General features: G+C 46.9%; 2 protein-coding genes across 3 annotated transcripts in view; both read right to left on the minus strand.

Annotated features, from left to right (window-relative positions):
• Window positions 1-9,301: 9,301 nt before the first annotated feature.
• GPRC5A (G protein-coupled receptor class C group 5 member A) lies at window positions 9,302-25,530 on the minus strand. Of its 2 annotated transcripts, XM_037033920.1 has the most exons (4): window positions 25,288-25,528; window positions 12,678-13,606; window positions 10,564-10,622; window positions 9,302-10,288 (listed from the first exon to the last, which is right to left on the minus strand). In XM_037033920.1, the coding sequence occupies exons 2-4, from the start codon at window positions 13,597-13,599 to the stop codon at window positions 10,196-10,198; spliced, it is 1,074 nt and encodes a 357-aa protein (XP_036889815.1). In that variant the 5' UTR covers window positions 13,600-13,606; window positions 25,288-25,528; the 3' UTR covers window positions 9,302-10,195. The 2 variants fall into 2 exon arrangements, with proteins under 2 accessions (XP_036889815.1, XP_036889817.1); XM_037033922.1 differs by lacking the exon at window positions 10,564-10,622 and having other exon boundaries at window positions 25,288-25,530.
• Window positions 25,531-58,891: 33,361 nt separating this feature from the next.
• The window catches only part of DDX47 (DEAD-box helicase 47), a 14,133-nt gene continuing 1,648 nt past the window's right edge, over window positions 58,892-71,376 (minus strand). The window contains exons 3-12 of the mRNA XM_037033872.1: window positions 68,337-68,525; window positions 68,012-68,083; window positions 66,969-67,087; window positions 66,299-66,370; window positions 66,056-66,172; window positions 65,352-65,498; window positions 64,695-64,832; window positions 63,158-63,228; window positions 62,363-62,492; window positions 58,892-61,015 (exon numbers count right to left, since the gene is read on the minus strand). Of these exons, the coding sequence (XP_036889767.1) occupies window positions 60,884-61,015; window positions 62,363-62,492; window positions 63,158-63,228; window positions 64,695-64,832; window positions 65,352-65,498; window positions 66,056-66,172; window positions 66,299-66,370; window positions 66,969-67,087; window positions 68,012-68,083; window positions 68,337-68,525 (1,187 nt within the window). The 3' untranslated portion in view covers window positions 58,892-60,883. The remainder of the gene's footprint in view (window positions 61,016-62,362; window positions 62,493-63,157; window positions 63,229-64,694; window positions 64,833-65,351; window positions 65,499-66,055; window positions 66,173-66,298; window positions 66,371-66,968; window positions 67,088-68,011; window positions 68,084-68,336; window positions 68,526-71,376) is intronic.

Below are 71,376 nucleotides of genomic sequence, written 5' to 3' on the forward strand. Positions count from 1 at the left end.
TTCTTCCTATGGATTTGAGGTCAAAGGTTGGGAAGACAGCTGCTAGGGCTTGCCTGGGAGACGGTGGGTCAGCAAAAGACGGACAAATGGGGCCAACGACACAGTGCCTCTACCCAAACCTGCCTAATCAGCACAGTCAGCTGGGGAACTTGTTACAAACAAAACAGTTTCCATACCCAGACCCAGACCTACTGAATCAGAACCTCCAGAAGGGGCCCTGGGATTCTGCATTTTTAAGTTCCCGTGTGACTCTTAAAATAGCATATGTTTGGGAAGTCCTGCTCTGTTGACAAAAATAAAAAAGGCTTCCTCTCTGCTCTGGTTTGTAGCAAAAACTGCCCAGGCTTTTCCAACTTGGCCCAGGAAGGCAGAAGGTGATTGGCCTGACTCGGTGTAATCTATCAACGGATAGATTTTCTCAGTCCGTCAGGCCCTTGGGCACATTCAGCTTCCAACTTGCATCACCCTTTTCCCCCTTGTCCATGTGCGTATCCTTCAGCCCACTCCTACCCCAACCCCCGACTGCGCATCCACACTGACCGGTCTGCTTCCACCCGGGACCCACTTGCCCAGTTCTCCTAAGAGGAAAGTGTTACCAGAAGCACCTCATGGCCTTGGAATTCAGGAAGGTTGGTGGGGGGCAGCCTTGGGGTCATCTTTGGGCCACACTGGAAGGAAAGTTGTCTTGGGCCACACATTGAATACACACACACCAACGAAAACTGATGAGCAAAAAAAAGGTGTTAAGTAAATTTACGATTTTGTGTTGGGCCTCATTCATAGCCATCCCGGGCGGCGCACAGGCAGCGGATAGAACTCCCCCCACCACTGGCAGTCTGAAAGGTTCTTGGTTCAAGTCAGTTTAGAAAAATAACACACTTGGAAAACAAAAAAGGTTGCAATTATCTTTGGGGGCACTTTATGTAAAAGGCTTCTCTGGTTTTTGGCTTTAGGGCAAGCTTTCCTCTTTTTCACATTTGAACTTTGTTCTCATGTTGTTCTCCTAGGAAACAGCACTTTCCCAAGCTCGACAAAGGAATGCCCCAGGGAAATAAAACTTGGACGTGAGGAAAGGCACTCAGCCCAGAACATAAAGAGAATGTCCTTTCTTTCCTCTGAGCCCCAGGCGTGTGAGCAGCTTTTATCACATTGGCTTTCCCTGTTCTTTCATGAGAATGAAAAACTTGGTCATGAGTCAGCTGAAACTCATCAAAATTGTTCAAGGATAAATTGGCACAGAAAACACAAGGGAAAATCTGACAGCAGTGTTCTCTGAGTGAGATGCCATAATCTTAATTACAACAAGCAAACGAAAAATACCCTCATACCAAAAAGTTTGTGTGTTTGTTAGCAAATGTTCGCGTGTGTGTGTGCATGTGTGTGTGCAGACACTGTGCTGGGCCCTGAGAATACAGCTGAAAACAAAACAATTCCTTGTCTTCCCCAAATATACAGAATCATGGGAGGAAAACAAGCAAAACAACAAACAAAGGTAATTCCAAGCGGCCGGTTCTCTGAGGGAAGCAGACGGGTGCTGTGAGGAGCAGCTGCCCTGGGAGACCAGCACCCGAGAGACCGGCCGTGGGGGGCCTCCCTGGGGAGGACATTTGGGCTGAGATGCAACGTGAAAAGGACGAGAGTTTGAGGACAGTTGGAAGCGTTGGGGGAGGCTCCAGTGGGAAGCATTTTGAGCTGGGGAACCTCAAGGGAAGGATTTATGGGAAAACTTATTTCTGGCCCTGGCCGGTGTGACTCAGTTGGTTGGAGTGACGTCCTACAAAGCAAAAGTTTATGAGTTCGATTCCAGTCAGGGTGCATGCCTGGGTTGCAGGTTCCAGCCCCAGTGAGGGTGTTTACAAGAGGCAACTGACTGATGTTTCTCTCACACATGGATGTTTCCCCCCCTTTCTGTCTCCCTCCCTCCCCTTCTCTTTCTCTCTCTAAAATCAGTGAGCATGTCGTCCGGTGAGGACTAAGAAAAAACAAACTTGTCTCTCTCCTGAGGGACTGAAACCATTAAGAACTCTTAACTTGAAGGCTCAGGACCAAGAAAGACTGGCAGACCAGAGAGCAGGCAGCACGTGCCTGGAGTGGATTAGAGGGTGGTGAGCTGTGACTTTTGCCTTGGCTCTGAGGCAGCCAGGCGGGGTCTGAGGTGACCCGAGACCCAGACTGGCTATGTCTGCTCGTGAGCAGCAGCATCCCTTAACCCCGTGACCCAATAGGTCATAATAACTGGGAGGCCCAACTGAGGGCTTTAGGCCCCAACCGAGCAGCTGTGGAATTACATGCATATAGGCTGCGTCCTCACGTTTTTGTCACCATGTGTAGCTTTTTCAGACTGGAATGACTTTCTGGCGCTGAAGAGATGCCTTGAGAAAAGCAGGGATAAGGGAAGCTGTAGAAAGTGATGTGATGCCATTTGGCTGTGACACAAGCCTAAGCGTAGAGGAGAAAGGGTGTCGCAATCGGGGTGTCAGGACTGGGTTGTCCACCACGCAGAGGCCAGGCGGTAGCAGGCATCCCTTCCCGGCTGCACAGCCTCCGGCCTGCTGCCTGTTTGCAAGGAGCAGCTCTGTATTCAGCACAGATCTGCAGGTGAGCATCCGGTGAACAGGATGAAAGGCAGTGGTCTCGTCTCACCTGCAGAAATGACTCCCTGCGCCTCTCAGTGACCTCCGGCCTGTGCATATGTGGATAGACATGGAAGTGTGTGTGCGCGCACACACAGCCACCAGCAGACACCTCGCCCACATACTGGCATGTCAGGGTCTCTCATGGGACCCTGGGAAAGATATTTAAAGAACATGAAAACATCTGCATTTATCCTTTTATGCATAATTGAACATAAAGCTATTTTTCTGCCTATTCTTTTAAAATGAAATGTAACACACATGCACACTCGCCCCAGTGACCTGGCAAAGACATACAGGTACCAATGTGGTGTGTTATTGCCACCAGGGATGTTAGGACAATGAGGAACAGAGGATCCGGGCAGCACCTTTGAAGGGGCTTCGGGGTGGGCTGGAGTCAATGTCATCAAAAAGAACCACATTCTGTGCTCTCCAGCGTCTGGGCCTTTGGAGGCCGCCCCTCCCTGTGTCATCCCCCTCGCTCACGACACAGGGACCTTCAGGAACTTACAGGAAAAACAGCCACTCTTGCCAGGAGGCTCTGTGATGACGTTACAGCCGTCTGCTCCGTGTCCCAGGCAGTCCGTGACACTCTGGGAATTGTAGCTGAACACTGTCCTGACTTTAATTTCACCTTAACATACTTGTCTCTTTGTCATCCTGCCAGCCTTCCTCTTACCCATCAGCCCTCTCCTCCCACCCCCTCGCCCCCACTCCACACCGTCCTCACTCCTGGCCCAGCCCTGCTCCTCCCCTCCCTCCGTCCACCCCTCTCATCTAGTGAAGTCCAGTCAGATGCTCCCTCTGACCCCCATCCTGGCTCCCGAGTGTCCACAGACCTCGTGCGCTCATGACTCAGATGACCAACCTCGTGCTGTTCCAGGGCAACCCACAAACCTTTTGGTTTTGCTGAGCAATACAAATGATAGGGCTCTTTGTAACTAATCACCCTCAAAGTACAACAAGGACTCATATTTTTGTACTTAAAAAATGGTAGCTTTTCGGTAGAGAAGTGCATTGGGCCATATTTCAGACATTGGCTGCATGTGCCTGAGGAGGGCACTGGTGTTTATAAAGTTCAAGTATCTTTGCCCAGAACTCTACATTGTCCCTGTGTCCACAATAAAGTGACATTCAATATAGTGCATGCAGTCAGCCTTCTGTCTCCACAGGCACCGCATCCCTGGATTCAACCAGCCCAGATTTAAAGTATTTGGAATAAGCCCTGGCTGATGTAGCTCAGTGGATTGAGCAAGGGCCTGTGAACCAAAGGATCACGATTTGATTCCCAGTCAGGGCACATGCCTGGGTTGCAGGCCAGTTCCCAGCAGGAGACACATGAGAGACAACCATACATTGATGTTTCTCTCTCTCTCCGTCCCTTCCCCTCTAAAGATAAATAAATAAAATCTTTAAAAAATAAAATATTTGGAGGAAAATGTTGTATGTTGCTGACAGGTACTGTGTAGCCAGGCCTGTGATAGTTACTTCTGTACTGAACATGCGCAGACTTTTCTTCCTTGTCATTATTCCTTATTTGCACAGCACTTACATTACATTAGGTATTAGAAGTATTAAGAGGTTATATAAAGGATACAGGAGGATGCATATAGGTTATATGCAAATTCTACACCATTTTATACAAGGGACTTGAGCATCCACAGAGTTTGGTATCCACGAGGTCAGGGGAGAAGCGGGGTCCTGGGACCAACACCCAGGGGTCACCCGGGGATGACTGCACTGTCCCCACGCGGTGCCTTCCCTGGAGCAAGGTTGTCTGTAAAATACAACTGCCAGGGTACAGCATGCAGGGGGTATACTACACAATCGTACCCCTGAAACCTACGTAATTTTATTAACCAATGTAACCTCAATAAATTAAATTTAAAAATTTTTTTAAAACTGGCAGCCAATAGAAGGATTATAACACCCAATTATAAATGACACTCCCCGACAGGCGGAGGCGCGTCCAGACAATGAAGCGCATTTTCATGTCACCTGAGGGCTCAGGAGGTGTTTGGGTTGCAGCTGTGGGGATAGAAAACTGCGCAATAAAACTGGTCATCTCGCCACGGTTCTTAAGATTCAAACGTCAGGCACGACCATCTGGCAAGTGAACGCCCAGAACCCCGAGAGTCCCAAGACTCCTTAAGCTTATCCAGTCCAGCCTCTCTCCTAATTCCCCACATCATCCTCCCCAGAGCATCGCTGGGCTCAGACACCTCCCGCAAGCAGGGCCCCACCACTTTGCAGGAAGCTCCTCTGGGATCTGCCCCCTGAAACTCCTGACCGCTGAGCCACCTGCTGTGCTGTCACGGCTGTTGACAGGTTGACAGGTGGCCTGGGGTTACACATAAGAGATCCAGAGGACGCCCACTCGGTGTCCACTCCCAGCGCTGTCACTTGGTAGCTCCGTCACCCTGGAGCTTGTCTGAAGTAATACTATACGAGGAAAGCCCTTAAAAGTGGAGCCTGACACAGAGTAAGCACACGATGACGTTAGTTAGCTGTGACAATGACAACGTACCTGCAAGGTCTTCTCCTCTCCAGATGGAACACCCCCACTTCCATCACCGGTTCTGTAAATCGCGTGGTCCTCAAAAGCTCCTCCAGTAGCATGAGATCCACGGAGATGGGGTCATGGATTTAACGTTCCGATGCGGTTGGAACAGGCTTCCCATTCAGTGCAGGCAGCACCTGCCTGGACCGGCACCGCACTACTGTATCCGTGCTGCCTACGACTGCACTGGCTGTTTGCCTGCTGAGCCTCATCCCTGGTCCCTCTCAGTCTGACGGACACCTGAAACTGCTGTCGGGCCAAGCCTTTCCTGCCTGTATTTATGGAGGTTATTTAGGGGGCACAGACGCATTCATAACTATGAAACTAACGTCTTGGTTCCAGTCTATTGCAACGCATGTCATTCTGGTTTTATGATTCAGTCTTTCCTAATTTTGTGTCATGTGTGAACTTTGAAAAAATGCTTTATTTTTGTCCAAGTGGTCAATAAAAATATTACCCAGACAGATCTAAAGACAGAGCGAGCCCTACGGGAAACCACGAGAGACCGCCACCTGATAAATGATCTCTTCTGGGATGTTTGACCTATGACCTCCTAACTCTATCATCATCATCCTGGCCTTTCTCAGAAAGACATCGTGCTAAAATCAATAGACGTTTTTTCTATTTCAATTCCTTGTGGGTAACAACAGCTAATCTGGAATTACTCCTTTGAGAGAGAGGACACCGGTAGCTTCACATCACCACAGGGTGTGGCATGGTGCTGGACCCCACCCTGTCCGAGAACTCAGGGGTCAGCTGCATGGGCTTATTACAGTTCACTTGCTTTCTTAACTGAACTGATGCATCTTAATGTGGGAGGGGCCTGAAGGAGAAGCAGCTGGGACCAGACCATTGGGTGTCGCACCTGTGGTAACCAAATTCCACTCACGGTTCCTCTTCCTTTCTGTGGAAGGTCATGGTTGAATCTGGTGCTGGTGACACCCGGCTCAGGGCATGACACACACAGTTACTTGAAAACTCTCTCTGAGAGCCGCCTCTGACACCTGCCATCAGAAAATGCACAGGGGGCGCAAGGCTGCCCTTGGGGGGTTGCTGAAACTCCACACAGAGGGCAAGACGGGATGCTGGGCGAGGGCTTTTGACTCCACGTGGGGCTCAGAGAAGGGGAAGGATGATCCCAACGGCTGGGGAAAATGGAGAACCCTTTTTTGCTTTGTAATCCCTCTTGTGGCCGCCCACTCCCTCCCGAGGCAGGCGCGCACTTGGCTTGGGGGTTGCAGCACTGGGATCTGTGGTTCAACCAGAAAATGCTCCCCACCCCCCACCCTGCACCCCCTCCCATAGCTCACATCCAGAGCAGGGAGAAGATAATGGGGGGAGAAAGCAGGGGGACAAAGGCAATTGGGAAGACAAAGGGAAATGAGAGGAATTTCAAAGATGGGTGACCGTGGTCACTTTTTTTGGTTCTTGACACAAACACCCTTTGAGAAACAGTGTGTCTCACACTGACCTCACAGGTGTCGACTGCAGACAGAGCACAGATCCAGAAACCTGGTCCCAATGGTGTGAAGCTGGCCAGGCCTGAGGCCTCTCCCCTGACAAGTGCAAGGTGGGAGGCACCAAGCACACAGGCTCCGTGACCTTGTCACACTGTAGCATTTTAGTCACTGGAGTGTCACTCCGAAGGGTCAAGAAAATGGCGGCGATCCGGAGGTTGCAGAAATGAGGGTCAGACTCTGCCGATGTGGTGCTGCCCACACCCATCCGCACACCTGAAACATCCTGAAGCCAGGGGCGCAAAGCATTGTCTGCCCTGCGTGGAAGGGGTTCCAGAGAAGGACCACAGGATGGACCAGAGACTTTCCAAGGCAGCGGTCTGCACGCTGGAGGCTGATTCCCCAGATCCTGGATCTCAGCAGTCAGCGCTAGAGAGAGGTTCTTCTGAAGCCGCCACCTCCGATTCTGAAATAATCCGGGTTCAGATCGGGGCTGGGACAGGGGCACACCTGCAAGTCCTGGTGGCAACAGAAGGACATGGGCACCGAAGGAAAAGACCAGATGGGTGCAGCTCCGTTCTCAGCTCTAAGGACAAGCCTGGGAATGAAGGAAGGAAACCCAGAATGCACAGGGAGGGGGAAGAACGGGTGTTATTGCTGTGTTTCCAGGGCCAGGATGTACTCTTTGTTTTGGCACATTTTCCTGACAAAAAGCCAATGTTCTCATCACATAAATACTTGCGGACATTAGTAACAACAGCATATGAGACCAATGTCTGTAAAGATGCCATTTTGCATGCCAATAGGCTGGAAATGCCTTGTAGAATTTCACAAAAATAAGACAGGGCAATTAAACTCTGGCAGAGAGATCAGGAGCAAATTCTCTAAAGACGGTGGGAGGAAGGAAGCAAACAGCTCATACACACAAGCCTTTTAAAATGGGGCGCATGTGCATGGAACGCTTTTGCCTGAAGCCCACTGGATGGATACCTGCCGGTCTGCTCTGCCGCATGCCTTTCCCAGGAAAACCTCTTTAGATGTTTGCTTTTGAGAGGCACTGTGTCCTTGAGGGCCGATGCCTGGGGTTTTACTGCCATCTAGTGGAAACTCGCGCTATGGCAGCTATGGACATCTCGACCTAAAGTGAGAGACAGAGTGAGCCTCGGTCTATTTCTCATCTGACAATGAAAGATGAGAGAGAGGTTATAAGCTTCATTTTATTATCATCCATTTCTTTCAAAGGAGATGCCATTTGGGTTCCTAGCCATCAATCAACTGGCTTCGCTCAAAGACCAGGCTGAGCTAAACTTGCCTGTTCTATTTCAGCCCAGGTGGAGATGGAGACTCACCGGAATGGCTGGGAAACCCGCCGCTCCAGTTCCATCTCGGTGATTGTCGGAGGCCAAAAGCTCCAGCGCCTGAGATGTGCCCAGTTTAACAACCGACTTTAATTATGTGCGGAGGACCTAGGAGCTGAGGACAGGTTAGCAGCCGCAGGGGATGGATAACAAGTGGAGTTAGTTGAATGGGGAGCATTCTTGTACATCCTTTCAAGAACAAGAACTCACCAAAATGACGGACTACTTGTCCAAACACTGGAGACCACTATTTTTCCGGGGGGGGGGGGGAACCAGTTTTCAGCGCCAGGTCTCTGGCCACATCCTCTCCTGGTTTGGAGGAGGCCGACCTGAGGATATGGAGACTTTTCTCTAATAATAAAGCCGATCCAGAGTATTTTGTGGCTCGACCTTCCCCTCAGCCCCCTTTGTTTGGTTGAGAGGCCAGAGACCAAAGGCCAGAAAAGAGGGAAGAAAATGTGTATTTCTTGTTTCAAAACAATCTGTGAAACTATATTGTTTTTCCCTCACGACTAACCTCACAGAGTTAATGGCCTCTTGAGAAAGACTAGAACAGCCTAGAAGGACATAAATCACCATTTGTAACTCTTCCTTTTCAATTTAAAACTTGGCTAATGTTGGTGCAAAGTCATTGAGAAACAACCAGCCAAACCTTGTGGAGTGTAAACACCCCTAATTCAGCGAGTCACTCATTCACCCCCAAACGCGCCTCTCCTGTTCCCACACTAGGGCTTTCCTTCCAATGAACAGCAGAGCACCAGCCTCTTGGGAGATAACTCCCTAACTCAGCTACACATTTTTAAATGTCATTCATTTTCTGTGCATGGGGATTTTTTCCCTCCACCCAAGGGCAATCTTCTATTGCCCTGCCCCACGGAACTATTTCTGGGATGATGTAAATAATAATTGTTAGGTACCATGTCTTTCCAATAGATAGTATGAACCAGTTCTGTCAAATAAGGGATATGGATTTATTTCCTCCTACAATTGAACCACGGGTGAACTGTGCAACTGGCTTTAGGGTCTCCTTCCTGTCTTACCTGGACTGCCAAACCCCATTCCAAGGCTGCCACACCTCTGCCTTCCTGAAGCAAAACCGCATGGTCTGTGACCCTTCCTGGGTCCCCTCTCACCCCTACCACTCACCTCAGAATTTGGGGAAACACAATTGTCTTAGACACATGTGAGGGCAAGAAGGAGAAACACGTGGAGAGGGATCAAGTCCATACCCAGTGGAACTGAACCTTGAACTTCAAGTCCAACATGACTAATGTCCACCCCTCATACAGTGAAAGTTACCACCACATCTTTATTGCATCTCCGAGTAAAGAATGCTGAATAACTTATTATACCGGGAACAAACACTCCCCACCCCATGGACAATGCCCGCTTACAGAACGCAAGAGGTGAACACAGTGCAAATCTGGTTACAGAGGCTGGGATTTGAATCAGTGCCAGGAATTTACAGAAAGAACAGTGGGCAAATTCTCTGGGCAGAGAGAAATTGGGCTTGTCCACGCTAGTGAGGTCTAGGAGAACTGATAAAACGTACAGGGGAAATCAGCAGGGAGACGGACAGCTGGCTTGGGAATGATACAAGAAGAGTCTTGAGACCTGTGAACCGGTGCTGGGGACCCACCGAGGCCCTGTGTTGGGCAGCACAATGGAGAGGAGTAAATTAGGGTGACCTTTAGCTCTCCAACCCAGACAAGAAGGGAGGTCCCAGTAGTTGGTTTCCGGTGTAGATTTAGGCAGGAAGGGCGCGGAGAGGTCTTTGCTATTTTTGCCCGGATTTGCAGTTCTGCTCTGAGCCAAGCAACCCTCAGAAAACCAGCCTTGCATGCTGGCTCCGGAAGTTCAATGAGTGAGCACGCAGTTACACGGCCAGAGTGTTAGTCACAGGGAACGTGACAGGGAATATTAAGAGTCTAACCCTGAGTGGCCTGATACCCCCACTTATAAGAAGCATCCTAAGTATGGAGCAAAGAAAAAACCACAGTGCTGCTAAGAACTGAAGCCTTACTACCGCCGCAGCTCCAGGACAGAAGAGCTGTCCAGGCCGGTGGGGAGGCCACGGTTTCCCATAATGCTTTGCATGGTGCCCTTAGGAGCCTTGGGGTTCGCCCACATCCCTCCGGGCTCCGCGTTAGTCCTGCGGACTTGTGCTCATCCTGCTCTTCAGAACAGCTAACTGCCGCTTTTCCTTCCTTCGTAGTCACTGTAAGGGCTGACCCGGGTCTGAGCCCGCGGAATGGAGAAATCCTTTGGGGAGGTCCGATTCTGGAAAGGAAGCATTGTATTATTTAAAAACAAAACAAAACACTTGCATTATTGGGTATGTCACCAGGACTTCCGTCTGGGTAGGAATCTCGTTTTCTTCCTCTTCTGCTACACCCTCCCCCGAAAGCCCGCCTGTGCCCTACACTCCAGTCTTCTGCCCCGACCCCATGGGCAGATGACAGCAAAGCAGACATGTCATCCTTTCAAGGTGGCCACTGAGGGGCCATCAGAAGGTCCGAGGGCTGCTGACGAAAAAGGAGAAAGAGACCATTTACCTGCAGCTGAAAATGGGTGGTATAAGGGGCATAGCTGGTATCACCTATCTCTTCAAGACCTGAAACAGAGGGAGAGGAGCAATTCAAGTGTTGGGGTCCCTTCCTCGGGCCCCCGCCTGTGCTCACCCCGCTGAGTCATTCATCAAGGCGTCATGCGTTACCCGTTGCCTTGTCTCCCTGGAAGACAGAGAGCCCCACTGGTGAGACGGGCTGTGTCCGCAGGCCCAGGACCGGGCACGGAGCAAGCACAGCATCGGTTGAAAAAATGAGTAACTAGCATCATGTGACCGCGAGGGGAACACCTTTCCAAAACCTCACCAGAGGCCCCCCTCGTTGTAGGACCACTTGGAAGGCACATGAGAAACCAGTCTTTCCAGAGAGATCGGGCCTCGGGGGAATCTCACGGGGGATTTACCTACTTCTTCAACTGCCCAACAAGAGGGAGTTTTTTTATTATTTTCATTAAATAGGGTCAGAATTTATGAGCGGGTGTTTCTATGAATCTGGAAGAAACCAGGATTTAAAGTTGGGAACAGCTGAGTCAGCCCATACAATCATCACGCATACGATTTAAAGGAATCCATTTATTTCCCACCAAATGCGCCTGTTCAAGTTACTCGGTAAATACCTAAATGCCTCCGCTATGTAAGATACTGTGAAGAACAGGAGGATTAACAGGAATGATTCCTGCCCTTCGGCTGACACTCGAGAGTGAGGAAGGCCCTACAGCTGCAGAAATAGCTGCCGGATGGGACGGACTGATGAGGGCTGCCCGGAATTCCACAGTTACTCGGGAGGGGTGAGTGCTGACAATGCTCAGGGAATGGGTGACTCTGGAAAGGGACAGGCATGAGGAAGAAGGACTGTCCAGCAACTGTCTGGCTGAGGACAGACAGTCCTGGACCCTGACACAGAGACAGAGAAATGACTGGGTGGGCTTGGACTGAAAGCAAAGCTTACGCGGCTGTTGGGTTCTGCTGTGAAAAGCCTTCATCAAGGGTTTGATCAAAGCAGAGAGAACTGGGGAGCTGGTTAGGTCAGTGATAGTAAAGGGTGGTGGCCAGGGGAGTGTCCTAGAGTAAGCTGACAGCGGCCCATAGAACGAATGCATAGAAGAGTTAAGGAAGGAAGAGCAGTTAGGGAATGACAATGGTAACTGAGTCCTGGCAGTGATGTGACAGAGCGAAGCCATGGAAATGGACAGGAGGGACCAGTGGATAAAAGAGCCCCTCGGGCCCTCCCCTTCTTCTTCAGGCTCCTCAGGGCCCAGGAGAGGGCCCCCAGCCGCAGGCAGAAGCACCAGGAAGCTTCGCACCTCAGGCTTCAAGAGCAGAGAAATTGTTAGCAGGCAGCTAAGAACCTGGCCTACGATGCCCTTCACTCCTGCCGCAAACCCATTCCCCTCCCCAATTATTAGGCCCAGATATCAATACAAACCCTGGAGACCATTCCATAGATCCCTACGGGCAAGGGCAGTGTCTGGCCATCAGCTTATCCTCTTTGTTAGGAGAACAACCACAGAACTCCAGGCAAGAGCAAATCGGTTCATTCTTTCACGTCCGATAAGATCTCTTCCCTCCCACGGCCCACGTACATGCAGTAAAACGCAGCTCTTCAGATTAAATCAGAATCCTTAGTAACTTGATAGAGATTCCCACTAGTTTATGATGAAAGAGCTACCCCCCTCTGCCCTGTGCCCTGTGATCACTGCAGGGACTCAGGACTTGGTTTTATTGTGCCCAAACATATAAAGGCCGCACGTTTCTGGAAGGAATGCCTAGTTATCTTTGATAAAGGACACAATCTCACCAACTTGTCTCTAAGAAATTTTCCAGTCATCCCTTCTCCATTCCTCTGCTTCACGTAATTTTGACTCAGAGAAACCTACACGGTATTACATAGACGGTGCTGGGTTATGACTCCAGAGGCCAGCTTCTAGTTCTGCTTGGTGTAACCTCGCTGGGTGACTGTAAGCAAGATCTGAGCCTTGGGGAGCTGATCTCCTCTGTCAAGGGCACGAGCTGGGTAAGTTTGCATGTTCCTTCCAGTTACAATCCCCTGTGATTCTCCCCCGCCTTTCTGTGAGGGACTCTCCACCCAGCCAGACGCGATACCTTGTGTGATTTCTTCTTGACTGTAGGCTCTGTTCTCCACACCATAGCTCTGCTTCATGAATTGAGGTTTACAAAAAGCGTCCTCAACAGGGTAATCCATGGGGTTCTGTTGCTTCGTGAGCAGCCGAAACTCAGGTGCAATGTAAATCAATAGGAAAACCCAGCCATTGGCCACCAAGGCTGAGCTGAGGATGGTATCATCCCACTCAGGGCCAGGGACAGAGGTGCCCAAGAGCAGCGCGATCCACGCCATCCAGATGGCAATAGAGAGGAGTGTGCTGAGGTGGATGTGGACCCCGTGTCTCTTCCAGCCAGTGAAGGGCCCACAGAAGATGAAGCAGGATGTGAGGAAGGTCAGTGCCATCAAGAAGAGGACGAAGATGAGCAGCATGACAAAGTCCTCATTGCGCCGAGGAGGAGAAAGCTCGGTGAAGATGGCAGTATTGGTCCTGTTCATGGTGAGGACGACAAACTCAATAGCGATGATGTCCTGCACCAGGCTGATGCCCACGGCCAGGCCCAGCATCACCAGCATGGACAGCGGCTTCCACCCTCGCACCAGCTTCATCAAGTTGACAGCGTGAACCAGGAGGCAGGAGAAGCAGAGGGAGAAGAGGACGCCGAAGAGGAAGAAGCGCGTGGGCCCCGTGCTGCTGTCCAGAGTGATGATGAAGGCAAAGGTGAGGCCGAAGATGCCCAGCACACCCAGGAGGAAGAGAAACTGGACTGGGAGCACCTTTCGCCGGTTGGAGTCCTGCACCTTGCAGACGAGGACCAGGAGAGCTAGCATGAAGGCCACCGAGGTCACAGCCCCAGCTGCAGCCACCGCTTCCAGGACAATGCCCCAAATTCCACCTAAGTCACAAAGTCTGTAATACCTGGCATCCAGGTTTGAGCGGCAACCAGGAGGGGTTGTGGCCATTGCGATCCTGCAGAGAAGCAAATTGGGGACAAGGGGTGAGTGTCCTGACAAACTCAGGCACAAAGGACCAAGAAAGATTAAGAAAAAATTTTGTATGTTCGGCCAGTGTTTTGCCTGTGAACTTACTACATTAGAGAAAGCTGCTAACTTTTCTCCACCTGTCAAGGCAGATCCTAAAGGCTGATGAAAGGAAGTAACAAATCGTCCTTCCTTCCCTGCCCTTGAACCGTATTTAATAGTCACCCCGGAGCCAGAGGACTGTGTGCTCTGTGGAGGGGTTTCAGAGGGTCAGTTCAAAATACACGTCACAAATAACTTCCATCCTGCCCGATATTTTAGGCCAGTGCCTTCTTAGGGATCAGTGAACACGAAAATGCCTGTTTGAGACACTGTGTGTGAGTGACCTATTCTCTGAAGGACGAAAGGAGTTGTCTGAGCTGTAGGTTTCTCTTCTGCAGAGGCCAAACATTCATTTCAGCAGCTGGATTCTCTTCTTCGGCTCCGCTGTCACGAATTGGAGGGGTTTTCTTCCCCTCCTCGGGGTTTGTAAGGATGGCTCTACTAATTCCAAAAAGCAATGAAGGAGTCTTCCCTGTCATGATGAGCTTTTAATTATGTATGCAATATAGCAAACACATTCTTTAGTATTATGTACATATTAGAATATTATTATATTAGTGGAAAGTTAGAATAAAATAAGTTAAATAATATAAATAACTTAGCCCTGACTGGCAAGGCTCAGTGGGTTGGGTGTCATTCCACAAAGCAAAAGGTCAGGGCATGTGGCTGGGTTGTGGGCCAGGTCCCAGGTTGGGGGACGCACCCGAGGCAACCAGTGGATGTCTCTCCTGGATATCAATGTTTCTCTCCTTTTCTTCCTCCTTCCCTTCTCCTCTGTCTACAAATAAATACATAATATCTTAAATATCTATAGACAACTTATAGCTTAAATCTATCTTCCTAACTTTTTCATGAAATTGGCCCTCCAAGCTTACCTTTGTATTATACCCTCACTTATTCAACCAGTATTTCCTGAATGCCACTCTGTGCCAATCACTATTCTAGACACTCAGTGAGAAAGGGGAAAACACATATTCTCTGCCATAGTAGGAGACAGACAGACAGACACATAATCTATTACTGCCTCAGTCTTCTCTTGGTCTTCCGTCACCATGGGTCTGTCACCTGCGATGTGCCCCATGGGATTTACTGAATGCAGAGCACAGAGCAAAACATGGGTCAGGTTCCACCTCCCCAGGGCCGGGAATGAGAACCAGGAGGGAGAAGAAAGGCAGCCATGTCTGGGGTGGCTCAGTGGATTGAGCACCAGCCTGAGAAGCAAAAGGGTTGCTTGCTGGTTCGATTCCTAGTCAGAGTACGTGCCTAGGTTGCAGGCCAGGTCCCAGGTTGGGGGCATGAGAGAGACAACCAATCTTTGTATCTCTTCTCTCCCTCTCTTTCTCCCTCCCTTCTCCTCTCTCTCAAAACAAATCAATAAAATCCTCACTTTTAAAAAAAGGTAAATGAGTTTCAGATACAGGCAAGCCCTGAAATGCAAGAAGCCGGAGTCTGCTATGCTTTGCCTCCAAGCGTCCAGTCCAGGGAGGTATGGGAAAGGCAGGCGTGGAGGGGACACCCTCATCTGTGCCTGGTCACAGAGGAGGAAGAATCACAGAGGAGGGCAGCACAAACAAGGGGAGGGACCCGCAGGCCCCGTGCCTTCCATCTTCACTCACCTTCACCTCTCCACTTCACTCCCTCCCAAATCAATTATCAGGGTGGTGTCTGGCTGGAAGGGAAGTTCTCTGACCAACCCCGCCCTTCCCGCTGCCGCTCCTGCCCCACCCCTCACAGTAGAGCTGTTTGTTGACAACTAGATGTTATCATCATTACCTGGTAATTATGAAGGACTTTGAACTTGATGACTATAAATCTTGACAGACACTAATGAGTCCTGGGGCTGGACAGAAGGGCAGTAAGGCAGAGACCTCCTACCCCCAACCTGGACCACTAGGCCCCTCACCAGGTGCGCAGCGATGCAGGGGGGGTTGTGCCTCGGGGCCCCCTGACACCCGCAGACCAGGGTCCCACGAGAGCAATGGGCAGTGGGTGTGGAGAGGGAGGAAACCGACTTCCCCCCATTCGTCTCCACCTCGCACCCCAATCATGCAGGGGAGGAGAAACAGTCCCTGAACTGCCTTTATAACAATGGGCCTTTGTATTTTCTAATGTTTGAGTTTTGATTATAGACATTTTCACACATACTCAACAATAAATACAGGTGAGTCAATGGAGGCCCATGACTCATCAGGTAGTTTAAAAAATTACCAATATAGCACCAATCTTGTTTCATTAACATTATCCCCGCCGCATTCCCTAGATTATCTTTAAACACATTCCAGACATCAGATCATTTTATTCATAAATACATGCATATATATGACAGAAACTCCTTTATAATTTAGCCACACTTAAAAAAATAATAACCTTTTAATATCAAATATCCAGTTGAGGTTTATGTTTCCCAATTCTCTCATAAATGTCTTTTTAAAAAATTCTAGTAAATATTTTCTTACCTGAGTGACTAATTTTTGGAAGTAATTATTCTTCTTAACTGACCTCTGTTAGCCCGCCCCCACCTCTCCCCCAGCATGACAGGGATGACACAAGAGGACAACAATGTCCCAAGTGCTTTCGGTTTAGTCAGAGGAAACTAAAACTCCCCAGACTCATTAACAAGCAGGTCTGTACTGAGAAGGTGCTCTGTTGCCCAGATGAGGAAAAACACAAGGAAGGCAGCTGGGACCAGACAGGGTTTGGGAGGGAGAAGCAAGCAATCAGTATTTGGGAATATAAACTGCCAGGAACTAAAGACATAGCTTTGAAGAAGAGCAGAAGGGCTGGAGCAAGAAAAAGAAAATGTAATGAGTCTAACAGTTATGTGGACATCGTCTGTAACCAAAGTCAAGGGCAGGGAGACCTCGAGTCCAACCAAGAATGGACTCACTCCAACAAAGACCAAATGGGCGAGGAGAGAAACCATTTACTCTTGGACCGCTCCGAAGGGGAGGGAGGGTCTCATGACTCATTCACACTGGTTTCGGGCCAAGTTTTATGCCCTTTACTCATTTAACCCACACAACCACCCTATGAGATGGCTCACAGGGTCATTACCCCTGTCCTGCCAGGGGAGTGGCTGAAGCGCAAGTGAGCTGACTCACCAAAGTCCCACAGCTGGTAAGTGGAATGGCACATCTGAACACAACCCCTTACAGCCCCTGGTCTGGTAAGGACTTCAAAGCCAGGAGGGACCCATCGGTCAGAATGGGGTGACGGCATCAGTACTCCGGTGCCGCTGTAGGCTCTGGGCCTGGGTTAAGCCACTGAGAGCTCAGCCTACCCTCGTGAATCGCCCCAACTGCTCAGAGTTAAGCATACCCTCAAAGTGGGACACAGTGAAGAAAGGACCGTTTGCACGCCAGCTGTGTGTGCTCTACCAGAGCAGGCAGGGCAGGCGGGGAGGTCCTGCAAGAGAGGATGAGACGGTGGGGAGGGGGCATCCTGGGGTCTCCTCGTCGTTGGTGAACCCAAGGCAGTGGTGCTGAAAGCCAAGTTAAGATCTTACCACGGAGTTGGGACATGGCCGGAGAAAACTCTGTCCCTCACTAACAAACCCATCACCCTCACCTAACACTGCCACCTCTTCAATGTCTCTGGACTAATCGCCCGCCATCGTCTCCACCTGGACCACTTCTGTCTGCAGGCCTGCGGTCCCCGAGCCCCTCTCTCTGCAGCCAGGGACAGAGCCACAAACCTGCACAGCCAGGGTAAGGCTCTGCATCCTCAGCCGATGCCTGCCTCTGGCCTCATGGCTTGTCACCACACCCTGCTCTGAGTCCCCATTGGGCAAACTTCTCGTCACTCCTCCAAAGAGGCCACAGTATCTCACTTCAAGCACGCTGTCCCATCTGTGCAGAACATTCTCCCCGCTCCTCCACCCTCTTCATTTGACTCAGAGCTGCCTTCTTCCAGGACACCTTCCTTGAGGCCCAAGTCCAGTGAGACGCACATCCTTTGAGTTCTTAGGGAGCCTCCACATTTCCTAGCACAGCACCTGTCACACAGCCCTGCCCTGACCGTGGGCAATCCTGCATCACCGTCTCGACACAAAGGTTCTGTGGAGGAAGATATTCAATGTCTCTCCCAGCCCCCAGCCTAGCACCTGACTTGTCATAAGTGCCCAGCCAGGAAGGTGAGGACAAGTAGAGTCGGAGTCAAAGGGGCAGGCAGGGTCAGCTGCCCTTAATCTAACCCCCCTCCACTTGCTCCCATCCTCCTTCTCAAGCAGGCTGTCCAAATATCACAGTTTGGGCCTGAAGTTAGGAGCTCTGGGCCACATCTGAAACCCTTCTCCTATCTAAGTGACTCCAGGTGTCGCCTGAGAGACCACGAATCCTGAGGCTTTCCCAGCAAGCAGAGAGGAATTTACTGGAATGCAGTCATATGCTCCCACCCAATTTCCTGATGACTAAACCCTGCACCTCGGAGGAAGGCGGTAAAGTTTTAGTGGCCTGGGAAATGACAAAAGGACTTTGAGTCATAAGAGTGTGAACCCTTTTCACTTATTACAGAGGCTAACTGAGCTAACTACCAGCTGTCCAATAAGCCAACAGCACCCCCATCTAAGACCCTGAAATCACTTGGCGCTGCCTTAACCCTTCTGGAATGAGCCAGGGCATTGACGGAAAGGTTAAGGAAAAGAAAGAAAGAAAAGAAAGAAAGGAAGGAAGGAAGGAAGGAAGGGAGGAAGGAAGGAAGGAAGGAAGGAAGGCAGGCAGACAGACAAGGGTGGGGAGAGAACAACTGGAGAAAGGGTGGGGGGAGAAGCAGGCGGGGGAGGGAGAGAAGGAAGAAAAGAAGAGACGCGGGGAGGGAGGAAGTCCCTTACTGAGCTCAGTTCCAAACCCTCCCTTTACTGCGCCCCCTTCCGAAGAAGGGGTTCCAGCTGCCCCCACAGGCAATGGGCACTGTCTCCTGGAACCTCCATCTTCTCTGTAAAATGAGGGTGGGGTGCTGAACCAGGTGGTCTGAGCTCACAGCCAGCTCCACTGTTCATTCCTCTGGGGAGCTCCTTGTAGACAATTTCCAAACCCCTTTCTCCCTTCCCCTCATCCTCCTTCCTGCCCCATGTCCTGTCATTAGAAGAATATGCGTGCAAACTCCTAACCCAGCACCAGCCCAGGGCTGGAGGTGAGGCTGAGGGGTCTGAGCGCAGACCAAGGAGAACGTCCACCTGAAGGACAAGGCCGCAGGGTGAATTACCCGGCGATCCATGTTCCCCGTAGCGGCTCTGATCTTCCTCCTCAGGAGACTCACCTGTTTCCCTGCCATCTGAAGAGGGAGAGGGCAAGCCTCACTCCTAGGACTGCCTGGGGAATGACACCAAAGAGCAGGTGTTTGCTGAAGCTGAGCCTCCACAACATCCTAGCCAGGCAAATGTGTGACTTTCTAGCATTTTAGTTTCCTCTCTGCCCTTGAATTAGCACACTCAATCAGTATTAATGACAACAGTCACAACATAATTATGAATAAAAATGACAACTGCCGTCACACACTGAGTCCTCTGGTGAGCCAGGCACAACACTCAGTGTTCATGTTTTCATACGCATTCTCTCCTTCATGTGTCTTTGCACCTGTTACCTCCTCTGAGATTCCTGCAACTCATTTTATAGGTGAGAAGACTGCATCTTAGACAGAGTTAAGCCATATAGTTAGAAGAACATCCCTTTATGAGTTTAATCATAATTTCATCTGTCATTTCATCTCTAAATCACTGTTAGGAACTCAGAAGTTTTTCTTCCCAACTCCAGCCTCTCTCCATGAAATCATCTCCAAGAAGTCTCCAAAGCAAATAATCCTGCATTCAGTCAATCTTTCTGTCAATCAACAAACATTTAAGTGCCTACTTCGTGTCAGGCGCTATGTTAAGTGGGCAAGTCACTCGGATCACAAGTGTGGCTGCTGACCTCAGAAGGACCAGTTGTCCCACAGACACACAAATAAGGAGTTACTGAGTGAGCGTGGAATGCCAAGGGCATGTGGAAAACAGCGGCCCAGTCCACCTAAGGTGGGCTGTGGGGGGCGGGGGAGGGGGGTGGAAGCATTAGTGAAGAAACCAGGGAGATGAGGCATGAATGATGGGCAGGAAATGGTAAGAGATTTTTGGGAAGGTAGCAGAGACAGGGCTTGGGGAATGAAGTTGTTTAGGCCAACTCCCAGATTTCTAGCTTAGGCAGCTGAATGGAGCTTTACCAATACAGAAGTATGAGGGCACATGCCAAGTTTAGCTTTGCTGAATCTAAGATGACTGTGGGACATGCAATTAGAGGGATCCAAAAAGAGCAAACGCTAAGTTCTCAGAGTTTACTCTGGGCCATGCTTGGTTTCATTTAATCCCCATATGACCCGATTATTATGCCCCCTTTTTACGGTTGAGGAAACTGAGGCACAGAGGAATTAAATCCCTTGGCCCAAGATCACATGGCTCTGAAGAGCCAGGTTCCCAGACACCAGGCTGAGCTGACCCCTCTGCACTGGGACATGTGGTCTGTACACACAGAGTGGGCCCAGAGCAGGCACCTGAAGTCGTGAGAGGAGGCCAACCACACAGGGAGCACATGCAGTGAGCCAGGCAGAGGACAGGACCATGGGAACACCGTCTCATCAAAGCAGGAGCCAGCAAAGGATGTTAAAAATACATGATTGGGGCCTAGGAAAAGAAATCAGCCCTGATGGTTTCCCAGAAGCAGTTCCCCCCCCCCCCCAAAAAAAGTGATCAGTGGAGTTAAGTATTTCAAGGGGAGCAAAGAGAAAGCCTGGGACGGGGTCTTGATTTTAGCAGTTAAAAAACACCCTAGCTCTGCCCTGGCTGGTGTAGCTCAGTGGATTGAGCGCGGACCTGCAAACCACACGATCGTGGTTCGGTTCCCAGTTGGGGCACATGCCTGGGTTGCGGGCCGGTTCCCAGCGGGGGACTCACAAGAGGCAACCATGCATTGATACTTCTCTCCTTCTCTCCTTCCTTTCCCCTCTAAAAACGAATAAATAAAATCTTTTTAAAAAATCCTAGCTCTGTTTGTCTAAACCTCAAACTGAGGTTTAGCCTCGATTTGAGCTTCAAGACTTTTTTCCAGTGGGTCCTCCCACCCATCTTCTCCTGCCTTTCTAGCTCTCCTGTCCACCTCTGTACCAGGTAAGCAACTCTTCCGAGAGTATTTTTTTCTGTCTGGTAGGAAGTTGGGGCTCATCTAAGGCCTTCTCAGACAAAGCACACTCATTTGCACCTCTTGGCCTCAGCACAGTCACTACCCTCCCAGCCAGAAAGACTGCATCCCTCCTATACACAGNCAGGATCGTGGTTCGGTTCCCAGTTGGGGCACATGCCTGGGTTGCGGGCCAGTTCCCAGTGGGGGACTCACAAGAGGCAACCATGCATTGATACTTCTCTCCTTCTCTCCTTCCTTTCCCCTCTAAAAACGAATAAATAAAGTCTTTTTAAAAAATCCTAGCTCTGTTTGTCTAAACCTCAAACTGAGGTTTAGCCTCAATTTGAGCTTCAAGACTTTTTTCCAGTGGGTCCTCCCACCCATCTTCTCCTGCCTTTCTAGCTCTCCTGTCCACCTCTGTACCAGGTAAGCAACTCTTCCGAGAGTATTTTTTTCTGTCTGGTAGGGAGTTGGGGCTCATCTAAGGCCTTCTCAGACAAAGCATACTCATTTGCACCTCTTGGCCTCAGCACAGTCACTACCCTCCCAGCCAGAAAGACTGCATCCCTCCTATACACAGTCCACTTACATATTTCTTCAAAACTTATCCCAAATCTGGCAGGTTTTTAAAACCATTAGTCCCATCTCATTTTAAATGTGTAGGTCTCTTCATAGTTTTTTTAATCCTCATCTGAGGATATGTTTATTAATTTGAGAGAGAGAAACATTGATGTGACAGAGAAACGTCGATCGGCTGCCCGCCCCCCCCCGCCCCCCCCCGCCCCCCGCATGCTTCCTGACCAGGGATCGAACCCGCAACCTTTTGGCCTATGGGATGATGCTCAACCAACGGAGCCACCCAGCCAGGACTCTTCATAGTTTTTACAATTAACTGCTTCTTGGTACTCAAGATTTCTCACACATATACGTTATATATTATACTTTAACATCAGTGTTGACTCACCTAGCAGATAACGATTTATGTAAGGGTGAAGTGAATAAAGCAAATCTCCTGTTTGTTGGTGCCCCCTCACTACATGCTCTGCACAGTGGTTGCTAAGCAAATGTTTTGAACTAAGACTGACCACTTGAATATTTACTCAAAGGAAGTTATTTATTAGCAAGTGTGAGTAACTGGGAGGAAGAATTTTTGAAGATGAGTATGTGCTGATCCTCGTATTTTTATCTAGGCTGAATTCTGAGACGAGGGTGGAGTCCCACAGAAATTTCTCTGCCTTGGATGAAGGATTAGTTATAATTGGAAAGTGTCTCAGGGAAACCCCAGATCCCCTGTTTCGAGAGGCCATCTGTATTTGGGTGACATGAAAGTGATGCATCCTAGCAACAGCTATGAACAACATCTGAATGACATCACTGAACTGAATTTCTATGCGGTACCCAATAAACCATCATCTCACTGTCGGCAGATTCTCACAGACATGACGCCCGTGTTCAGTCCAACTTCTCCCCTTCCGAGCAGTTCCCTGCAGGTGTCTTCCTCTGATCCAAACAAAGCCTGTGAACTTTAGATTCCTTCATTGCAGCCATAACGTACTGCAATACAAAATGAAAATACTGAAAATCATTTAAACAGAGAAAAACTTAAGATTTTGAGTGAAACTTCCAAATCTCTTCAGGCAGAATTTTAACAAATGAAATTTGTAGAAAATAGGCAGGTGGATAAACTGAAGTCCTCTGCCATTGTACTAGGTCAAAGCTCTCAAAGACACCTTTTAAATAGTTTATTTCAATATACAATGGCAACCCATTCAGGTTTGGGCCGACAAGCCCCACGCTGAGTTTGCCGTGTCTCCTTGCGGGCCTGCATGGCTAAGCCCTGAGGGTGACACCACCACCCGCGAGTGGCCCAGGAGATGCAGAAGGACCATACAGACAATCCAATGTCAGGGGCTGGGGGGAGCAGAGTGCACAGCCGAAACTAAGATGACAACAGCAAGCAGCTGTTATTACAATAAACGTAAAGGGTAACTTTTTTACTTGAAACAAGACTAAATTAAAGTATTCCATGCCTATAAGACTATCACCTAACGCAATAGGAATCAAAAAAGTTGAAAGCAAAAGGAAAGGTAAAGGGAAAATAAGTGCAAAAAAAGGCAACAATAATAGATAGTGGGGTTTTGGCAGGTATTCTGTGTCAGGTACAGAGTTAAATAGCTTGCTCAAGATAAGACAATTAAGAACGAACTGAGGTACTAATGTCACACTAAGTGTAGTCGAGGCTAAAAAGTATTATGCTCATATTAGTACTAATCGGGATACTTCACACAGAGGATAAAACCACCATAAACATTTTGTCCTGCATAACACGACCCCCAAACATCTAAAACAAAACTACCGGAAATACAAGAGGAAATAAAAAGAACCACAGTGAGCAGAGGGAAACTTGAATACTTTGTATCAGTCCTCAACAGGTTACGTACAAAAAAAAAGAAGAAGAATATGGTATTTTTATATATGTCCTGTAGATACTTTAATCAAAATATTTTCTATCTGCATCTTATTAGAACTCCATGATTAATCATATCATTCAGATCCTCTATGTCTGTGACCAGCAAACATTCTCTGTAAAAGGCCAGGTAATAAATAGTTTAGGCTTTGCAGGCCATACATTTGTAGCTGAAGCAGCCACAGGCAGTGCATCCACAAATGAGCATGGATGTGTTTCAATAAAACTTTATTTACAGAAAGAGGCTGAGGGATGTGTTTGGCCGTGGACCTACCCCTGCTCTATATTGATTGCTTCTATGGAGGTGATCTTGGAACATTTACCAAAAAACAGCATATTTTAGACCACAAAAAAAACCTGAAATCCTGAAATAAGAAATGTACAGACTATACATTCTGACCACAAAGCAATAAAAATAGGACTAAAAGTAGAAACAAACACACCAAACTGCTCAGAAAATCTGAGGCCCTTTAGGCAAAAACACTATTCAATTCATTGCTGTTAAAGGCCCTGCTACACCAGCACGTGGTTTCCTGACCATTTCCTCAGCTCGGTCTGTGGACTGTTAAATGGCAGTGCACCAGAGGACCAAGTCGCAGAATGAGAAAAGTAAAATCAAACAAATTCTTCTCCACATCCTGTTACCTTCAATTCCCACTGGAGTGAGACACAAAGGCTGGCAGACTCCGCTGAGACGGCCAGGGCACACGTTAGGATACAGAGGGGCTAGAATCTCAGCCTGGGAAGGAGCTGGGGGCCTGCGCAAGACCCCTTAGGAGGAACTCAAGGCTCAGGCTCTCGCTGGAGTCAGGAGAAGAAATCAGCCTTCCTGACTCAAGGTGAGAGCACTTTCCAGGAATGTTCTGCCCGTTCTCAGTTCTGCTCACTCCCTTTTGCCCTTGGAGCACCGCCTCTCCACACCCCGGAGGGCCCTCTCAGTCTCCCAAGTAACACCTCTCTCTCTCTCTGGGCCTCCCTCCCCTTCATTCCTCCGCTCTGCAAGGGCGGCCAGCGCACAGCACTGGAGACTAGAGGGCCCTGACTCCACCCTCCGGGGGCCCCAGGCCATTGCATCTGAAGAGGTTCGAGTGTTCCCCTGCAGGAATAAGGCCACAGCAGTAGGTGATTCAGCCGAGCCCTTCAACAGGTGTGGCATTTACACTGATTTTCTCGAGTCTCAGGAGAAAATCAGCCTGGAAAGAAGTCAGGAACGAAAAGTCCTTCAAATTCCTTGAATCTGCGTAAAGCGACTTCCCCTGTGGGCTAGCTCTTCCCTCCCCGCCCGGACCTTGCAGGGGCCTTCCCAGAGCACTTCGGGGCCATTCCCGAGGCCGATTTAGACGTTGCAGAAGGCAGGTTGGACGTCTGCTGGGGTTCCTGAGCAACTCAAGGGAGAGCAGAGACTGCTGTGGAGCAGGCTGCGCTACGCTCACAAGAGAAGGGGTGACTATTATGAATGTACTTCCCAAAATTCAGAAGGCCATGCTTGTTGCTCAAGGCAAAATTGAAAACATTTCAGTAACTGGGTAGTGTAGCAATTGTCACCATCTTTCTCCCCCTGGACCCCTCTAGATTTCACCCCTCTCCGCTCCCGTCCCTTCCCGTCCTCTGAAATCTTTCTCTTTACTCTTCCCTCGGGTCCCAGAGCTGCTCACCTGCCTGGCCAAGATTCCACCTACTAACTGTGTGTGTATGCAACGTGTCTGAAACTGCTACCTGACGTTCATCTTGCTCTCTGCCTCTATCGGAGCTTGGGAAGCGCAGAAAGAAAAGAAAATCTGAGTTGAGTTAAACTAGAGGAATTTTTTTTCTTGGGATTCTTTTTTTTGCTCACAGCCAGCTGTAGTCCACATCACCAGGCTTTCTCCGGTCTCCCACCCCTCCCGATCCCCCTCTCCCCTCCAGGGTTTACATCCGGAGGCGGGGCGCGCTCGAGCCTCCGCGCACCTCACTTACCCTGTGCCTGGGCTTCAGGCGCTTGAACTGGAGCTGCTTTCCGCGCCTTCGACGCCGCACTGGGCCCCTTGGTGCTGGGGACCCCGCGAAAGTGATGGATCCCGCCCTCCGGGCGCGGAGCAGTTATAAAGGCGGCTATCGCCCGAGGGAGGGAACGAGCGAGGAGGTGAGCATTGGGACAAGGGGCGGGAGAGGGTCAGGGGAGCGGACACGCCTATTCCAGTTCCCCGGCACTGCGCGCTGTTATGAAAATAAAGTCCTCGCGCCAGGGATTGAACCAAGAGCCGCCTGACGTCAGCAGCACAGTCACCCTGGAAATTGGGGGGGGCTCGGCCCCTCCCAGCTTAGCAGACTGCTCCGAGACCAGCGCACCGGCCGGTCCCTCGGCTCCGGATAAAAGAAAGGGACCGGCGGGGACTGCGCCTTATCAGTCCTGAAAGCTGTCACCTGCGAGCCGGAGCCACACCCCGCTTTCCGCCGGGCACTCCTGTCCCCCAAGGGCAAGGGCTAGCCAGGTTGCAGCGCCTAGCTTAATTTCGGGGTCGGGGGCCGGGCTACAGATTTATTTAGTGTTTATTGGAGTAAAGAGCACGGAGAGCTGGTCCTCACGTGGCCCTTTCCTGCCCCTCCGCGACTCCCACCAGGGCGGGAAAGGAGGAGGTGGCCGGCCTCTCAGGGCCCGCTGGCTCAAGCGAGGGCCTAGGAAAACTTCCTCCGGGGTCCGGAGTTAGCTGGTGGCTCCACTCGGTAGTAGCGCCCTCAAATGGGACCCATCAGTGCTGCCCGGCGGGCGGGCGGAGAGATCGTTGTCTCCCTACTCCCCTAACTACCTCTCTTAAAGCCTCACAATGCAGGTTGAGAAAGGGGATGACAGATAAAATATGAAATAAAGGAATTTTGCCTTTGGTATCTGGTTCCCCTCCCTCTGGCTGCCCACTCCTCTTCCATTATCAGGCCAATCCTACTGAAACTTGTCTCTGTTTACTGGTCAAACAATCCTTAAGTGGCTGCTCACACAGAGTCAGGGCTCAGGCGCGGCTCGACCCCACCGCCCTGGGGGAGGGGCGCTGTGCTATGGACTGCCCGTTAGCACACCTGGGAAACTAGCCTGTGTTACTGAGCCTATGAATTAACCCGGGAAGGTCCAGGGCTCCCCTGCTTTCTCATCACTTATTTCGAAATGTGACTTTTTGGAGAGGATATCTCCACTTTTGTTAGAGTATTATTTCACTGCCAAGAAACGACAGCCAATGTCCTGAGTCTTGGAATCCTGCCCTTGAGGGCCAGCAGCCTGGGGTCTGTAAGCCGCACGGCGCCTTTAGTGGGGCACCTGGCGGGGGGGGGGGGGGGGGGTGTGTGTGTGTGTGTGTGTGTGTGTGTGTGTGTGTGTGTGTGTGTGTGTGTAGGGGAAACTGAGAAATTGCTGGGGACTGAAAAAGACAGTGCTTTTTAGTGTGTGCCATCTGCCACAGCAGATCTTCTCCCTGGACCTCAGTTTCCTCCTCTCTTAAAGAAGGAAGTTGAGCCCTGGCTGGGGTGGCGCAGTGGATTGAGCTCTGGCCTGTAAACCTAAAGGTCTCAGGTTCAATTACCAGTAACGGCACATGCCTGGGTTGCTGGCCAGGTTCCCCAGTTGGGCACATGCAAGAGGCAACCAACTAATGTATCTCTTGCACACGGATGTTTCCTTCTCTTTCTCCCTCCCTTTCCCTCTAAGTAAATAAATAAAATCTTTTTAAAAGACAAAAGGAAGTTGAACTAGACCAGACTTGTCCAAAGATAGGTCACTAAACACACAAATGCAAGACGTAATTATAATGTTAAATTTCCCAGCGGCCACATTAAAAGGAGTAAAAAGAAACAGGGGAATTAATTTTAACAATGTATTTTCTTTAACCCAGTAGATCCTAAACATGATTATTTCAGCATATAATCAATCTTTTTAAAAATATTAATGAGCTATTTTAAATTCTCTCATTTCAAATTGTCCTCGGAAGTCAAGTGTGTATTTTATACATACAACCATTGCTAGTGTGGACTAGCCGTGCAGCAAATGCTCAAAAGCCCCCCCGTGGCTCCCAGCTCCCACGGGACAGTGCAGGACTGGCGGTCTCTAAGGGCTCCTCCGGCTCCACACTGCAGGAGTCTGGATCACCTTGCCTATGGTGAGGTTCACGGCACCAAAAAAAAAAAATGAGAAGGGAGTAAAAGCAGAACAAGGCTTCAGGGGATTCTTTCCCTATCCCCCAAACCCTCTGCAAAACAAGAAACGCAGGAAACCTCTTGAGAAAAGCTGACTGTGTTTCATTTTTCCTGCTGCTCCTGGTTCTCTGGGTGATGTCTCTCTGGCTGTCCAAGGCAGTGTACCTGAGAGCTTTGTGGGGACTTATTTTGCAGTGTAGCCCGCTGTCACCTGCACCCATTATTCTTCACTTTGCCATTGACTTTGGATTTCCCACTTTGTCTTCTCAGCACTGCCTCTCCTGCCCTCCTTTTAACTTCTTTTGCTCCTCCCATCCTGCTATCAATACATCAGCCCAGCATGAAGCCAGGACTGTGTTGAGATGCCTGGAGCACATCATTTAAGGAGACACTGATCCCTGAGATTGAGCACCTGCTTACACTGTGAGGCCTGGGCACCTTGCCCACCTTTGCTAGCCCAGCCCTGACCCGGAGCCACATGGGGTCTGGCTGTCTGGGAGGCCGGGAGGAGACTGGCAGGGTGGGATAGCCCAGTAATTTTGAGATGTCCCTGAGGGGGACAGGGAGGGGGCCAGAGATGGAATAGTTCATTTTCTGGGTCTCCTATTGCTAAACTATCTGGAAAACAAGGTCCAGGGCCCTCAGAAATCAGCGGAAGAAACAGTATAAAAGGAGTCTAAACCCAGGTATGACTCTGGCTCTGGTTATCCTCCTTTGAGTGTTACCTGGCTTCAAGTGACAGGCAGCATTGTTGAGGGACACAGAAGATAAGCTCACATGATTGGAAAGGAGGAGATGAGAAGCGAGAGAGCCTCACAATAAGGGCGCCTTTTTCCTCCTAAAACGGAGGCCGGGCTGACGCTGCAGAAGCCTTCATTCAGCAGTAAGGCCAGCAAGGGGGTCATCTTCCATTACCAGGGGTCTGGGTCAGCCTCACTCTGGGAGTCTTAGAACTGGTCCCTGCAGACACCTCTCTCACAGACCCCACTCACCAACACAAAAATGGCCCCTGCTTTTTGAAACATTTTTGTTGTTGATTCTTAGAGTGAGGAAGGGAGAGAGAAACACTGATTTGTTGTTCCACTTATTTATGCAGTCATGGGTTGATGCTTGTATGTGCCCTGACCAGGGATCAAACCCACCACCTTGGTGCATCTGGACGACTCTCCGAACCACACTGGCCCCCAGTCTTGGTTGCAGGAACGTGGGTAGCTCTGCCACTGTCCTGTCCCTGGCCCTTTACCAACTTTACCTTGGAATTCAGGGCTGTAGAACCTCAGGCCAGCACCACCCTCACTTTCCCTCCCTTCACTTCACTAGCAAGACTTCTGACCCCCTCCCTAAACTCAATTAAATCCCATTTAAGAAACACCTGAGACCAGGAGAAAAGTACAAGGGAGTTTTATCTCCTCAGGCCATCTCACTAAGGGAACGGCTAGTGTCAGCTCCCAGGTCCACCAGGTTCCTGCTAACTGTGGCTGCTCCGTTCAATTGCCAAGCCATACAGAAAGCACTGGGAGCCAGCTGTGTACCAAGCGTTGTCATACAGACACTACAAGGAGGAGAAAGGTACCACGCAATCTCATTCCCCTGAAGGGAATCTCCGTGTTTATTTAGAAGCTGCGGATAATCTTCTGTATAACTGTGTGGGGATGCAAAAGAAAACTGCCTTTAAGGAGCTCAGTCTGGTAGAGAGATGGACCGTAGTGAAACAGAACCAATGTGTCACGTTAGAACATGCCAGAGGAACACAAAGACCACAGCTGGGCATGAAAGGCCGCAGTCAACACTCCCCACAGCATGCAGGGTAGCCCTCGCCGAGGACAGGAGCCTGGAAGGTGAGTAAGAGGTGAGGAAGGGGAGGGCGTTCCAGGCAGAGAGGACAATTTGCAAAGTCACGGGGCTGTGGGACAGGCATGCCCCGGCAGGGAGCGCGGGCACCGCGTGTGGGCAGTGGGCGCGCCGCATGTGGGGCCCCAGACTCATCTTGGGAGCAGAGGGGTGTTGGAGCCTGAAGCCAGTGCAGGGGCTCTCAATCCGGCGGCTGGTGTCCTTATAAGAAGAGGACACAGACACAGAGAGGAAGGCTGTGGCGAGACAGAGACTGCGGTTATGCTGTCACCAACCAAGGAACACCAAGGACCAACAACAGCCACCAGAAGCAAAGGCGGAGGTGTGGGGCAGTCTCTCTTTCACAGCTCTGGAAGCAGTGAGTCCTGGCCTCCAGAATTGTGAAAGAATCGACTTCTGTTGTTTTAAGCCTCCCAGTTTGTGATAGATTGTTTTGTTTTTTTTAAGTTTATTTGCTTGTTTGTTTGTTTGTTTATGGAGAGGAGAGGGAAGGGAGAAAGCAAGGGAGAGAAACAGCAATCAGTTGTCTCTCATACGAACCCCAAGCGGGGACTGAACCCGCAACCTGGGCATGGGCCCTGACTGGGAATTGAACCAGTACCCCCTCACTTTGCAGGACGACACCCAGCCAACTAGGCTTCCCCGATCAGGGCCAGTTTGTGAAATTTTGTTGGGGCAGCCTAGGAAACTGATACACCTCTGAAATGCAGGCAGTTTCGCCTATGCCAGAGGGTTTCGTGAAAGGCTAAAAAGAGCCTGCCCAGCAGAGCAGCCATCTCAAGGGCTTGATCTTGAAGTGGCCTTGGTTTCGTCTTCCCACCTCCACCCGGTCAAAGGGAGGGAGGTGGAGTGTGCAAAGAGTAAACACGCGTGGCGCGAGGGAGATGACACTTGAAGCCCCGGAATGCAGTCTGTAGGGAACCAGAGCCTGCGGCCAGCACGCTGGCCACCCACCAGCTCTGCCTGTCTTGTTATCAGGCTATGAAAAATGTCATGTTTACAGTTCAGACTTCCCCACCTTTTCTGGGATTGACTTTAAGATCGTGCACATACTCCGGGGCTTAATTCACAGCAAAGTTATGAGTCGAAGTCTCCATGCTGAAACCAGAGAGGTGCTACCAGTAACCCCAAGGCTGGGTTAGAGTCCCATTAAGTGCCCAGACTGGTTCCCTGATGTGAAACCCAATGCAGCTGGAGCCCAGTGGCTCTGCCCTGACCTACCTCTCTCTCTCTTTCTCTCTCTCTCTCTTCCCCCCCTCCTTCTCTGCCCCCCCCCCCAATCTGGCTATGCTCAGCCCAGCACAGGGAGTTAGTGGCCAGGACAATCTGTAGTGGAATAAACTTGAACAAATTTAACCTGGAGTTAGGAAGACCTGGCCTGAATCCTAGTAACAACTCGAGAGTCTATTTCCTCATCTGAAACAGGGAGTTCATAACACTTAATTCACAATGTTGTCATGAGCACCAAACAGGATGATGTCTAGCACATGGGAGATTTTCAGTGATATTCATTCACTCATTCTTAGATTTCTGGCACCGAATGCAGAAGGGCAGCTCCCGGAGTCTGTACCTGGAAGACAATCAAAACGGTGAGGCGAGCACCGTTGCCTTGCAGCATCTTACCTTTGTCACTGCGGGCTACAAAAATGCTCACACACTTTCCATACGTTGCTCAACCAAAAGGAAAAAATTCATTTGGACTGAATATTTAAAGGACCGGACAGATTTAATTTTGCATTAAAAGAAAGGCCTACTAATTTCCCTCAGCAATAAAAAGAAATGAACCACTAATCCATATTAAAACATGGGTAAAGCTCACAAACATTATGCTGAGCAAGAGACTAAAAGACTACATACTGTACGCCTCCAGTTATATAAGATTCTAGAACGAGCAGAATTTGTCTATGGTGATGGACAGCAGGTCAGCGATGGTACAGGGCCACCGGCGCGGACTGAGGGTTCCCTGCTGTGGGGCATGAGGGAACTTTTTTGAGGTGATAGAAATATTCGTTATCTTCATGCAATAATTGCGCCACAGCTGGTGCATCTGTCAAAACTAAAAAAAAAATGAACCCTTAAAAATGGATGTATTTTAAGGAAATTATAAAGCTATAAAGATGATTTTAATATATTGTAATATATATATTTTACTCTCACCCTAGGATATGTTTATTGATTTTTAGATAGAGAGGAAGGGGGAGAGAGAGAGAAACAGCAATCAGTTACCTCCCACAACTGAACCTGCAACCCAGGCATGTGCCTTGATGGGGAATCAAACTGGAGACCCTTCAGTTTGCAGAAGGATGCCCAACCCACTGAGCCACAACAGCCATTTTTCTAGAGTCAAACTCCCCGTGTTGAGAGCGCACAGGAGAGCTGGAGGCAGGGCCGGCCAAGTCAGGAAGCTGGGGGTCCAGCAGGAGGCCATGGCTAGGAAATGTAGCCCGGAGCAGAAAGGGAGCCAATTCTGAATACTTTCCAAAGACAAAGGCAACAGAACTTAATGAATTAAAAGTAGGATATGAAAGAAAAGGAGTTAAGAATGACTCCAACACTTGAAGTTTTGAATATAATTGGGGAAAAATCCTTTTCTTATATGTGTTATCCAGAAAAAGCGGGGGCCCTTAGAACCACATTTTTCTTTAAAACAAAACAATGTTGGCTACCCAATGGTCGTGATGCCACATCCAAAGGGCGAGAGGCAGTTTCAAAAATATAAAGACCTAAATATTGATATTCCTGAGACATTTTAAAGGCTAATAAGACCAGCTGTGGGATGAACATTGAAAACTGGGATGATTCCATAAAGTGTTTTAAGCACCAACTTTTCCCAACAGAATTATAGAAATGCTTTCTCATTTGTTTTCCAAAGAATTGTAAAATTAGAAATTATTTCACAATCAAGTCACTTACAATCCCCAACGTGGCTGAGTTGGATGGAATGAAATAATTTCATGGGGAAGCAGGAGTTTGGTGACACATCAGCTTTTAAGACCGAAATTAACATGAAGTTATCAATCCCTAGGGTGGTCTGGAGTAAATCAGTCGTCATTTAGCCAAAGGGGGTAAATACCACCGGAGCATCAGTTGTAGCTTTTCCATCTTGTTTTTATCACCTGTGATGATGCATTCCTCTACAAGCTTAAAGTCATAGGTTTTTTGTGTTGGTTTGGTTTTTTTTCTTCACAATTGTTCACGGTAATGATGCATTTAGATTCCCAGCGTAGGACCAAGAATTCTCTTCTCTGCCTTCAATCCACATTTATCTCTAAGCAAATAAAATGAGAGGAATGAGAACATTTCTACTGGGAGTATTTGAGATTTTGCTCCCTAACACTTATCATCAGTTTGACTCAAATAAACTCTTATCAAGAGTCTCAAAAAAAAAAAAAACATTTCTACTCCCAGTCGTTGAAACACCTCAGCTTAGGCACAGAAGACCTCCATTTCTAAAGTGAAGTAAAATATTTCCAAATTTACTAACTCCCCAGATGCCCAGATCTCTATGTCCCCAGAGCGGTAGGCCTGGCTGAGACCCATAGAAGAAAACTGACATGTCTGAAATTTACTTGATGAGACAGTGGAGCCTAAAAAAATATTTCTACTAAGATAATAAGGTCAGTATATGAAGTCGATTATCCTCTGAGTACAGGGGCAATATTCAGCTTTCCGAGACAAACTGGCCTAAGGTTTTTAAATGTACAGGGGTGGGCAGAAATAAGTTTACAGTTGTGAGTGTGCAAAACACAGAGTTTATTCTTGTATTATTAATTATTGTGGTATTTTCCAAACGAACAACTGTCAACCTCCTTTGCCCATCCCTGTTGTGTGTGTACATACATGTTCTGTAATACAGCCGTAATCATGCCTTCCTGAGTTATCAGAAGAATGAAGCGCCCGAGGGAGACAAGAACCGAATATTGACTGGAGGCCTACTTTGTGCCAGCTCCCCATTTTTATGTAAAAAACTTAATGAGACCTATTCACTCATTCTCTCAATAAACTTATACAAAACACCTACTATGTGCCGGATATGGGTAGTGTTTCAGATGAAACTGAATCAACTAGAGGGCTTTCACCCAAATCAGTGCATCACCTTTGCATCAAAACGCCCTTGGTCTCCTCTCCTGGACTAGAAATCAGCAGATTCTCACTTTGTGTTGCTGGTCCTTTGACTGAGTTTGTTCAGGGTGTTGACAGGCTAAACATGTGTGTGAGCCACAGCAAGTGGAAAGAGAGGGGGCCCAGGCTGCTTTTCAGTCCCAGACCACATCCGGTTCTGGTCTCGTCCCAGAGATGGGCGAGTGGCATCAGTTGACAAAAGAGACTAATGAACTAGCTGATTCCAAGGACCCCACAGACCCAAACCAGGATGAAACTCCTGTGGAGAGAGTGCGCTGGCACTCAGGGCACACCTGGGGCCCTTGCCCGCAGGGACGCACTGCCGTACAGCCCCTAAACTGCCCTGGCCTGCGGCAGGTGCGGAGCAGAACAGGTGCGCTGTTGGGCTGGCCACTCGCCTGCCAGTCATTTCCTTATTTTCCTTGAACTACCCCAAACCACAACTGCTTGAAACATCTTTTCAAGAAGCTGATGGGTGTGAACTTGGGAGGGAACAGTGTAAATAGGCACTGACAAAGGTGAGTATTGAGAAAAGGAGACTATTTTAAGGAACAGTGGGAGAAGACTAAGCTGCTTTCATCTTGCTAAAGATGAAGTTCCCAGATGTTTCCTGTTATGACTACTGGTTTCTCGTGGCCAAGGCTTGTCCTACGTCCCCCTGAGAAAGAACTTCTGAACTGAGACCTAAGGAAATTTTATTTTCCCATTGCAAAGAAGTATGGCTCTGTTCCCACAGAATGCTAACATTACTCTGTGTGTGTGTGTGTGTGTGTGTGTGTGTGTGTCTCAGAGAGGTAGATAGAGACTATAGATATACATATATGTGCTTCACAACGTTGAACTATTAATTAATAATACTTGAATGTGAAAGGGACACTTAGCACAGAGTGTCTGGCCTCAACCAGGGAGTCGAGACTAGAACCCAGGTTTCCAGGCTCATGTTTCAGGCATCTAGCTGTCATATTACCCCAATTCCCACTTTATGACTTATTCAAGGATACAATTTAGACAGCAAACTCTTTTATAGCATGCATCTTTTTTAACCCTGCATTTTTACTCCAACCCACAAAAACTGGAGGAAACTTCCTTGCTATTTTGAAGGACCACCAGTGTTCCCCATCTTCTATAGTGCATGGGCCCATAACCTGAGGTCCGTGGGCCACACACACACACACACACACACCAGGGACCCAATGATCAATTTCAAGTTGAGAACCCTTCTTCATTGTCAGAAATGCACATTTTCCTTGAGAAAATCTCCGCAGCTTTGTCACATTCTCACAGGTATCCATACCGGGATACAAAGTGGAAACCAGTATTATTAACCTACCGGTACATCCCATCACATCGTACTTGCCGGTGCCGATGAGGTTTTCCTGGGCTCTCGATTTTGAGAAGATGTCTATAACCCTAGTTACAGATCGACAAAGACCTGGCTGGGAAACACAGGGTCAGCCTAGGGCTAAGCAGTTCCCTATTCTGGCATTTTATTTAAGGCCTATTTGTTTACTATCACTGATTTCCTCTTCTCTCACTAAAATACATGATGGACTATTCATGTGGAGCAATGTTTTCTTTTTAACCAGCGTTACAGACTGGATATTTGTGTCCCCCCCAAATGTACATGTTGGAGACTTAGCTCTCAAGTGTAGTGATGTTTGGAGAAATAGAGTTAGATGAGGATCGGGACCCTCATGATGGGATTAGCGGCCTAATAAGAAGAGACACCAGGTTGCTCTCTCTCTTTCTGGCTCTGTGCCGCCCCCCCAACAAAAAAGAGGTCATCTGAGCACACTGTGAGATGGTGGTTACTTGTGAGTCCAGAGGACAGGTGTCAGCACGAACTACCTTGCCAACACCTTGATCTCAGATTTACAGCCTCCAGAACTGTGAGAAAATATTTTTCTTTTATTTACTTTACTTTTTAAAAGATTTTATTTATTTACTTTTACAGAGAAGAAGGGAGGGAGAAAGAGTGGGAGAGAAACATTGATTGGTTGCTTCTCCCACACCCCTTACTGGGGTCCTGGCCCACAACCCAGGCATGTGCCCTGACTGGGAATCGAACCTGTGACCCTTGTGTTCACAGGCTGGTGCTCAATCCACTGAGCCACACCAGCCAGGGCAGAAAATAGTTTTCTGTCACTCTAAGCCCCCCACGCCACCAAGTCTATGATATTTTGTTATGGCAGCCGACCAGACTCATCCAACCAGTTTAGTTCTTTTCCACCATCACAAGTGACATTCAGAGATTTTACAGTTTCCACAGCTGTTCTGTCTCATTTTTTATATTTATAGAAATTCTTCAGAGCAAACGCTGTCCTCACTTTATAGATTAGGAACTGGAGCCTGTAGAGCCGAGTGGCCTTCCCTGTGTTCAGCTTTCAGAGGGTGGCACAGCACTCAGTTGACCCAGAACCTGCCCTGGGCGCCTTGGCCTGGCCTGTGGCCCACTTTGTAGAGACATTAGGGGCTGTGCTCACTGCCGTGTTTCCTGGGAGACCATGCATGGCCTCCCTGCCAGCCTCACCCTGCTGAGCTCATTTGCAGCTGGTGTTGCCCTGCAGCCTGAAACAGCCTGCTTTTCAGACACTTAGGTTTGGCAGGAGCTGCAGCTCCTCACTTAATTCCTCTTTCCCAAGTGAGAAGAGCCAACAAACTAACTTCTCTGGGGCCAGCCTCACATCTCTTAGCAAATGCCTCCATTCAGAGCTTATTTTCCATCATTCCTATTTGGTGTAATTATTGTATTTCTATACATCCTAAGATGCATAACAACAATCAAAAGGCTGTATCTTTATTTGGTATCAGTCAGGGACTTTACTTGGTGGGTTCTAGCTCACCTGTAGTCTTCAGGGCTTCTAGCAGTCAAGGCCACTCTAGTCTGAAACGAGCTGAGAAGGATGCTCTTACTCTTGGGTCTCCTCCTGTTCCCTTCCCTACTCCACTGATTCCATATACCCTTTCCCCTATTTCCTCTATCCACTGAATACTGAATACCTTCCTACTTCTAATCTACTTTGTCTTTTTCTGTTTTAAGCTAACACCTGATGGGTACCTTCTTATTGTAGGCATTGCATCACATGTTTTACATCCATTTTCGCAATAATTTTCCCCTCCCAGGAAGAAGCTGATAAACACTTTAATGGCAAGAAATGTAGGACAGATATGGTTGAATGGGTTAATCCTGGGGCCCTTTAGTGGAAACCAGACCTATGCCAAAGCCTGTGTCTGCCTTGCACAATAAATAAACAAGTATTAGTAAGCCAGGTAAGGAAGGAAATGCAGGGTTTGGTTTCTTTTGGATGACTGGAGATGCCTTCCTCTAAGACCTTGACTCATGTTATCAGGTGTTCGTTCACTTGTCCCTCATTTGCAGGACTGCTTCCATGGTTTCACTTAGATTCAACTCAACAATGTATACAAAGCACCTACTGTGTGAGAGCATTGAACTAGTCATGCAACACAACGTCTTTATACAAAGAAGGCTTCTGAACTCCCAATACTACAGAAAGTTTGTGAATGAGTGACTCTATATTTTCAAGGGAGAACTTTCATATCTTTCTGAGATTTTCAATGTCCTTTAACTCACTCGAGGTTGAAAATCTGCTTTGCAGATTGAAGTTATAAAATAAGCTCCCAGATGTTAAGATACCTTATAAAAGGAAGGAACTCAGTAACAGAACTAGTTCATAAACACATATAAAAATAAAGCCTGTTCTGTTACCATCTGTCCACGGCCGCAGCTGTGTGGACCAGGGGGCCCTGTACCTGCCTTCACTCTCCTCTGCTGACGCAGCCTCCACTGGGTTCAGGAAGGGGTGGTTGTCTCTGAGACTCTACCTGAGGCGCCTGACTAAGCTAGAAGGCCCAGGAACTGACCGACCACTTACTGGGCCTCATGCATTTAGTGTTCCCTTACTTTAACCCTTTTTTTAAACATTTTTAAAACTGTTGTTCAAGTACAGTTTTCTGCCTTTTCTGACCATCCCTCCGCACCACCCCAGCCCTCCCCACCTCCTTCCCTTGTTTCCACCCCCCCTTGTTATTGTCTATGTGTCTTTTATAATTGTTCCTGCAAACCCTTCACCCTTTTCCCCCATTATCCCTTTCCCTCTCCCTTCTGTCAGCCTGTTCTCAATTTCAATGTCTTTGGTTATATTTTGCTTGCTTGTTTGTTTTGTTGATTAGATTCCAGTTAAAGGTGAGATCATATGATATTTGTCTTTCACCGCCTAGCTTATTTCACTTACCACAATGTTCTCCAATTCCACCCATGCTGTTGCAAAGGGTAGGAGCTCCTTTCTTTCTGCTGCATAGAATTCCATTGTGTAAATGTACATCATTTTTTTGATCCATTCATTTAGGTTTGATGAGCACTTAGGTTGCTTCCAGCACTTGGCTATTGGAAATTGTGTTGCTATGAACATTGGGGTGCATAGGATTTTTTTAGATTGGTATTTCAGGGTTCTTAGGATATAATCCTAGCAGTGGAATTGCCAGGTCAAGTTTTTGAAGGAAATTCCATACTATTTTTCCACTGTGGTTGTACCAGTCTGCAAACCCACCAACAGTGAACTAGGGCTCCCTTTTCTCCACAACCTCTCCCTTTTCAAATTAACTATTTAGTTTCTATGGCTAGATCTGCCTTGAGAGAAGGGAGTCGTCAGGATAAACAATGTGAAATATATATAGACATGTAGTATCTCCCCTTATCCATGGGGGATACATTTCCAGACCCCCAGTGGATGACTGAAACTTCGGAGAGTGCAGTGTTTTTCCTATACACATACATAACTTTTCACTTAAAGGAAGCACTCTATGGCTTCCCTGTGTCATATCTGAACTGCCAGCATCACTAATCTTGCCCGTGTGGTCATTATTAAGTAAAATAAGTGTTACTCAAACACAAGTGCTGCAATACCCAGTCAATCTGATGATGGAGACGGTTACCACGAGACTAAGAGGGATGGGGTGTGTAGCAGAAACACTGGACAAAAGGATTAAGCACCCAGGGCAGGACAGAGAGAAACCGCACCAGTTTCCATCACGTCACTCAAATCAGTGCACAATTTAAGACTTATGCATTGTTGACTTCTGGAATTTTTCATTTTATATTTTCAGACTGCCGTTGACTACAGCGAACTGAAACCACAGAAAGAGACCTGATGAATGAGAGGGACTACTGCACCCCATATGCACTGTAATTTCAAACAACAGACGTCTGGCTTAGCCATCTGGTTTGTTCATTTGTGTATTCAGTCAACATTTATTACCCTATCTGGAACCAGGCTCTGGAGTTAAGGATGCAAGTAAAGTAGGTCCTCTCCTTAAGGCCTCACTGTCTGATAGGAGAAACAGACAGATAAGCACATAATTATAATATAGTGAGTTGAGTGCAAAGAAGTAAATAAATAAAATTTAAAAGAAAGAGGGCAAGTTCTCCTGGAAGATAAAAGAGCAGGAAAAGAGTTCACAGTAGGAGTGACCGATAAACTGAAGAATAAGTTTAGACCAGACAAAACAAAGAAGACACTTAGGGTGCCGCTCGAGCTCCCTCTCCATCTCCCTGCCCCCTTCCGCACATCCCAGCCTTTCCCCCTCTTCTGCCCCCAGGCATGTATATCCTTGCTTTGTTTCTCCTACGTTCCAGGAGCCCTTCTTTTACTCTGTAACTCATTTCCTGAGCCCATGCAACCCAGCTGGCTCCCTTCTCCACAGCTCACTTCTTCTATCTCTGAGTTTCTAAATAAACTTATGTTTACCTTGGGGGGAAAAAGACGCTTAATGTATACTGTCCTCTAGAGGGTTGCCTTTCGTTCCTGAGCACAGTTACTCAACAAATACTAACCCAACACTTATGAGGGCTAAGCACTAACTTCACAGTCTTCAACTCTGTGATGGCAACAATGCATAGTCAAAACACCTACGGGTGTTTTGTGCCCCTTTCTCCTGAATGAGAAAGATCATTTGTATTGCAAACACCCCTGCTTGGGGCAGGGCACTTTATGAGCGGGGGCACTTCCTGAGCTCAGACACGTTATAAAACAAGTTAAAGCCCACTCCCATCTCTGAAAAAGTGAAAGCCAACCTTTGACATGAGCTATGTCAGGAAGGCCCATTTAACCCCCGAATCTCCCGTCATCCACCTGGGGGTGGACCATGAGCATTATTAAGAGTTTTACTTTGAAATGCTAATATGCCATGGAATGCTAGTATTTTAATCTGGTCATTAGGGTACTATGATTCATATCTTATGTATAAATTATAATCCAGTGCCCATCTCCTAACAGTTGCTAAATTGCTTCCCCCTGGGAGCCCACGTCTCCTTCACCTGAGAAGAGCCAGCACCGTCTGGGCACTGATGTGTCCTCATCTCCTGACCACTGAGCAGTGAAAGAAGATGAGAGCTCCACCTTCCTTGTTTCAGGCAGTAGGGTCAGGGCTCCTTATTCCTGTGCGCCCCCTCCAAGCAGACCCCACAGAGGCGGCCCTCTGCAGGACTTCACCGGAGATCCCACCTTACCTGGCTATTTCCTTTGCCCTCTCCAGCCAATCTACCCCTGGAAGCCTGACCCACAGGTAGGAACAGAGGAGACACTACAGTAGAAAGCCGGAGAGGGAAAACAGACCTGGAAAATACATTCCCACTGTTTGACAGTGTTGTCCTGGGAAGGTGCTTTGAGGAGGGAACATAGAAGCCCGAGACACAGTATTTGGAGAGGGATTGGCAAAGCGCTCTGCAGGGCCCCATGTTGTTATTATCGCGATTCTTTCATGTTCCTGTCTCCAGCCTTTTTTTAAAATATAAATAATTGTCTATTCTCAGTGTCAAAAATTATGATTTTTCAAAGCATACAGCTAGTATAAGTACTTATTTATTTATTTTTCCCCTACAATACAAGCCTCATGAAAACTTGTTCAAGATATGGAAAGAGCCAGTGTGCTTTTTATGTTCCAGTCCCTCAGATGACACTGTTTCATAATGGAATTAGACTTCCAATCTATCTGTCTGCAGCCTTTAAATGGCCAGTAGCCATGGCTGCCATCCACTGCGTGCTGTGAGAAGGCCACCCACACGTTTTCTCAGGTAATCCTCACAGCAACCCGATGAAGTGGGCACTATTTGTATACTCACTTTACAGGGAGGAAACCAAGGCTTTATAAGGTTGAATAAATGTCTCAAGGCCACACACCTGGCCAGGGGGAGGGCCAACACCAAACCCCATCCTCTGGCCAGAGACTGGGCTTTTCACTACCAGCGTAGGTTGAGGTTGGTGGTCACTCTCTGAAGGGTTTCTGTGGACTGAAACTAAATCTCTATGCACAGAGGAAAGCCCGAAAGGAGGCCCAGCCCAGCGGGTCTGAAGGCTCCCTGCCCTGCCCAGTGGAGCAGCTTGCTAACCTCAGCTCCAACCTCCTCCCAAGGGGCTTTCAAAAAAGCCCGGAGGTAAGATGTCTCTTCATACAAGGTGTCTAATGGTATCACACTGAGGGGACTCGAGGCTCCTATGAGATTTCACTCTGAGATGGTCGGACCAACCTAGGCTTGCGGGGTGGCAATGCTTACCAGAACTAAAGTAAGCTTTATCGTTGGCTTTTTATTCATTGAACAATCATTTATTGAACATCAACTAGGTGTCAGGTTCTGTGCTAGTCCCCGGGGTGACCAAGATGAAAATAAAAACAAAAGCATGGGCCCTGTCCTCCGGAAAGGTAATAGGCTAAGTGGAGGAGACAGGCGGGGAAACAGGTGCTACAATGTGGGAAGTGCCGCCAACGAGACGCAGTGGTGAGTAAGACAGCCTGGGTTTCAGTTCTGGCTGGGTTTGGCACATAAGTGCTGTGGAGTTATTTAAAAGCTGTAACCTTCAGTTTGCTCAGCAGTAAAATATGGATAATAGGACCTACCTCTTAGGCTTGTGGGAAAGATTCAACCACAAATGTATGTGAAATGTTTAGCCGGGGACTGTTCCTGCTTAGCTCCTGGATGAAGGCCAACCGTGGCTACCTTGGGCAGGTGACTTAACCCTTTCCTCCTCAGCTCCCCAACCTGTGCATTAGGGCTAATGCGTCGTTCACACTTCCGGCTCTGGCAATCAACAGAGGTTGCCTGAAATCTCCAACCAGTGTTATGGGGGCAAAGGAGGATGCAGCATTCAGAGGACTTCCAGAACAGCTGGAAGATGCTACAAGTACATCCTGTTGAGAGAACAGTATACACCACAGGCGAGTGCTGAGTATATGGTGCCTGCTCTTCCTCTGTGGTTCTCCAGAGGTTGGGGCGTGGGAGTGGGGACACCCATGGGCTGGAACAATGGAGAATGGCTCCCAGAAAGGTGGGCCTGTGCTGTGCCTTGAAGAACACACACAGGACTCTGTTGACATGGGACTCTGTGATCCCCTATGAAGTCAGGAACAAGCATGGGGTGCTGATGGACCAGAGAAGAGAGTAGAGTGGTTAGAACATAGTCTCATACCTTCAGGGTCCCCTGACTCAGTGGGTGAGAACACCACCAAGTTCATACTCTGCCCACAGTCCTAGCAGCCAGCTTCTCCCTCAAATGTCTCTTCAGCCTGGAGTCACTTGTTCCCAGCTACTCCCAGACCTTCTAAGAATCGTGCGCTCCACGACAAACCTGTGTCCACAGGGAGTATTTGGGGAAATACAGCTTAAAAGGCAAAAGATGCTCCAACAGAGTAGCCACTCAGATTTTGTGAGTGTTTTAAATACCAAATAACCAGAAAGGGCAAATAAACACTCCCAGGGTGACTAAAGAAGACTAGATGAGGCAGTTATGACAGACGGAGTGTGACTAGAGCTGAGGGAACAAAGAAAGAAAGAAAACCCTCTCCTTCAAAGAAAATCGCTGACTGTGCTCAGTTTCCCTCGGGTGTGGTGATATATGGGAGCCGGTCATTAGCAATCGGAAGCATAAGCCATAGGAAGGCAGGCCACACCTCCCAGCTGCACCATCTCTGCCCAGTTACGTACAGCTACTTACCTTTCTCCGTCAGATGGCACATATTAAACTTGTGCCTAAATAAAAAAGTAAAACAAGGTTAATTTCCTGGCAGGAAATTTCTGTGTAATTAGTCAACAACTCCAGTCCCTGCTCTGTCACTCACCAGCACTGTGACCTGTGCAGCTCCGCCTCTCTCCGTCCCCATAGCCTTAGACCCGGCCACTGTGTCCCTCTCCCAGACCACCACAGCTTCTAACCGATCCCTGTGTCTAGCTTTCCTCCTCCCCCAAGGTTGCCCACTCCGGAGAGCTTTAATACAGAAAGCCTCCTAAAACCCCAAATGTGGTTCATCTCTTCTTTCCTAAAACCCCAATCTCTTCTTTCACTCGAGGATCAAACTCAAACACAGACCCGTCTGTAAAACTGACAAGGTCATGCTCTGGCCCCTGCCGACTGTTCCAGACTCATACCTTACCCTTCCCAATCCAGGGTCCTACGTTCCGGCCGTGTTTCACCACCCACATTTCCCTGCATGATACCAACAACAGCCGATGCATCGTTTTCTACACACCAGACACTGTCCTAAAGAACTCTTCGTGCATTCACTAGTTTAATTTCTGCAGTGCTGCTAGATAATAATGGATTATTTAGTAATCATTTCCTCTGTTTCACAACTGAGGAAACCGAGATGCGAACGGTTAATAGTTATCCAAAGTCACCTGGCGAGTAAACGCAGAACCCAAACACACCATGCTCATCACCCCCTCGGCAGTGATTTTTAGAGCGAGAAGGATGGAGAGAGAGGGAGAGAAAGAGACTAACATCAATGTGCGAGAGAAACACTGACTGGTCACCTCCCGGACGCACCCTGACTGGGGATTGAACCCGCAACTTTTTGGTGTACAGGACAACACTCGGACCAATGAGCCAGGCCCAACCCCTATTCTTCTTATGTCCCAGTCTTTATATGGGGGGATCCCTCTGCTTGGAAGACAACTTCCTCTCTCATCCTTTCTTTTCTGCGCTCTTTCTTCTCTTGGCTAACTCCTATTCGACCTCAGAGAGTCCCCATGTATATAGTGCCTCCTCTGAGCTTTCCAGACGGCCCTCTCCCCTCAGTGTGAGTGAGTCTCCAAAGACGGTCCCCAATAAATGGTGCCTCCCAACCCTCATGCCGCAGCTCCCTCACCTACTAAATCTCCGCCAGCCAGTGACTCACAACAGACTAGAGGAGATGTAATCCTGAGTAACTTCCGGGCCTAGGTCGTAAAAGCCTGGCAGCTTCCACCCAGATCTCTCAGAATGCTCACACTGGGGAAAATCAGACACTATGTAAGAGGCAGCTCATACTCTGAAGAAGCCGAAGGAGCCACATGGAAAACTACATGGAGATAGAGAAATGCCAGGCCTGAGCAGTTTCAGCCACCACAGCCATGCGCCAGCTCTGTGATAAAGAACCTGTCTTGGATGTCCAGGAACACCAGCCTCAGCCACCACCTGACTGCAGCTGTGTGTGGGAGACCCCAAGCGGGGAACCACATAGCTGAGTCCAGTCACTTGATTTTGAGTGACTTAAGGAAAATGTCCCAAACACTCTGAGCATCACCTTCATTCATCCATAAAATAGGGATAACAGTGCTTAATTTAGAAGATAGTTATAAGAATTAAATTAACTACTGTTCATAACATCTATCACATAGCCTACTGTACAGTAACATTGTATACATAACATATACATCACACGTGACTAAATATATAGTTAACTATGGAAAAAGAATATTGCCCAAAAATTACTCGGGGTTGCCAAAGCTCACATCAACTGAACACAGCAGAAAATTCCTTATAGACATATTAATTTGTCTCCATGTTGCACTAAATTATTGGCTAAACTTTATGACTAAATTATTAATTCTATGTCACTTACTTGAAAGCCCATGGCTTTACGAGAGAATGAAGAAGGAGATTATTCCTCATACTTTGGAATCTGCTAAACAGGAGATTGGACCGGCCCGTCTTTGAGGGCAGGAAATGAACCTTGTCCATCCTCATGTTCCCATGCTGATCATATAGCACCTGGGACACAGTAGCTGCTTACTAAGAATCAGCTGAATGAATGAATGAATGAGTGAGTCAGGAGGAGGACTCAAACAGATGAGCACACTCACAGTGCTAGAACTAGGCTGAGTGTTTTACCTAGACCAACTCACTTTCTTTCCACACTCACCCTGTGATGTAGGTGACACCATTACTTCTGGTCGAGACCACTCTTTAGCGTTCAACAGCTTGTTTGGTATTACTGTACCATGCATTTGGAGATGATCTTTTTTTTTTAAGATTTTATTTATCTTTAGAGGGGAAGGGAAGGAGAGAAGGAGAGAAACATCAATGTGTGGTTGCCTCTGGTGTGTCCCCTGCCGGGAACTGGCCTGCAACCCAGGCATGTGCCCTGACTGGGAATCGAACCGCGATCGTGTGGTTCTCAGGCCCACGCTCAATCCACTGAGCCACACCAGCCAGGGCTGGAGATGATCTTTGTCAGAAAGAAAAAACATGGCTTGACTTAACTGGCTAGAGAGAAGACTCTCACTCCACAGTTTGTTTTCCAATCATTACGTAAATACGTAAATAACCTCTGAAAGGGAAAATGAGTCTGTGAAGGCAATATGGCTGAGATAACTGTCCAGTAACTGGAGCAGAATGGGGGCCAGGCACGTAGATGCGTCCAAGATCATAACTGCATATTTTCAATTCGTGGATGACAGGAATTCCAAACCAGAGATCAAACGATGTCTGGAGCCAAAGAACCTTTCTAGTAAAAAAAGAAGGCTCTGTCTTTTAGCTTCCTGTCAAAGAAGGAATGTAGCTATTTCAGCCTGGTTCCAATCAGGTCCACACAGGCTCTGGCCACGTAGCTCAGTTGGTTAGAGCATCACCCCAATATGCCAAGGCTCAGTCAGTTTGATCTCCGGTCATGGCACATACAAGAATCAATCAATGAATCATAAATCAATGTTTCTCTTTCTCTCAAAAAAAAATCAATAAATACTTTTTTTAAAAAAGAGAAGGGCCACACAGTAATTTAAGCAGAGGAAGTTTCATGTAAAGAATTACAAAGCTATGATAGAACATCACTATAAGATGTAAAGAGAACTCTAAAGAATACTGTCCAGCTGAGGGAGAATACCCAAGGAAAGACAAACTCGGAGGGGAGGCCCCACCCCCAAGGGGTTGCAGCCTACTGGATGGTGCAGAAGCTGACTGGGTTGCTAGGCCAGAGCTGTTCACAAGCGCTGGGCAAGCAGGGAGCAGCTCTTTAGGGTGCAGGCGAGCCAAGGCTGCTGGGCCGGTGTGCACACAACTGCAGGCTGCAGAGGCCACTGGAGGCATGGAGCGTGCACAGCCATGCAGGGAGGGCCATAGGAAGGCGGCCACCAGGTCTCAGGTCTCCAAGAGAACATTCTGGGCCCAAAGCTGGGGCAGAGCACCACTGTGCTCACAGAAACACACCACTGACCATTGGTGCAGCAAGAGCAAGAAAGAAAATACACAGTGCAGCAGAACTAGGAAGAGAAGCTATTGGGGAAGATCAACCAGACGATGTGACGGCCAATTTGACCCATAAGCTGAACCTGGGCAATTGGAGGCACCCCAGCCCCTCTTTTGTGCTTGGAATGTGCATTCCACTTACCTTCCCTGCTCCCAGAAGCTGCCCCAAGGATACAGCATTGAGATAGAAACGGGGTGTCAAGACCACCTGGACTGTGTACTTTCTGACCCCAGATAATGTCCCCTGAGTAAATGACTGAACCTAGGCCCTCCATATTAACTTAGAATTTGGCAGGCAAGTGAGGGAAACTACATCTTGCCCCAGCCCAAAACTGGTGGGAAAATCAGTTCCCTCGCTTATCAAACCTGCCACCTGCCAATCTACAGTGGTCTGCCTCTTTTTTCTGTCTCTGCCTGGGCCAGTTTCAGATAACACTTGGGATACTCTCAAGAAGGTTGTGAACTAACAATTGACAAGTCAGCCAGGACACAGAAGAAATGGGTCTGGGGAAAGAGGCGCCCCCGGGGGGAATCCCAAGGTGGCCACTGAGTCTGTGTGGGGAGAGGTGGCCAGCATGTTAGACATGTAAGGACTGTGGCCTGAGTATGGGGGCCCCCTGATGACGCCAGCAGATTTAACGAGCTTATCCAAGGAACTGGGCATACATAGCACACTGCGGCAAAGAGGGGAAGTGAGTGGCCACACGGTGGGCCGGCCTCTGCTGTGGACAGATCAGCAGGTCACAAAGGCCCAGCTAGAGGCTAAAACTCAAGTTAAGAGGGTTGGAAGAAGAGCTGAGGTTAGAGAAGGGTGTGCAGGGGTGGCAGGCGAGGTGGGAGGACAGGACAATAAAGCTGAATCCACACAAGCTGCTCTGGACGAAGGTATACTGCCTGCGGCGGCGACAAAGCCTGCTGGGGATGCTCAGAGGTGGAATCCATGGGAAAGTGAGGAGAGTGAAGGGGAGGGTGTTGTGGTAATTGACAGTGAAACAGACTAAGTGCCCTGTGCAGTCAGATCCCAAAACAAAGGAAAATTGTAAACAACAATTACTCCAAAACAACAAGGAGGAAATTCTTTCTCCCCCCTCTTAAAGTTTTAAATCTCACCATCTTTGAAATGTAAACACCCAGGAGCTAATCAAAACATTGGCCACAGAGACTAAAGGGAAAACAAAAGAGAGCAAGAGAGACCTTTTAAATATGTGTAATGCTGTGGACTGTTCACTTGCCAAACTTGACTTGGAAAAGAGTTAAGGTTTTTTTATAAAACTGCTAGAAAATAATGATACAAATAAAAGAAAAAAGGGAGTGTAAGTGTGGGGCAAAAGGAGATTTACAGTTTGAGTATGAGAAACACAGTTTATTCTTGTATTATTTATTAATTACTGTCTTATTTTCCATACCAGCAACAGTAAGCCTATTTTTCCCTCACTCTGTACATGGAAAGTAGGATGTGTGTTTTCAGTAAAAGAACATATGAAAAAAAAAAACCAGTTGCAATGTTTTTGTAAAACATTTTGTCCTAAAGTAATATGATCATTTCAAAATAAGAAAGGAAAAAAGTAGCAAAAAAGCTGAAACAGAGGTGTAGAAGGCTTGAGAAAGTTGCAGAAGTTTCATGGAAAAGTGAACTTGAATAGAGAGTTTCGTGTGGTCAAGCTGCCTAAGACTGGAACCGACAACTAAGTCAAGTGCTACCGTTTGTGTGTGTACGAGGCCTGCTTCTCACCAGGTCTTTCACTATGGCCATTGTTAAGCCTATTAGCATTTATAGATAGTTACTGTTTTACTCTGATTTTTGTCTGATTTTTATAAAAGTGTTCCTACCACAGTGCTGCACCTTCCAGGAGATTCACAGAAAGACTGACACGTACGGGCTTCTAATAAGACCCATTTGCCTTCATGTGGGAAGAACAGTCACGAACCTTCCAAGGGCTTCTCACAGGCAGCCCTGCAGCCCTGCAGCCCATCATGAGACGGTTCTCCATCCCCACCTCAGTGAAACGGGCCATGGACCTGGTGGTGTAACACTGCACATGGAGACGTGCCCCAGCAGCAGGACATCTGCGAGGGAGAAAATGGGAGAGGAACCCACAGAAAGTTCCAGGCCCAGGCACAGCAATGAAGGGAGTCATCTGGTCAGATAAGACGTGTGTTGTCCCAGAATCTGTGACTGGTAAGACACAAGCCTATCCATCCCCTAAAGAAGTGCAGGTATGTGTACGGATCTGCGGGGTTTGGAGGATTTTCACTCCCACGTGGCGCAGGGGTTCTGTGCTTCCTGCCTCCTGGTAAGGAAAGGTACAGTGGGACTGGGGAGCAGAGCAGCAGGCCGCCTCTGAGAAGACGGAAGTAACAGGTTAAAGCTCTGGGCATCTCCCAAGCAGGGCTGCCATTTGCGTTAGCTGTGTCTGTGACTCCGGAAGGTATGGGTTGGGCACTGTGGCAGAGACAGTGTCCAGAAGGGGACAGAAACCCCAATATACCCGCACAGAGCAACAGCTCCTAGAAGCATACACAGGGCACTCCAGGCTAAGCATCACACAAATAAATGAACCACAGCAGCCAGTGGGCGGAATGAACTCAGAGTCATTTGGCTGGTGACCACTCACAAGCCCCGGCTGTGACCCTCTGCACTAACAGTTGGGCTGTTATGAAGGGATGAACCCTATGGCTTGCAAAATGGGAAGGTGAGGGGTGGCTGATCACCTCTTTTGGGACCTTTTGGGACCAGGACGCAGGGAAAGAAATTTGAGTTTACCCACAAGAGCCTAAGGCAGTCCTCACCCGTCTTCCCTGTCCTGGCTCAAAATGCGCTGACAGCCTCCTCCATCAGGAAGCTTGTGCCCCAGCAACAGCCCTTCTAGCGGATACAGCAGCCTGGATGCATTGAAGGAGCGACCACTGCAGTACCAGGATGGGAGGGCGTGTTATCAAAGATACTGGCTTGCACAGTAAAGAGAACAGAACAGGTAGAAAAACCAGTATGTTCAAAGGCCCTGTGGCAGGCAGGAGCTCCAGACTGAAAAAAGGCCAGTAAGGGAAGGGGGCAAGTGGCAGAGTCACTGGAGAGGCTAACAGGGCCACGCAGAGGCTTAGAGGCCACGCTGTATGGCTTTTCTTTCCGTTCTCCTAAGATCACTGGAAAGAGACTGAAAGGTGGGTTGGTTGTTGGTTTGTCTCTTTTCAGGGTTGACAAGGGTTACTATACCTAATGGGGAACTCTGGAAAAAGACCAGAATTAGTGACAAACATGGACGTGAACTGCCATTGTCTGTCTCCTCTGACACTAAGGCAAGGGAAGCATGCAGAGTAACCCACACATAGCAGCCATGTCACTGAAGTCATATAGAAAACCTGTGGTGTCTACCACGACCATCGGGACATGCCTTTGCCGTCCCAGTTCCGTTCCTTCGCAGTCTCTGCTGCATGGGGCCTCAGCACAGGCCGCGGTGTGCTGCCCAGGTCAAGCAAGGTTGTGTTCTGTTCCACTAGCTAGAGGTTTGAGGCAAATCACCTGAATTCTCCACTCACTGTTTCCTAATTTGAAAAGCAAGAGGAGAAGAGAGGGACTGTCATCAGAAACCTACACTTTCCACATTTCCCTGGTGTAGAGGCGACCTATGACTGTTGTCCACATCAACCTTCTCTCAGCCGTTGGGATGCGGTCAGACAGCGCGGGACCATTCCTGGGTTTCCTGGCCTCCTACTCCTATTGCACCCCTGTCGCTAGTGACTTGGTTTAATATTGTGCTTTTGGACGGTCCGTGTGCATTTTGGCATCTGGTGAAGTTTACCTTAGAAAACCTCAGTGTGGCATCCCTGCATTTATTTTGGCTTCTAACTTGCAGAAGAGATCCTCATTCTAGGTCTTGCTACTTTTTCCCAAGTCAGAGAATGGAAAGGAAAGCGAGCCAAACCACTCTGGTTGAACTGACAGAGAGGGGGAGGAGGAATAAATGAGGATTGTTAGCCATGGCTTGGGGAACGCTTCCAAGGGAAGTGGGAGGGTCACCATGCACCATTAAACATTAAACACGGTGGTAATCCCGGGTTCAGTTCGACACAAACCAAACCTGCCTGATGTACAAGGCACGGCAAAAGAAGAGGCTGCCAACAGGATGACTAGAATTGAAAATAACAGTATGAACTCATCATTTTTTCTTTTAAAAAAATACAAGAGAAGGCAAAATAACAGGGATAGAAAATGGGCATAAGGAAACTTTTTGGAGTGACGGAAGGGTTGTAAAACTGGATGGTGGTGATGGTTGCATAAATTTGTTAAAACTCATCAAACTCTACTTTTAGGGTGAATTTTTTTTTGCTACATAAATGATACCTTAATAAGCTGTTAAATCCTTTTTTAGTGAAAAAAACCTGAATTATTCCCAGACCAGAGGGGTAGAGGTGCGTTAGGATGGGAGGTGCAGAAGAGGAAGGGGTGGGCAGTGCCAAAGTCAGCCCAGAATCCTGAATCTGCTCATTGACACAAAGTACCTGTCCCAAACCAGGAGGAAATGGGGCGTACAAATAAACAATAAACCATTTTGGAGACACTGACATGGGCTGCTTTTCATCTTTCTTTGACATAGCACTTATCACTGTATCCGTCACGTTAGAGTAGATTCCGTATGTATCTCTCACTCCCTCTCCATTGTAACCCCCCTAAGAGCACATGCTGTGACTAATCATCTGTTTACTTATACACTGCACAGTGCCTGGCTAACTGAGGACAGCCATTCGATAGTTATATTTTTTATTTGTTTTTTGATTGAGTTTATTAGGGTCACATTGGTTCATAAAACTATCCAGCTGTCAGGGGTACCATTCTCTAGTGCATACCCACATCTGGTGTGGTATGCTCACCACCCCAAGTCAAGTGTCCTTCCACCACCAGCTTCTTTGTTTTTGATAGGTAAATGTACTCATTGTTCGATACTCACAGTTACTTAAGGGCACACATGATAAAGAATTTCCCTTCCTCAGTACCCCCCAAATCATTGGTTTCCCTCCCTGGAAGTCCCAGTATTATCTCTTACCTATTTCTTGTGTATTCATTAAGATATATTTGTTTAAAAATATATACTAATACACATATTATATATTATGTAATTAGAATACATGTATTTTATATATATTAAAACAATGATAGCCTCCATACCTCGCTTGGGCTTCAGGGAGTGACTCAAGTAAACAAGGCAATGAGGAGGGATAGAATTAATCTTGTGGTCTCTTAGGAGAAATCGTTAATTAGTTCCAATTTAGTCTCTTTGCAAGGAAAGGTTTCTTTGCAAGGAAAGCTTCAAGACGGTGAGGCAGACGGAACTGTGGCTTGGGCTGGCGGTGATAATGTTGCCCAAGTGTGAAACTGTGTGACTCCCCCTTGATCCCGGTGTTACAGGCAGGAGGAAGGGCAGCACGGAGAAGGCTAAGCCTGCTTTGCAACTGACCTTGACACAGGGGGCGCTCTGAATCCATCAATTAATTATTGCACAAATAACTGTTCTCAATCCATCTCAATGGGAGCTCACCTAATATCATTATTCCCTTTTATAACATATGTGTTTATATATATATGTGTATATGTATGTGTATGTGTGTGTGTATTTAGTCAAAAGTGTATAATCATGAGATTATAACCAAATCTAATCTAAACCAAATCTAATCATGAGAACTCACCAGACTCTAACTGAGGAACATTCTATAAAATACTGGCCTTCGGTTTTGAATGGGGACTGCAGGTTAGACTGTAGCACTGTGTTCATGCTCATTTCCTGATTTTGACGGCTGCCTTTAGGTTACGTAGGAAATGTACTCCCTTTTAAAAATATATAGACTAGAATTTTAAGGGAGGATGAAGCATTATATTAACTACTTTCTTTCAAGTCTTTTAAAAGAAAAAAATTCCTTGCTATACTTGCCATTCTCCATGAGTCTGAAATTGTTTCAAAATTAAAGTTATTTTTAAAAATATGAATTAGGCCATAGAGTGGCTCTGTTGGTTGACCATCGTCCCACAAACCGAAAGGTCACCAGTTCAATTCCTGGTCAGGGCACATGCCCATGACGTTTCTCTTTCATACAAATGTTTCTCTCCCCCTCTTCTCCCTTCCTTCCCCTTTCTCTAGAAATAAATAAAATCTTTTTTTAAAAAAAGAGACTGTCAGAGTGGACAAAAAAACAAAACCTAATAATACGTTATCTATAAGAAATCCACTTTAATAAGTATGAAGGTATGATAAAGAAAAGTGCTGGAGAAGGAAAAGAAAAAGAACAGCAAGATCTCAAGTTAACAATTTAACTTTACAACTTAAATAAGGAACTAGAAAAAGAACCACCAAAGCAAGCCTACAGTGAGTTTCCACTTTAAACCCATTGAGATAGCTACTACAAAACAAAACGAAACAAAACAGGCCCTGACCGGTGTGGCTGTTGGCTGAACAGGCCCCACAGACGGAAAGGCCGCCAGTTTGAGTCCCGGTCAGAGCACAGGCCGCGGCTGCGGGCGTGGTCCCAAGTTGGGAAGTGTATGAAAGGCAGCTGATCGATGTTTCTCTCTCACAGTGCTTCTCTCCCTCTTTTTCTCCCTGCCTTCCCCTCTCTCTAAAAATAAATAAATAAAATCTTTAAACAGAAAACAGGGTTGGAAGGGACGGAGAGTCATCGGAACTCCTGTGCTCTGTTGGTCGATCACTAAGGTCCTCTCAAACCGTACAACCCTGATTTTGTTCGAGGAATCACATGAATATTATGGCAGAGTCCAGGTGCCAAACTTATGCGTTTTCCAGAGATTGGTGAAAATAGGAAACTCTGGTAAAGAAGTCTTTCCTATTTCCCCTCACCCCACCCCTTTGAATTCCACCAAAATCAAGGACATGAAAACAGAAGCCGTAGATTAACTGTGATGTGACCAAATCTCTACTTCATTTGGTGAGCAGGAGTTCACCCTGAAGCGTTCCCGAATACCCTGGGATGAATGTAGGAAACCATAGAAGATGCACAGTAAGGAATGGCCAGGTGGTGGTTTTGAAATACCACAAACAAGCTTTTCAATGTTTCTTCAAGAAATGACTCCTTACCTCCAGGAAATAAAATGCCACACAACGAGCACCTAGCGAATGCCTCCTGTGCACCAAGCTCCCCGCAGCCTCACTGTAAAGAATCACAACAAACCGTCACGGATGGACAAAGAGAAATGTACGGAACACGGAACCCTCTCATGGTCCCCACTCTCTTGACCCTCCCAGAAACCCAACAAGGATGTTGGCTGAAGTTGGCACTGGATTTGATAGCTTGGGTCAGAGTTTCCCAGGGGTCAGGGGTTGAGCAGGAACAGACTCCTCCCCTGTAAGTAATGTCGGGAGAGAAGAGCCAGTGCAGAGATCAGACTGGAGTGAGCCTGGCATTTCTGACCAACACGAATGACTGCTGCGCCTACTGTTTTGGAACGGTAGGGACAATGGAGCTGACAGACAGGTGTGTGTCTGGGACAAATGAACAAACCAGCGGCCCGTCAGCTGCCCACCACCAAGCTTATGTGATGGAGGGCTGTGAACAAAGCTTACTCGATGGAGAGATACAACGAAAGGGAATGGACGGCTCAGAGAATTTACATTCATAAACGCAAACAACATGGACCGGGGGTAGGTGGGGTGGGGGGAGCCACCGTGCTCCTAGGTTACAGACGGGGCTGGGGGCAGGAGGAGGGCATAAACAGAGGGCAGCAACTTAATCCAAATCCCAGAAGACAAGGGCAGACTTTTGAAAAGGACACGGCTGCTGTGAGCAGAAAGAGAGGAAACTGGGACTGTAAGGAAGAGATGATAGTGGAACGCATCTTGCTCTTCTTACTACACCTGAACTTCGGTTTACTTTGTTTTCCCAGGCCCCATCTTCTGGGTCAACCTAGCAGATCTACTTGAAGGCGGACACCCTTCGAATACCTCCAGGTAGTTCTCATACCCACCCTGACTCCCACCCCTTCATCGCTGTGGAACAAATATCACAGAGAGTCCTTTTAATTAGTCACTGTGTTGCAATCACTTCTCACTATTAATCACTCTGCTGGGAATGAAAACTCCTTCCTGCTCCAGGGTATCTTTTCTCCCTTCTGCCATCTACTGGTAGAAACGGAAATACAGTCTCTCACCCAGCTATTCCTGATTTGCAAGCAGGCTGGAGTCTGCAAGTGCATTTGGGTACTACTTACTTATTAGGTGGAAGACATTTTTGGAAAGGAAAAAATATATATATGTGTGTATATCATAAAGGATGGTCCAGTCTCTCATTCAATAAGCATGTATGGAATGGATAACATAATATGAGATTACGTACACCTAAACACAGTGGATATGCAGATTAGAGGCTTTAAATTTGCACTTGTCCCCTATCACCTGTATAGCCTTAGCTACCTTGGCCACTCTTCATCTGTGATCCTAGTGACGACAGTGATCATGATGATGGCTAACATGCACTAGTCACAATGATGAGCCCCAGTAAACCGCACAACCCTGTAAGGCAGGCATGTTATGATCCGTGGCTCTTCGAATACGGGGGCCGAGACGTGAAAAGGTTGACTGACTGGCCCCAGGTCTCCCTGCCAGTAAGGAGCAAATCTGACAGTCTGACTCCATAGTTCGTAAGTGGAATGATGATACCCACCTTCTAGGAGTGCTCAAGAAACAAGACTCAAGGCAGGTAAAGCTGCTGACACACAGTATGTTTCAGAAATGACAGACACTGAACACTCACTGTGTGCTGGGCCTGCAAGGTCACAACGGCACGTCCGTGAATAAGCCATGGTCCCTACCCGCTGGGTGCTGGTCACAATCACAACGGGGCGCTGAGGCTGAGTTCCGCTAACACAGCTCTGCAAAGGCAGCAGCATCTGACCTTCCCCTGGACAGTCTTCCTACGACCTGGCACGGTGGCTAGGACACAGCAGACACTGGACGGGAGGGAAGGAACAGAATTTAAAAACAAAATAAAACTAGGTTCAAGACCCTGAGTCAGACAGGATACATGCTTTTAATGTCCCTATTAGCAAATGAGAAAAATCAAGGTTCAGTAACTCACAAGATCCTATAACAAGAGTGAACGGGTCTCGACTAACACCTGCCCTGTACTTGGTGGCGTTCCCCCATCCCTCTGGTTTCTTCCAGTCCCTAGATGGCACCCAGAGGTTAAGGAAGGGCAGTACATGTCTGACGGTATCAGGTGGATAGATGGCTATAAGCAGAAAAAAACTTCACCCTGAGCAGACATCGGGGCCCACATCACAGAGATTACATGGTCTCCAATGAGCCCCTTTCCTCCTGTCTCTCTTCCACTTGGTACAAATCAGCTCTCTACTCTAGGTGAGACTGTTCAATGCTATTTCCCAGAGTTAAGTTTCTGGTTATTTTTAGCTGGAGTTTTACTACATACTTGGGACAGGTGAGGCATGAAAAGGAATGTGGGTGTGGGTAACCCTTGAATCTCCAGTGCCAGGGTCTGAGTCTCTTGTCATTCCAGCCAAAGAGGGGTGACTCACACCCTGACTTACTATGGCCCTAAGGCAGAACTATGTGGATTAAAACTTCTTGTACATTCCATAGCTCTGTCTCCAAGCCTTTGGAACATACTTTCTTGATGTTATTTTGTTACCTGCTTTTACTTGGATGCCTTCGTTTTCTGTAACCAATACCACAGCCTGTGGTTCTTTCTGGTCCCATTTCCCAGGCCTTTGAAGGACCTGGGGAAAAGAGAGTATCTGGATTTAGATTATCTTAGACTTTGTTTGGGGGGGGGGGTTGTTTTTGTTTTGTTTTTTACATATCTGCAGGTGAGAATCTACCTGGAAAACACTCTGGCTGAAAGCTGGATGTCTACAAAGTCAGCCAAGTTCTTAGATATCTCTTGCATTGTTTAGGGACTGAGAAAGAATCATGATTTGGTAAGTCTCAGCCCCTATGGCAACTACTACAATCCCCTCCGAGTGTCCTTAAATTCAAGAGGGCCTGGCATTCGGGACCTACTGTCAGCCTGGAATAGCCCGTCCAACCGAAACCCTAGGGCTGGGATCCTAGCACCCCGTTATAAGGCCGAGGTGTTCTCCTCATCTCACTTTAGCCCCATGGAAGAGGTAAAACCAGGCTAGCTGGTATCACAAAGCCACGACACAGTGAATAATACTACATGAAGTGACTTTATGATTCAGATGGGGAATAAATTTTTCTCTGGACCAGCATTACATGACTATTCAGATGCACCCTTTATTAAGTCTTAAAGGTCAGGCGTGGTGTTTTTTTGCAATTGGGAGAGGGGAAGAGGTCAGTTGTTTGAAGCTGTTTCTTAAGTCAGGAAAAGAGAACTAAGGAACTATACCAAGAAAGAAACAGAACAAAGGCCAGAGAACTTCTTCCCCATTCCTAAACTAGTCATTTGTAGGGGCCTTGACTGCAAAGACCATTTACTTTTCATTTAAAACAAAGTCATCTTAGCCCTGGCTGGTGTTCAGTGGATTGAGTGCCAGCCTGCAAATCAAAATATCGCCGGTTCGATTCCCAGTCAGGGTACAGGCCTGGGTTGCAGGCCAGGTCCCCAGTAGGGGGCACTTGAGAGGGAACCACACACTGATGTTTCTCTACCTCTCTTTCTCCCTCCCTTCCTCTCTGTCTAAAAATAAATAAAATATTTTTAAAATAAATAAAGTCATTTTAAACTCCTATACTTCTACCCACCCCACCACTTCTGGAGACCTATTTCCCATCTCCACTTTCTTTCTAATTAACTGTACCACTTCTATTTCACAATGCAACCTTAAACCCTAGAGAACATAATTCAGAAAGCATTTGTAATGGGTTGAATAGTGTACCCCTAAAATTCATTACCCAAACCCCAGACTCTGTGAGCTAATTTGAAAATAGGGCCTTTGCAGGTGTACAGCTGACCCTCCAACACAGACGTTAGTGGTACAACACCCCCTCCATCGCCCCATGCAGCTGAAAATCTCTGTATAACTTTTGACTCCCCCCCCAAATTAACTGGAGTTGTCCCTTGGTATTCATGCAGGATTGATTCCAGAAACCACTGAGGATACCAAAATTGGCAGACTTTCAAATCCCTTACATAAAATGATGTAGAACAAGGTATATAGTTGGCCTTCCACACCGACAGATTCCCAACCATGAAATCCAGGGATATGGATTTATTGAACAAAATCTGAGTATAAGTGGACCCATGCAGTTCAAACCCATGCTGTTCAAGGGTCAATTGTCTTTGGTTAAGATGAGGTCCTTCTGGGTTAGTGTGTGCCCCAAACCCAATGACTGGTCTTCTTATGAGGCCAGGTGAAGACACACACACACACACACACACACACACACACACAGGAACAGGGTTGTGAAGATGAAGGCAGCGACTGGCCTTGTGCTACCACAAGCCAAGGAGCACCAACCAGTGCCAGCAACTACCAGGAAGTAGGAAGAGGAAAGGATTCTTCTGTTGAGGTTTCAAAAGCATGGCCCTGCCATACTTTGATCTCAGGGTTTTAGCCTCCACGACAGCGAGGCAATGTATTTTTGCGTTTTAAGGCATCCAGTTTTGTGGTGCTTTGTTACAGCAGCCCCAGGAAACTAATACACACCTCAGTAAGGGTTTCAGCAGCAAGACTCAGCAACCTTCCTACAAGAGACCATAGCCCTGAACAACGGCACAAACCCACGGCCGTGTCCCCACTTACTAACGCATCACACTTGTTTGTGACTCCTGCTCCTCACAACGACACTTTTGCTGGTTCTATTTGGGACTCTAACCTACGGTCTGGACCACGAGTATGCCTGAAAGCACACCATCCACAGTTTTTTCTTCCCTTAGTGTCCCATCTTCCCAACCAGCAAAGCACAATTACGTATATATTGGGTTGGCCAAAAAGTCCGTATGGTTTTTTCTGTAAAGCAAAAGCCACATTATTCATTTTCACCAATGACTTTGTTGATTTGGACATTTTGAGCATGTCAGCTGACTCCCATGTGGTATAACATCGATTGTTCTCAATGAATGTCTCAATTCAATGGCCATCAACTCCAACAGGTGCACCCAACCATAAAGAATTGTCCAGCAAGAAATCTCCAGCACAAGACTTCGCAAACCTCTTTCCACACGTTCAGTCAATCACAGCACCTTCTCCACTCACTGCACAAATCTTTTTTGCATTTCAGTTGTGCTTTTACCTTTCTTGAAATAATAAAGCATAATATGCCAAAATGTTGCATATTTCCTTCCATCTTCAATATTAAAATGGCTACGCAAAAATTCACCAACTTTGATAAGTCTTATTTATTTATTTATTTTGGCCAAGATAAAAAGTTTAATGAGTAAAAAGCAAAAAAATAAAAAGAAAAGCAAACTAGTGGAAAGAATAGAACAGAATAGAACTATCACTGAGTCCCTAGATAATTTGGCCCAGTGTCAAAACTGGACAAAAAACTATTTATATTATTTAAACCTCTGGAATACTTTAATTAAGAAAACAGAAAAAGGATTGAGCGCGGGCCTGCGAACCACATGATCGTGGTTCGATTCCCAGTCAGGGTACATGCCTGGGTTGCAGGCCAGTTCCCGGCCCCTGGCAGGGGACACACAAGAGGCAACCATACATTGATATTTCTCTCTCTCTCTCTCTCTCCTTCCCTTCCACTCTATGATAAATAAATAAAATCTTTAAAAAAAAAAGAAAACAGAAAAAGATGGAAGAAAGTGTAAAAAGGAAGTTGAAGGAAGAAAGAAAGGAAACTGATAAAATTTTTTTAAATGCACACTGACATGACAGCTGTCACAATGCAATCTAACAAAATCGTTTCGAATGAAGTTAAAGACAGCTAAGCGCTACTAGCCGTCTCACAGAAAAAGAAAAAAAACTTTTTGGCCACCCCAACACTTTAGAAATAGCAGCTAAGCTTTAGCGGTAGTTTTTAGCCTTTTTAGGATGCCCAGAAATACGCATATACCTCCGTGGTCCACAGACCTTCGGTAGAGACCCCTGCCTGTTGAGAAAGTTCAGACTCCTTCAGGAGAATTCCAATATCTCCTCCTTTCCCACCACCCATACCCCAATTCAATTTCAGCTTGCTTCTCCCGTCACCAGCTGAGCTGAAACAGCAGTAAAAGCAAACTCGATTTGCTTTTACCCACTGGCTGGCTGGGGGGGGGAGGGGGGGGTGTTGCCATTATCCTAAGCCATCCTGGAGATTCCTGTCAGGAAAATACATTTAATGCAGAATTAGCCTCCAGTGGTAGCCACAATTCGTAACACACAGTCTCAAATACAGTCCCACCCACCCGTCCGCCTCCGCCTCTTCCTTTCCTTCCACCCTTTTTCTCCTTGCCTTCTTCATTGCCTCCTGACCCCTCTAACTTGGCCTTCACATAAACGCACAAGCAGCAATGAAATTTGAGGCAAACTTAACAAAATAAGCCATGAGTTAGATTCATTAACTTTACATGTTTTATCCACAGGCACCCATCTTAGGATATATCTGTGGTAGAAAGCACCCTACTACCACCTGTATTCACAAAAAATCTTCCTGTAATCAATAGTTCACACCTGACTACCATAGAGAATTTTACTTACATCTACTTTTCACTCCTCACCAGACACTTTGACTCCAAGAAACACAATCTTGACCCATTCGCTTTCATTTAGATGAACATGGGAAGTTTCTCTCCTGCCAAAACTCATTCCTGATCTGAAGCTATCAGAACTGCCTGATCCTGGTTCTGCCACTCAATACTCTCTTCTAACAAAACTGCCACATTCAAAAAACTGAGTGGACACCTTCTATGTATAAAAGCCCTCAGAGCACACGACAGCACACGACAGCTCACGACTCGAAGCACAGACATGTCTGATCTCCGTTGCCTCTCCCCCGCCCCACCCCCTCCCTACAGTGCCAATGTCTACTTCCTCCCAGCAGCAGACGCCCCAGCTTTACATCTCCTGAATTAAACTAACCAATAGATGAGGCCAAAAGAAAGGAAATAGTGTCCAATGGCCACCAATAAAAAGTGGATGAAATTGGGTCTTGGAATTCCCCTATAACAATGATGTTTCCTGATTTTAATCACGTCACCTGTAAGAATCTATATAAGAAACCAGTCCTCCCAACCACCTGCTTAATCCAAGAGGCCAAGTGAATCTACTCAGGGATCTAAGAAACGCCATAGTCTTACTTACAGACTTTGCTCCACCCGTAAGAAATACATAACCACCCCCCTTTTAGTTGGAATTTCTTTCAAAGCTACCCATCATCTTGTTCCTTTGTTGATTGACTTTTAAGTCATAAATCATGTTTAAATTAAGGACAACCAATGAATCTGGCATGTAACCGCCTCTGTTAGTTTCTTACCCATGAACAAGATCTTACTTAAATACATTAAGTCCTTTAACCTATAAACATCTTCAATGAGTGTGAATATTTTAAAAATCATATTTAAATTTATTATTTCACATTAGGTCTAACAAAGCACAAGCTTAAGCTGCTTAGGTATCACCATTTCATAAATGTAGGAGCTTCTTTACAATTACAGGTCAAGACCTTCATCAACTTGGTCCGTGACTTGAAGCTGAAAAAAGGTCAAAAGAAGCAAAAGGTCTATGTGAAGTGACAGGAAAACACATCCTCCTCACGTCACGAGCAAGAACCAAAGCCGAAAAAGAGGGACGACCCGCCATCGGCACTGTGAACAACGTCCTGCGGTCCTGGCACTCCAACCGGGAGGAAGGGGAGTAACTACTGAATCAGCTGAGCAGATTCTGGACGTAATTCCGACAGATTTCAGTCTGAAGAACTCTGCTGGAGGCGTCTCTCTTTTCTTCAATCCCCTTTTTACAAAATGGAGCAGAAACCAGGTCCTTGTGAAAGAGATTAACGGCCTTTCCGTTTCTTCATCTTCCCCCCAGCCACCTTGTTCCTGACGCCAATGGCGCCCTCCCTGTCATCGTTGTCCCCGGCATCCTCCCGCGTACGTTTCTTCTTTTCTCCATGCTCCCTTAGCTCCTGCAAGAAAGCAGAAGGATGGGGTTGAAAATGAATTACTCTCACTGATGGCTGATACTTCCTGCTCTCCCTTCCTTAAAATCAAACACGGAATAACTTCCTAAAACCTCACACTAGCGAGGGGGGTAAGACCAAAATCCCAATACACAAAAATGTTAACCTTATTAGTATCAAACATAAAAAAGTCAAACCAATAAGATACTATTTTCACATGGCAGACTAGCAAAAATTTAAGAGAATAGTAATACCCAGTATTGGTCAAAATGTGAGGACATTCACATATACTTCCGCTGGCAGAGTAAACTACTGTAACTTTTCTACAGGGCAACACGGCATTCCAGGTCCGTTCAAATGTTACCCATGTGTGCTCCTTAGCCCAACAGTTCTACGTCTAAGAATTATTTGACAGAAACAGACAAGTGTGCAAAGCTATATATGCTACGATGTTCAACCCAATGCTAGCTAAAATACAAAAAAAATTAGAGAAAGCATAAATTCACATCAATGTAAATCATGTTACATATCAGTAACAGAATTCCTGGCAGCCATGAAGAAATGATCACATAGATCTATATTTGCTGAAATCGAAAAATGTTAATCATATGCGATTAGATGAAGTCTAATTATGGCTAAAGAAAGAAAAATAGTCAAAGGTTACCAATGGTTCTCTGCAGGGGATAGCTTATGTTTCATTTACTACCTGAATTCTTTCTGGATTTTCTGAACTTTCTCCTCAATGCATATGTAAGCAAAAACAGCAAACAAAAATTCCATGCTGGAAAAGCAAAAACCAGTCCACACTTCGGCTACTCAGAAGGCACCATGGCTGAGGTTTCTCTAGCCCTCAGACGAGAACTCCTGGGAGCAGGTAACACTAGCTTTAGGATCTTCTCATCTCCACTACTACTGTTACTGTTAGTAACCGTGCAGTTTATATTAGCTTATCTGGTGCTCATAAAACATGTAAGGTGTTCAATACAAGTATAGTGCCCTAAATCGGGACAGGAACTGCTGAGTAAGGAACTGCTTTTGAGAAATCAGACACACTGTCCAAGCTCACAGCTAGGCCTTCTGATCTCGAGTCCACAGGTTTGCCTGCCACACGTCAAACACGAACAGTGGCTGAGAACATGGTCACGGTGTCAGACTGAGTCTGAACCCCAATTCGACCACTTAGTTGTATGGTCTAATGTGGACCAACGATCGCTAAGCTTTAGCATGCTCATCTTAAATTTGGAATAAAATATTATCCAGCTCCTGCAGTTTCTTATGAGGACTAATACAATACAGTGTCTAGCACAGAGTAACATCAGTTGCAAAGAAGTTGGTAAAAAGTAAGTTGCATACCATTCGGGCAAATCTTTGGGCTTCGGTCACACGTTCTGTCAGCATCATAACCTCGTCATCCTGTGTTGGAAAGACAGGCAGTTTCTTCCCAATCAGGTGTTCTATGCGCTGGAAGAGCTCCACATCATACCTGAGGAAGGGAAATTGCATGCTTTGGGGGACTGACGGTGCAAATGTCGGCCCATTCCAAAACTGTACGATACCTGATACCATGCAACAGTGTTAAAACCATACTGAATCTATTGTTCCTTTTCAGAATACCGGCTAAAAGCAACCTTCTGTGCACAGCATGCTGGAAAACCACCCAACAGTCTTTACTCCCAGAAAAGCACTGGGTATGTAAAATCTGTTCCCCTAAAAACAGCATCAGAAATAGTCATTCTATTCTTTGAGATGAGGGAAAGGTCACTGCTCTTTGGCTCTAGCAGTTAAAGAAATAAAAGGGCTTTGTTGTTTCCTTCTGTGTGTCAAGCACTATACTAGACCTTGTGCATCTACATCTCCAATCTTCACTAAAGTCTGCGGCAGTAAGTTGTGCGTTGTGGGGCTGTGCTTTGTACTGCGGGGTGCTCAGCAGCATTCCTGGTCTCCAACCACAGGAGGCACAGTGACAGTTATGATTTCAGACTTTTCCAAAGGTAGGTATTATTATTTCCATTTTGCAATGAAGAAAATGGGATTAAGGGAGGTCAAGTAACTACTGTAGTAACTGGTGGAGGGAAGTTCCCAGTCAGTCTACTCCAAAGTTCTGCTCTTTGCTCTACACCACTTTGCCCCTAAAGTCCATTCACTTACTGGGTGACAAAGGTAATAGCCTTTCCAGAGCGCCCAGCTCGAGCTGTTCGGCCTACTCGATGGATGTAATCCTGAAACAAAAAGGGTAAATTTGAGTTATAATACCAATGAGTTGCCCTCCACACATGGCCCAACTGGGGATCAAACCCACAACCTTTCAGTGTACAGGACGATGCTCTAACCAAATGAGCCACACCGGCCCGGGCTTTTCCTTTCTTTTATAGAATGACACATCTACAACGCATACCCACCTGGTCCCAAAGCATATTAACACGGTGTAGGAAAAAAGAGCACTGGATCTAGAGGCAGAGCTAGGTCCCCACTCTGGTTTCACCACCTACCAGCTACACAACTATCTGCAAGTCACACAGTCTCTCTGAACCTTGGTTTCTTATCTACACAACAGGGATAGGAAGACATGCCCAAACTCAGTTACTGTGAGAATCAAATGAGGCAGACAGCACCCTGTATACAGCGGTTAAATATACGGCCAAGAGACACCAGTTGTTCTCTGCCAGGGGCGATTTTGCCTTCCCCAGGGGGCATTTGGAAAAGTCTGAAAACATACCTGTTTGTCACAATGTCACCTGCGGCTGGAGGCCAGGAATGCCGCTAAGCTTCCTACATACAAAGGACAGCCCCACAACAAGAACCCACTAGCTCCAAGTGTGAATAGTGCCAAGGCGGAGAAACCCTAAGAACCACAAGCTGTCACTTCTAAAGAGATGAGGCTGACGGAGCTCAGCGTATGTTGCACCTTCTCTCCGACCGTGAGCATCTAATCCTCTCTTTAGCTGCCTTCATTCACGTGTATTAACACCCTATCTGCGGGCATGCGCAACAGGGTGAGTGAACAAACCAGGAGGGTTCCCAGTTTCTGATACTTAACTAACCGTAGACCAAAAAAAAAAGATACTGTAACTAAGGAAAAACAGAAAACATTTCCTTAAGAAACAGAGTCTGGATACACGGAATAATACTCAGCCATTTAAAAAAAGAATTAAATCTTGTCATTAGTGATAACATGAATGGATCCTGAGGGCATTATGCTAAGTGGAATAAGTCAGAGAAAAACAAATACCGTATGACCTTAATCCACATGCCAAATCTAAAACAAAAACAAACAAACTGAGCTCAGGCTGCCAGAGGCGGGGGTCACTGGGAGGGGAGTGAGATGGGAGAAGGTGGTGTAAAAGGCACAAATTTCCAGTCATAAAATAAAAAAGCCATCAGAACATAATATACCGCACGACGACCATCGTTACTAACACTGCACTGCATATCTGTAAGTTGCTGAGAGAGTAGCTCCTGTAAGTCCTCACTGCACACCCAGAACATCTGTTTCTATACGTGGTTACAGATGTCGATTTATTGTAGTGACCATTTTATACAAATGATCAAGTCTTACAAATACATACCAATATCAAATCTTGTGTTGTACAGCTAAAACTAATATAACGTTATATGTGAATTACACCTCAACTGGAAAAGAAAATACACTTTGGCACTAGAAAGTCAGATGGGCAACAGGACTCACCTTGGAATGAGTAGGGATGTCAAAGTTGACCACTACATCCACATGAGGTATGTCCAAACCTCGGCTTGCAACATCAGTGGCTAGTAGAATGGAACGAGCCTTTGCCTTAAACTTATTGAGGGATCCAAGACGCTTGCTCTGAAATGATGAAAAAAAAAATGAAAATAATTTAAGGACTCTTGGAATCTAAGACATACCACCTAGACACATATAAGAGACATATAAGAGACAGAAACTTTTTAAACTATACTTTCCCTTAAGTCCAGATTGGATCCACAAGTCAAAAGGAAACACAGAAGCAACAAAAAAAAATATTTAAGACCAAGGCTAGAAAATACTAACATGCAATAAGAACTTTTTAACATGATGGGTAATTGGGAAATAACCTATTAAAAATCCTTAGAGACCAGAGAATCACTATTACAACTAAACAATTCAGCTCGATAGCTTCCATTCCAGACAACCACCCAGGAATACTCTAAGCTTCCCGCGACCCTGAGAGGGAGAAGTAAACACCCAGAACACTTCAAAGCCCATGAAACCAAACAGTAACTGGAAAATGCATTAATATCATGTGTTGTCATTGTACAAATCTATCACTATACGGTTTATCTTTCTTATGCCACCAGTTCGCTGACGACACCAAGGAATCTTTACCTGACTCATCTGTCCATGGAGGGGGATGGCAGTAAATCCAAGATTTCGGAGTAGCAAGGCTGTTCTCTGAGTATTGTTACAGGTGCTGCAGAATATCATAAAGGAGTTTCCAGCCAATTCATTTAGAATATAAACCAGGTAGGTATCCTAAGTTACAAACCCAAAACAATATATATGTAATTGAACCTGGAAGAAAAGGTTGGAGCCCCGAGCAAGCACTGAGGTAAATTACACAAAGGACTAAGTTTACAGCTGCTTCCCAGTTGTGCAGACTCCCAGCTGCCCGCCTTGCACTCCTGAACCGGCACTGTCGCCTCCGTGGGCCAGGCACCTCACGTGCAGCCTGCAGCACCAAGTGACCTGCACTCGGCAAGCAGGAAGTCCTCACACGAAGGCCCAGCACAAGGGTCCCTCGACTACAAAAAAGCCACCTAACAGGCACATAAAACAAAAACTACCTCAAAGATGGGGTTGCAAAGGTATTATATCATGACTTCATTACTGTGGTTTATTTAGCATGTTGTGAATTCCTGGAATGTTTGGCTCTACCAGAGATAAACATAATCACAGCACACTCTCTAAAGCAAACAGAAAGAACTCCAATCTGCGGCACAGCTCTTAGCTAATCAAGAGCTGATCCATTTTCAGACGCTTTAGTGAGGAAAGAGAGGGAGAGGCAGAAATGACCAGAGTAAACACTTTACCTTGAATTTAGAAGGAATAAAAATATAATATTGCTGTAATTTCTCAACTGTCTGGTATTTAGAGGAAACAGCACATTTCACAGGATTCTTCAGTGCTGCTCGCTGAAGTTTTTGCACCTAAAGAAAAAAAAAAAACCTGGAATAGTACAGATTCCCACAGGCTCTTTCTATTTTCACTGTTGCTATTGTTGTTTTCATTTATCAATTCTTTAAGAAAGAAATAAGAAGTCCTAGAAATTTCACCTTCTTGGTCATGGTAGCAGAGAAGAGAAACGTTTTCCGATCTCGGGGAATCACTTTAAGAATCTTGTCGACCTGAGGCACAAAAAGGAAAGGATATCAATTAACATTCCAAGTGGACACCTGCAATTACTCCTTCCCTGTGAAGGAGACACAGAATAGAGTAGCAAACTGAATACAGCACGGTGGAGGTTGGGGACCCCAAAACTCATTTCGGTCCAGCAACCATTTATGAAATATTTACTATTTGATACCATGCCAGAAGTTATCAAAAATGTGATTCAGAGAAAATGAACAACTTAAATTAGTAGATTAGAACTAATCTAAGAGAAAAGTCAAGAATGGGTATTAACAACTTAATAAACTATGATGAGATCATCAAAAGACAAAAACAAAAACATATTTCAAGGTACATGGAAGAGGTCTAAGTCCAATGAAATGGAACATAATCTGGTTTTGATATATTCCTCATCTCCGAAATCGAAGTGAGACCACCTTCCACGGGGAGAACGACGGGGAGACACTAACGACGGGGAGAACACCAGATAAAGAGGCAGCAGAGATGTTTAAATCAGCTGCTGATGCAGCACTCCACCCAAAACAGCGAGAAATGGACCCAGTTTTGAAGTAGGGAACTTGAAATGCTCGAAGAGGAAACAAATTGAGGGCTCACCTCTGTCTCAAAATCCATATTCAATATTCTGTCTGCTTCATCCATGACCAAGTACTTGAGAGCTCTTAAGTTGAAACCTTTTGTATTTTCCAAGTGGTCAATCAGTCGACCAGGAGTTGCTGCCAAGAAAGGTTGAGGAGAAAGAGCACGGTCACGAACAAGGACAAAAAGAAGGGAAGAAAGTTACCAACTCCCTCCTCCTCCCCACAATTTCAGAAATTAAAAAACTAGAGGATCCCCAAATCTGTTCTTCGGCCCTAACCAGTGTGGCTCAGAGGGTTAGACGTCATCCTGCAAATAGGTCACCAGTCTGATTCACGGTCAGGGCACATGCCCGGTCACAGGTTCAGCCCCCAGGTGGGGCATGTGCAAAAGGTAACCAACCGACTACCAGGAGAAACGAAAGGATGTTTTTCTTCCATTCTCTCTCCTTCCCTTCCCTTCTCTCTAAAAATAAATAAAATCTTTTTTTTAATCTGTTCTTCAAAGATTTTCTGATGGAGTAGGCAGTCAGACAGGCATGAAGAGAGCAGCAGTGTACAGGATGTCACCAGGGCAGAAAGTCTCGGGTACCCAGCAAGGGGAAAAACTAGAGAAACAACTATTACAGGCTAGGACCTTGCCCCCCGGGGGACCTTTCCTCCCCTAGCATGTCGTCAGTCTTGCAGTTTAGACCCCTGGAGGTCTAAAGGGAACGGAGAATAGCCTCATCTGCCTCCCATACAAACACAGGCAACGACAACCAGACAGGCCCCATAGGTCAGCTTACAGAATGAAGTGATTAGGCCCTCCTGGCTAAACGGAGCCCTTTCCAACAGCCTGGGGCAGCTCGAGTCTTCCTTTCAAGTGTCCTTCTGCTGGACTTGCTAAACAAACGTACTCCTGTGCTAGAGTTCTTGGCTCTGAATTCTTTCTTAGCCAAACTCAAGAACCCAGGTCCACAGTCGCCGCTAACGTTTCCACACAAGTAAGTTACACCCAACATTGGTAGATTTTCTCTAATTCGTCACTGCCAATGTCTTTTACCTTTGGCAATTACTCACCTATTATTATATGTGGTTTTTTCGCCAGGGCCAGAGATTGGGACATTGAATCAATTCCACCTACAATCACAGCTACAGAGAAAAAGACCATAGAAAAGAGATACTTCATTTTTTCCATAGTTCACTGATCATCTCTTAAAGGCAATGCTATATTTCAACTTAAATTTGTTCTTCCCTTAAATTTACAAGTTTTCCCAAAGCTAAAATACCAAATCGGCTTTTTGGTTAATAAACTTATGTTAACTATACTTCCTTCCATTCTCCTTTTACACTCACCCTCAACTGGTGAAGAAACCCTAGGACCCTTTTCCTCCCAGACACTTACCACTCTGCACTCCAATAGAAGACCCCAGGGCTTCAAACTGCTCAGAAATCTGAAAGGCCAGCTCTCGGGTGGGAGTGAGAACTAAAGCAAATAAACGCTGGGGCGTCTCCAGCAGCGCATTCAGAATGGGCAAAGCAAAGGCCCCCGTTTTTCCAGAGCCAGTTTCTGCCAGCCCAATGATATCACGACCTAGGAAAGAAAAAAAGAAAGAAAATATCTAATGGCAAAGAAATTGATTGCATCCTTCCACATTTTATGCAATGACACAATGCTGAATAAGTATTGAACTGGGGGCAGAGGAAGGCTGAACAGTCAGAAAACATGGTCTCTGTTCTAGATAAGCTCAAAAAGAGACACACAAGTACATAATAATGTGATGAGGGCTCTAATAAGCCCCTGCAAAACACATGGGAACACTACGGAAGGCATAACTTACTGACCCAAGGAGTCAGGAAAGGCTGAAAGAGGTGATGGATAAATTAAATCTAAATATAAGCATTGGAAGGAAAGGAAGGACATTCCCGTATGATGTATGACGAGAGGATGAAAGCTTTAGAACAGCAGTCCCCAACCATTCTGGCTCGAGGGACCGGCCTCATAGAAGACAATTTTCCCTCCAAACAGGGCAGGGGGTGGAGGGGAAGAGACAGGGGGCGAAGCTCAGGCAGTGAGCGAAGCTTCAGTGACTTACCTGCCGCTCACCTCCTGCTCTGTGGCCCGGGTCCTAACAGGCCACAGCCCAGCACCGGTCCTCAGCCTGGGGGTTGGAGACCCTCACTTTATAAGACACAGTATGCACAGAGAGAGTGAAACGTGCAGTGTTGCTGGAACACAGAAGTCTTAGGGGAAAGGGCAGAAGAATGAGGCTAGAAAGGAAACTCATGGGCCACGTTAAAGAGTTCTGATGTCTTCTTATACGTAAGAAGACCCGAAGGATTCAAAGCAGGGAGTACCATGACTAATGTTATTCCTCAGGAAGACAGAATGGGCCTGCTGGCACAGGGAGGCAACAAGGAGCTTAACAGTCCAGGTCACTTCTGAGGAAAACATGTCACAAGTAATTCCTTAAGAATAGGTCCCCATGGGAAGCCCTCAACTGATAAGACTTGGAAATTACCTCCCAAGCCAAAACCACTAGAAGAGCACCCAATGGGAATGCTTCCCACTGAGCAATGATCTCCACAGATGTTCTGTATCAAATTCTAGCTCCAGCTAGCCTGGGTACTTAATCCTGTCAGTCTCAATCTCACCAATAAAATAATCATGCCTACCTTTCAAGATTGTTATAAGGTTTAAGAACAATGAATGTACTCAGGGCTCAGTAACTGTAGAAACTGACACCCTCATTAGTACTCAAATTAAAAATTTAAAGTTAATCTTGTAGGAGAAAAGAAAAAAAACTTTGTTAGGCTATTTAAATCATCTGCTTCATCAGAATCTGTACATTCAAATGAAGCATTTATAAACTAGTCATTAAAATGAGACAAGATCAACAATGGGAATAAACACATTTTCCATGGTGATTATGTCAATCACATTACTCAGTCCCCCGTAATCTTTCATTAACTCCTATTTTCTCGGCATTAAATACAAACTTTTGACTGAAAATGTTAGAATCCTTATCACCACCTAATTCTGATTCCTTCTTCCCACCTGAGTCACAGGAAGAGAAAGTCAAAATGTAGCAACCTCCTTTTTGTTATTTGAAAGCCACGCCAGCACTGCTGACTGCTGAGGCTTCTCCCCTATAATGGCCTTTGTACCACCTTATCCTCCTAGCTTCCCTAAACAAGTCCGAAGTGTTTGCTATCTCCTCCTTGAAACACTCTCCTTGACCTAATAATGTGGTGAAACTGTACTCAGGACTGTCAGCCCTCCGCGGAGCCTCCATTTCTCCTCTCTGACATCTCTTAGCCTCATCTGGCAACCCCACCCATTTTTGGTTTCAGCTACAACCTCTTCGGACATGATGTCTACAACCAGGTCTAGCCTCTTCATCAAGCTCTACTCCCTATATTCCAACTGTGCATCAGTCAACTCAGTCTCTTTGATACCTAAAACTATTTCCAACTGAATTCACTTTTCCTGAAATTATTTCTCCTCTTATAGTGATAGTATGTCCTACACACATAGGCTAGAAACCTTGCGATAATCTGAGATTTCCCCACACCTCACCTTCCACTTCAACAAACTGGTTGTAAAATTATGATGATTCTTTTTTCATCATTTTCTCTTTTTCATCCTCACTACCATTATCCTACCCGTTATTTATTCCCAAATGTATTGCAATGGCCTCCTAACTGATCTCCCTGCCTCGGGCCTCTTGTCTCTAACGTATCCAAGAATACAACTCCAAGGATTTCATTCTTCTGCTAAAAAATAACCTCCAAAGTTGCTCCACTGACTATGAAACAAAGACCAAATTCCTTTACCCAGCACTCGAGTCCTTCAGGATCTGGCCCCAACCACCTCACTAATCTTTCCCACCACTCTCTGTTAGTGCTTGCAGGCCTCCACACATGTCCACATTCTCCAGTCATCTTGGCTTTTTTTCCTGCTCTCCCCTGTGGCTAGAAATCCTCTCCTCCCATCATCTCTAAATGTCTAAATCCTGTTCAACTCAAATGTCTTTCTAAACTCCCCAGCCAAAAAAGTTAAACAAATGTTCTCTAATCCATTTCAATTACAAGTAATCTATTCTACTCCCTCAGTGCACTTTGAAATAACTTTCTTATGTCCCTGTTCACCTTGTAATAAATTTATAAGTGTCTCCTGAAGAAGGCAGAACCTTAACTCCTGGTGCTTTATATTTGTATCACATACTTAGTAACTATTTATGGAATGAGCAAATGGAATTTCATAGAGTAAGTCTAACTCTTTTTCTGCACAGCAGCCCTTCAAAGCATTAAAGCCAATTATCGTCCCCCACCCCCAACTTTAGTCTCCTCCGGACCACGTGCACTCAGTTCCTGTAACTAGTTGTGGCTATGCTTGGTACTGTACCACATTCATGGCCACTCGGCTGGTCCCTGAACACTGA

This window comes from Sturnira hondurensis, unplaced genomic scaffold (assembly GCF_014824575.4).
Source record: "Sturnira hondurensis isolate 20B ecotype Veracruz unplaced genomic scaffold, ASM1482457v3 Scaffold0021795, whole genome shotgun sequence".
Lineage (NCBI taxonomy): Eukaryota > Metazoa > Chordata > Mammalia > Chiroptera > Phyllostomidae > Sturnira > Sturnira hondurensis.

What these genes read in the sequence shown, in the direction of transcription:
- GPRC5A (XM_037033920.1), bottom strand. Translation starts at nt 13,599, where the DNA reads ATGGCCACAACCCCTCCTGGTTGCCGCTCAAACCTGGATGCCAGGTAT. An exon ending in TCAAGAAGAAATCACACAAG is followed by an intron (nt 10,623 to 12,677) that starts GTATCGCGTCTG and finishes CCTCTGTTTCAG; the next exon opens with GTCTTGAAGAGATAGGTGAT. An exon ending in CCACCCATTTTCAGCTGCAG is followed by an intron (nt 10,289 to 10,563) that starts GTAAATGGTCTC and finishes CTTCCTTTCCAG; the next exon opens with AATCGGACCTCCCCAAAGGA.